The 55,000-nt window shown below is 40.8% G+C and overlaps 2 protein-coding genes and 2 long non-coding RNA genes across 4 annotated transcripts in view; 1 reads left to right on the top strand and 3 right to left on the bottom strand.

Moving 5' to 3' along the window:
- Positions 1–5,892, top strand: part of DNAJA1 (DnaJ heat shock protein family (Hsp40) member A1) — a 15,528-nt gene extending 9,636 nt beyond the window's left edge. The window contains exons 6-9 of the mRNA XM_032299975.1: positions 118–232; positions 2,565–2,680; positions 3,003–3,103; positions 4,668–5,892. Coding sequence (XP_032155866.1) covers positions 118–232; positions 2,565–2,680; positions 3,003–3,103; positions 4,668–4,886 — 551 coding nt within the window. The 3' untranslated portion in view covers positions 4,887–5,892. The remainder of the gene's footprint in view (positions 1–117; positions 233–2,564; positions 2,681–3,002; positions 3,104–4,667) is intronic.
- On the bottom strand, positions 188–4,085 carry LOC116566010. The gene is made up of 2 exons (XR_004275694.1): positions 3,546–4,085; positions 188–859 (listed from the first exon to the last, which is right to left on the bottom strand). It is a non-coding gene; the product is annotated as an uncharacterized LOC116566010 (long non-coding RNA).
- Positions 4,370–4,668, bottom strand: LOC116566009. The gene is made up of 2 exons (XR_004275693.1): positions 4,577–4,668; positions 4,370–4,515 (listed from the first exon to the last, which is right to left on the bottom strand). It is a non-coding gene; the product is annotated as an uncharacterized LOC116566009 (long non-coding RNA).
- A 5,893-nt stretch (positions 5,893–11,785) lies between the features above and the next one.
- SMU1 (SMU1 DNA replication regulator and spliceosomal factor) lies at positions 11,786–47,106 on the bottom strand. Its single transcript, XM_032299974.1, has 12 exons — positions 46,976–47,106; positions 42,549–42,759; positions 40,698–40,850; positions 36,988–37,098; positions 28,760–28,888; positions 27,248–27,367; positions 24,040–24,156; positions 23,275–23,402; positions 22,574–22,700; positions 19,252–19,419; positions 14,456–14,608; positions 11,786–13,752 (listed from the first exon to the last, which is right to left on the bottom strand). Exons 1-12 carry the CDS (start codon positions 46,999–47,001, stop codon positions 13,654–13,656), a joined length of 1,542 nt encoding a protein of 513 aa, XP_032155865.1. The 5' UTR covers positions 47,002–47,106; the 3' UTR covers positions 11,786–13,653.
- Positions 47,107–55,000: the final 7,894 nt, after the last annotated feature.

The raw sequence follows: 55,000 nt of genomic DNA, 5'->3' as shown, positions 1-55,000 counted from the left end.
CTACTAAGAAAGTGGGATTTCTTAGTCATTTCTGTGATTTTTATTCATAAACAAACATCTATGTGTAGATTTTATGATTCTGACCTTAAGAGTATAAAATTAATGTTTTGTTTTAAGGCATGAAAGATGGCCAGAAGATAACATTCCATGGTGAAGGAGACCAAGAACCAGGACTGGAGCCAGGAGATATAATCATTGTGTTAGATCAGAAGGACCATGCTGTTTTTACTCGGTAAAGAATTTTATAAACCATTCAAATTGACATCTTTACATATTTGGGTTGTTGGTTTTGGTTTTTTATAATGTGTTTTCCATTACTCTTACAACATATTTCCTGGAGATATGCTGGGAAAATATAGCAAGACAGTTATACTGTGTAAAATGTATCTTGTAATAGATTGTTAACCATTGTTTGAATCATAAGAGGTTGAATACATAGGATCAGATTTTTAGCTTTTTGTCTCTTGAGTATGCAACATTGAAAATGTGTTTCAGTTAGATGTTTTGTGTGAACCTAAATACCAGGTGGCTGGGGGAAGCATCCCTGGACAAAAGTTTGTCCCAGTTTTTGTAAAACAATTTAAAGTAAGTGCCTTAAAAGCTTTCACCAATTTTCAATCCTTAGTCTAAGATAAATTGAATTGCTTTTAATTGTAAATACCCAAAAGCATCTCTGTAAGAAACTTAAATTAGAACTCAATATTAAGTATAAATTCAGGTCTACCATTGTGAACTAAATAATACCAAGTTTATGATGAACTTAACGCTGAAGCATAAGAAAAATTGATGGTTAATAGTAAATGTTTGTGTTAAATATATCCATGGCTAATATCAAAACATAATAGACCCTCTGTGGAGGCTGAGGTGGAAGGATCACTTGAGGCCAGGAGTTCTAGCTATTGGGGAGACCAAGGCAGGAGAGTGACTTGAACTCAAGAGTTGAAGGTTATGATCACGCCACTGCATTATAGCTTGGGTGACAGAGCCTATCTTTTTTTTTTTTTAAGTGGACTGGAGGTGAAATTGGGAACATCTTAAAGAAACTGGTTTAGAATTAATAATATTTTGGCTGGTGGTGGCTCACACCTGTAATCTCAACACTTTGGGAGGCCAAGGCAGGTGGATCACCTGAGGTTGGGAGTTCGAGACCAGCGTGGCCAACATTGTGAAATGCCATCTCTACTAAAAATACAGAAATTAGCCAGGCGTGATGGCAGGCATCTATAATCCCAGCTACTTGGGAGCTTGAGGCAGGAGAATCACTTGAACCAGGGAGGCAGAGGTTACAGTGAGTCCAGATTGCACCACTGCATCTCCAGCCTGGGCAACAAGAGTGAAACTTGGTCTCAAAAAACAAGGTATTTCACAAATGTCTGAAGATGTTGGGAAGGGTTGTCAAGCTCAGGATTTTAATGTTGTCATTTGAGAAGAGTATTAAAGATTAAAGATGTTTTATTAATGTGGGCTGAAAAAGAGGAAAGTCTAAGCATGAGGAGGAAGTGGGCTGTTAAATATGAAAAGCTGTATTCACTCAGTGTGCCAGGAACTGTATTTCAGGTACGTCAATGAGGAAATTCTTATAGTCAATTAAAAATAAATTGGTCATACATCCCCCTTGTTTAATTTCGTGGAGCTTAAATTATCTAGGACCCTGCCCAGGCTGGAGTGCAGTGGCACAATCTCAGCTCACTGCAAGCTCCGCCTCCAGGTTCAAGTGATTCTCCTGCCTCAGCCTCCTGAGTAGCTGGGATCACAGTTGTGTGCCACCACACATGGCTAATTTTTTTTGTATTTTTAGTAAAAACGGGGTTTCAGGCTGGGCCCGGTGGCTCAAGCCTGTAATCCCAGCACTTTGGGAGGCTGAGGCGGGTGGATCACGAGGTCAAGAGATCGAGACCATCCTGGTCAACACGGTGAAACCCCGTCTCTACTAAAACTACAAAAAATTAGCTGGGCATGGTGGCGCGTGCCTGTAATCCCAGCTACTCAGGAGGCTGAGGCAGGAGAATCGCCTGAACCCAGGAGGCGGAGGTTGCGGTGAGCCGAGATTGCGCCATTGCACTCCAGCCTGGGTAACAAGAGCGAAACTCCGTCTCAAAAAAAAAAAAAAAAAAAAAACGGGGTTTCAGCATGTCGGCCAGGCTGGTCTTGAACTCCCAACCTTAGGTGATTCACTTGCCTCAGCCTCCCAAAGTGCTGAGATGACAGGTGTGAACTACACCACCCAACCTAAGCCTCACTCTTGGGAGTTTTGTTACTGTTTTTTCCCTCTGAGAAACCAGATTAAAAATTAGGTAATGAAACAATTCAGGGATGTTAAATGGTAAAGGCTGCCTAGAGTGTGTGGAATGACTTTGAATCCTTATCTAGGAAACAGGGCTGGCAGGTTCTACATGTGTGCTATTCTCATATCTCTGCTCTGTTTGATTTTTACAATGGGGGAAGAAAAGAGAGTCTTTAGAAAAGACACCCTTGCTTTTATTAAAACAATAAACAATAGCCTGCTTTGGTACATCCACTGATTGGTGATTTGAGAAATGTAAATATGTGTCATATTTTTGCAGACGAGGAGAAGACCTTTTCATGTGTATGGACATACAGCTGGTTGAAGCACTGTGTGGCTTCCAAAAGCCGATATCTACTCTTGACAACAGAACCATAGTCATCACCTCTCATCCAGGTATGGCAACTAGGCAAGCTTAAGTTTCTCTTTTCTATTCTAGTATTTTCCTTGTCTCCTGATAACACAGTATTATAGGCAGAGGGAAACACATTGTTGTTCTTCCTTGGTTACTACTGTTCCCTGGGCTGAGATGAAGTTATAAGGTCTTGGCTCTCTAGTCTGCCCTTGAAAAGCCCATACATGAAAGGTAACAGGATTGTTTTGCCACATAAGTTTTACTTCTGCCAGTGAGCTAGGACAATGCTCTCTGTTCTTTATTTTCTCTGCCTCATAAAAATGTGACCATACTTAAGGAAGAACTTGCCTTCAATGTTTCTAGGTCAGATTGTCAAGCATGGAGATATCAAGTGTGTACTAAATGAAGGCATGCCAATTTATCGTAGACCATATGAAAAGGGTCGCCTAATCATCGAATTTAAGGTAAGCTGTAAAGTACTTTAAGTATATTTGAGAAGAAAAATTGGCTTACTAAACTCTGATTTTTTAAATAAAAAATGTAAAATTTCAGCCAGGTATGGTAGCTCATGCCTGTAATCCCTGCATTTTGGGAGGCTGAGGCAGGAAGATCCCTTGAGCCTGGGAGTTTGAGAACAGCCTGGGCAACATAGTGAAACCCTGTCTTTTTTTAAAAAAAAAAAAAGAAAAAAAAATTTCTGAATGCCAAGCAACCTGAAGTTTATATTTTTCCTTACCCAGCAATTAATACACTGATCTGGCTATGTGTCTCCAGCATATGCCTATGATCCCAGTGCTTTGGGAGGCCTAGACAGTTGGTTCACTTGAGCTCAAGAATTCAAGACCAGCCTGGAAAACATGGCAAAAAAAAAAAGTACAAAACTTAGCCCGGCATGGTGGCACGCACCTATAGTCCCAGCTACTTGGAAAGCTGAGATGGGAGGATTGCTTGAGCCTAGGAGGTCAAGGCTGCAGTGAACCAAGATCGTATCACTGTACTTCAACCTGGGTGGCAAAATGAGACCCTGTCTCAAAACAATTCTAATACTACTAATTCTTGTCATGTTGCGTGAGCATTCTTTGTTAACCAGGTTGAGGATGGGGTTTTTGCATCATTAATTGGATACTTAGAGATAGATTGTGGGAAGGGTGTGCTGGACAAGTGGCTATTTTATTAAATAAAGGTTGTAACTGTCATCTTAAAGTTCAGAAGCACTTTATAATTGCAGATTTCTTGGCAAAGTAGTGTAATGCTTGATTTGTTAATAGCTATAAAGCAATCCAGTCATTTTCCTCGGTCTTAAATTGGCCTCTCATCACAAAAGATATTAATTAAAACATCTTTTTTTTCCCCCATTATTGAGAAGGGAGTTTTGCTCTGCCACCCAGGCTGGAGTGCAGTGGTAAGATCCTGGATCACTGCAATCTCGTCTCCTGGGTTCAAGCAATTCTCCTGCCTCAGCCTCCTGAGTAGCTGGGATTACAGGCACCTGCCACCACACCTGGCTCACTTTTGTGTTTTTAGTAGAGACAGGTTTCACCATTTTAGCCAGGCTGATCTCAAACTCATGGCCTCAGGTGATCTGCCCACCTCGGCCTCCCAAAGTGTTGGGATTACACGCATGAGCTATTGCACCTGGCCTAAAAACATCTTTGGATGAGAAAGAACTACCCTTTTGAGAGTAAGAGTAGCTTTGTTTAAATACCTCATGAGAAGAATTAGACTGTTTCAGGACGGGTTTTGGTATTAAAAGTCAGTTTGCTGGATAGAACAATGGCGGTTAAAGTACAGTTTTATTTGATACAATCTTTTTTTTTTTAATGAAGCCTGACTTTTGGTCATAATCCTTGAACTCTAGTTGAGAGTGTGCTATGCCCTGTGCCTTTTTAGAACCTTAACCTGAGATTGGCAGATTCACCTAAATATCATGTGTTTACATGTGTTTTTCTGTGGAAAGTGAATACATGATACTCTAATGAGCTAATGATGAAAACAGATTGAACTTAAAAGTAAAAATTTCTTTTGAAGGTAAACTTTCCTGAGAATGGCTTTCTCTCTCCTGATAAACTATCTTTGCTGGAAAAACTCCTACCGGAAAGGAAGGAAGTGGAAGAGACTGATGAGATGGATCAAGTAGAACTGGTGGACTTTGATCCAAATCAGGAAAGACGGCGCCATTACAATGGAGAAGCATATGAGGATGATGAACATCATCCCAGAGGTGGTGTTCAGTGTCAGACCTCTTAATGGGCCAGTGAATAACACTCACTGCTGGCATTTTATGTGCAGTAGTGAATGAGTAAGGACTGTAATCATAATATGCTCACTACTTGCTTTTGTTTTTGTTTTAATCAACTATAGTAGTGTTTTAAAAAGTTAAATGAAGAATAAAGGCAAATATAAATAAAAGCTCTGACTTTGCCCTGTATGTATGATGACTTCAGTGTGCAAAATGAAGTTTAATACCTGTAAAAACTACAAAGAAGTTCCCCTAGCATTGCTAGGCCAAACCTTGTAATTGACTTCAGCTATGTACGTGGACAAGCGTAGACTGAAATGCTAGGTATATGTATTGGCTTCAGTGTATGACCCTTCATTGTTAAGCTATGAAAGTAAAACTGTATTTAACTGGCAATAAGAAAAAAAAACTGTAGAGAAGTGTTGGTCTGTATAGTTCTTGTATTAAGTGGGATTCATTGTAATGCCTCTGCATTTATTCTATTGCCTCAACTGTTACTTGAAGATGGCGTAATATATAATTTATCCTGTGGTATCAGTGATAAAAATGATACCTTTCTGTAGGAGGGGTTTATCATAATATGCTGCTTCTTGAAGCCTTGCACTTCCAAAATTGTTTCCTTCTGTGCCATCTATATATATCTCCATATATATCTTGACCAGCCCTGGTTATTTGCCCCCCTCCTTGTCTGTGGACCATGATAAACCCAAGTAGTGACTTCAGAGCTGGGTAACGTAGAAATTAAAGTGAAAAGACCTTTACATGGAGAAGTAGTTTGCATGCATAATATAGGAAGGTGTTCTCTAGGTATGTTACAGGATTACTTTAAACCATTTGACTTACGCTCCAAAGTAACTAATGTTGGTAGTATAGCGAATTATGATGAACAGCTTTAATTGTATGTTTAAAAGTCTCATGTTCACATGCTTAAATCTGGGTATCAGAATTTAAGCAATTCTTGAAATGTATTGTCTCCTTAATATACTAATTACAAAGCATCTCCAATGTGTGTCACTACAGGCTTTTTTTTCCCAGATCATGAGTTTTGGCTTTTAACTAAGATATGTAACTTGATTTTAGCTAGTCTAAATGAGTAATACAAAAATACTATTGAACTATAATAAATAGGATGGAGATTAAAGTGGAGAACTGAGTAATGAGCCAAGAAGGGGGCTTAGAAGACTTTGCAAACATTGGAGTATGAGAAAATAAATTCTTATAAAGAACACAAGTTTAAAAGGGAGAAAAACTTTAAAAAATAAGTTTCCCAAACCATCAGTGTTTGTCAATTTCCTTTTTGTCTGTGCCAGACAGCCACAGCTACCCTAAAGTTTGAGAGATGTGAAGCAGATGTTCAGGAAAGTATAATTTGATCAGTGTTAAAAAGCACTTGTGACCCTTTCACTGAGCTTATATACAAATTCTAAAAATTTCTCAACCTCTATATTAATATATTTAAGAGCACTGTTTAGGGCCAGGCTCTTGCCTGTAATTCCGGCATTTTGGGAGGCTAAGGCAGGCATACCACCTGAGGTCAGGAGTTTTGAGATCAGCCTGGCCAACACGGCGCACCCTGTCTGCTAAAAGTACAAAAATTAGCCGGGTGTGGTGGTGCGCACCTGCATTCCCAGCTACTCTGGAGGGTGAGGCAGGAGAATTGCTCAAACCCAGGGGGCAGAGATTGCAGTGAGCCAGGATCACATCATTGCACTCTAGCCTGGGCGACAGAGCAAGACTCTCAAAAAGCACTATTTGTCAGTCTTAAGGGCAACGCTCATAAAAACCAGATACTACTTCACACCTAGGATAGCTCTAATCCAAAAGATGGGAAATAATATGGAGGCTGGGCATGGTGGCTCACACCTATAGAGCCCCAACACTTTGGGAGGCCAAGGCAGGCGTATCACCTGGGCAGGAGTTTGACCAGCCCGACCAACATGGAAAAACCCCGTCTCTACTAAAAATACAAAAAAACTAGCCAGGTGTGGTGGTGCATGCCTGTGATCCCAGTCACTCTGGAGCCTGAGGCAGGAAAATTGCTTGAACCTGGAAGGTGGTAGCCTGAGCAACAAGAACGAAGCTGTCTAAAAAAAGTCTGACAGTTACTCAAAAAAACTAAATGGAATTACCACATGACCCAGAGCTGACCCTCCTTTTTGGGTTTCACATACATGGATTTAATCATCCTTGGGTCAAAAACAACTGGGAAAAAATTGTTTCCTGACCATGTAGACTTATTCCCTAAAGCACACAGTATAACAGCTATTTACATTATATTTATATTGTATTAGGTATTACAAGTAACATAGAGATAGATGGCTAAATTATGCAGGATATGTAGGTTATATGCAAATGCCATGCTGTTTTATATCGGGGACTTGAGTATCTTCAGATTCTGGTATCCATGGAAAATCCTGGAACCATCCCCCATGGATACTGAGGGATGACTATACAAGAAAAAAAAAAAAAAAGGAACTCGGGGAGGATGCAGTGACTCGCACTTGTAATCCCAGCACTTTGGACGGCTGAGGGCAGATCACCTAAGGTCAAGAGTTGAAAACCAGCCTGGCCAATATGGTAAAGCCCTGTCTCTGCTAAAAACACAAAAATTAGCTGAGCATGGTGGTGCACGCCTGTAATCTCAGCTACTCAGGAGGCTAAGGCAGAAGAATCGCATGAACCCAGGAAGTGGAGGTTGCAGTGAGCCAAGATTACATCATTGCACTACAACCTGGGCGACAAGAACGAGACACTGTCTTAAAAAAAAAAGTATGTCAGTGTAGTGGAAACCTGAGTGTCCACCAACAAATAATGTGTACATATAAATATCTCAATTTTCAATATACATGTGTACACATACTGTGAAATATACAGCCATTAAAAGGAATACTTTTTACACTTCCCCCAAATATGAAGCACATTACTGTTCTGATAACATGGATGAACCTTTAAAACACACTAAATGAAATAAGACACAAAAGGACAAATACTGTATAATTTCACTTATATGAACTAAACTAGGCAAATGCATTGAGGCAGAAACAGTACCAAAAGCTTCGGGGGGTGGGGAGGGGAGTTAATTGACAATGTTACAGGGCTTCTGTTTCGGGGGTGATGTTTTGGAAATATAACTGGTTGCATGACATTGTAAATAAATAATGCCACTGAATTGCACAATGGTTTAAGTAGGAAATTTTGTTATATATGTTTTACAATAAATCCTAAGAACACTAAAAGAAAATCATACTAGGTTGGTTGGTGCAAAAGTAATTGCGGTTTTTGCCATTAAAAGTAATGGCACATTACTTTTTTTTTTTTTTTGAGACGGAGTTTCGCTCTTGTTACCCAGGCTGGAGTGCAATGGCGCGATCTCGGCTCACCGCAACCTCCGCCTCCTGGGTTCAGGCAATTCTCCTGCCTCAGCCTCCTGAGTAGCTGGGATTACAGGCACGCGCCACCATGCCCAGCTAATTTTTTGTAGTTTTAGTAGAGACGGGGTTTCACCGTGTTGACCAGGATGGTCTCGATCTCTTGACCTCGTGATCCACCCGCCTCGGCCTCCCAAAGTGCTGGGATTACAGGCGTGAGCCACCGCGCCCGGCCTTGGCACATTACTTTTGCACCTAATAGTTATGTCCTGAAGAGGCAGAAACTGATAGGTTTGTCTATGTAGTTTTTTTTTAGCTTGTATCATTACTACCATTAACAGCCTCTGTTGAGCACTTCTTTATGTAAGCAGCCACATTTAATTCTCAGAACAATGTAATGAGGGGGAGCCTATGAAAAAACAAAGCCCTTTAAAACATTGACCAAGGTCATCATCCACAAAAATACGAGTTCCAGCTTTTTCTGTGACGCTTCTACCCATTCATACTTGTAGGGAATAGTAGAGGTCAATTATGTCCCTTGAGAGTGTTCTTAGAACAGTGGCAAATTTTCTGTATGTGAAATTAGCTTCTCAACTTTTTTGTACATATGGTACTGGTTCTTTGGCTATCATTGGAATTACCTGGGAAACATAAAACATTGATCAGGTCCCACCCTCCAGGGATTCTGATTCATTAGGCTGGGTATAGCCTAAGCATCCAAATGATAATGTGCGGCCAAGGTTGAAAACTACCAACACTGACACATAGATTTAACATTAACCACCTAGGACAGAATGATACCACTGTTAAAATTGCTGTGGAAGGTTAAATAATGGGTAGCCCTTGCTACTGCAAGTTTTGTTTTTTTGCTTTTTTTTTTTTTTTTTTTTTTTGAGAGAGGGTTTCTCTCTTGTTCCCCAGGCTGGAGTGCAATGGCGCGATCTCAGCTCACTGCAACCTCTGCCCCCTGGGTTCAAGCAATTCTCCTGCCTCAGCCTCCCGAGTAGCTGGGGCTTCAGGCTCTCACCACCATGCCCAGCTAATTTTTGTATTTTTAGTAGAGACGGGGTTTCACCATGTTAACCAAGATGGTCTCGATCTCTTGACCTCGTGATTCACCCACCTCGGCCTCCCAAAGTGCCGGGATTATAGGCGTGAGTCACCGCGCCCAGCCACTATTGCAAGTTTTAAACAAGCTCAGACCAGGGAACTTCCTAACTTGGACATACACTTCATAGCAATTTCTTCTCTTAAAATAGTGGAAAATGAAGCTCTAAAAGCTCAGTGAATGAGAAACGCTAGCAAGCTACTGCAATTTGAAAAAATGATTTTATTTCAAGAGTCAGTCTTGCACCTTTATCACTTAAATTTGGTTATCTCAGCATGAACCTTCTGAGACTGATAGCGAGAATTAAAACACTTTTGTATATGCAGAAACTATCCCGTAGTCTACCTGTTCTCAAATTTGGCATGCTTGCTGGGCCCCACCACCAATCTCTGATTTCTGTAGGTCTGGGATAGGACCTTCGAATGTGTCTTTCAATTTGCCAGGTGACATTTGTTCTAGCCCAAGCCAAAAGAAGTGACAGCAAAGACTGACATCCAGAATCTTGTAATTCAGTTCTCTTTCTACTCAACTCACTACCTGTGCTCTGCTTAGGTAAATGTTTTTGACAGAATGTGGAGGAACAACCCATGGATTCTTTGCTTCTGTCCAAACCTAAAGGTTGAAGAGAAACTGACAGCAATATTGAGAGTGAGGCAAGAGAGAAGAGAAACCTAGCTTTGGAGTCACATCTGGTTTTCAATGCGGGCTTCATGCAAGTTGGACTGAGTTAGGTGCCTTAGGTCTGGAAACCTGTTTCTTCATGTAAATTTGTGGGAATCACAGGCGCTCCCTCATTAGGTTGTTCTGAGAAATACGGCTGCTTACACAGCAGTGAAGGGCTCAACAGAGGCTGTTAGTGGTAGTAATAATAAAGCTGGGGGGAAAAAATAACCCAACTGGTGGATACTGAATTGTACCTGAAATATATTTAAAAATACACCAGATTAGAAGAGACTCAACAGACTGTCTAAAAAATAAATTAAATAAACCAGATTACTCTGAAATACCTCCGTGCAATGTTTTCCAGTCACTAATTCAACAGCTGAACGGGGGACAGGACAAACGTCCTTATTCCAGTGGAATTAATTTTAACAACAGGTAGTTTAGCTTCTATTTTAAGTGCTAGAGAGCAGTAACCGTTAAATCAGGTGGCTGCAGCAGAGCGCACACACCCAATTTCAGAAGGAAGTGCTCACTGATTCCCTGCAGCCAACTCCCGTTCGCGTAGGCACTCCCACCGGCCCTTAACACAATGTGATAGCCAATTTTATAACAATAGCGTCACCTGATGTCTGCAGCCCCTGACAGCTGGCTTCGGCGGGTGCGCGGTACCCCTATCCCCGTTAAGGGGCTCTCCCGACCCAGGACCCAAGATGGGACTCCTGCCTCGTGCCCACGAGATCTCGGGCAGCGGCGCCCCAGAGCGTCCATCGGCCCCGCGCGTGCGCGGCCCAACCCCGCCGCAGTCTGGCTGTGCCGGCACTGGAGCGGAACTGGGCCTACCCCGCCTACAGTGCTGGAGGGACGTGGGGCTTCAGAAAGGCTAGGCACCTAGCAGCGTGAGGAACGTGCCCATATTTAAAGACAAAAACACTGTTTTTCAGGTTTGTAGGAAATGAAGTTGTGGAAAGATTAACAACCTGGGAAAGGCAGATTTTCAACTTAGTGTTTACATGTTCACCCAGTGCATTATTTAAAAAGACGAAAAATACATACTTAACAGCTCCAAATCCAGCTCTCTTTGCCTGGTTTCCCAAGACACCTATACTTAACAGCTCCAAATCCAGCTCTCTTTGCCTGGTTTCCCAAGACACCTATCTAACAGCACATACCTTGCCGTTATGCCGCACTGCAGTTCCCGGGAAGGTTCCCTCTGCTTAGCTTGCCCCCAGCCCCTCCAGGAAGCCTTTCCTAACCCTTTCTTATTAGGTGGCCCGCCTCCCATCATAAAAAGGTGACTTGGGCAGGGCACGGTGGCTCAGGCCTATAATCCCAGCACTTTGGGAGGCTGAGGCGGGTGGATCACTAGGTCAAGAGATCGAGACCATCCTGGTCAACATGGTGAAACCCCGTCTCTACCAAAAAAAAAAAAAAAAAGGGGGACTTGAGTTTTTATGAGTTTCAATCACTCCTTTTAATTTGCTCTTCTTCCCTATGTTAAGGCAGAAAGAAATGAGTCTTTTTTTAACCATACTCAGCACTTGATGCCAGCAACAGAGTGTTCCATAAAAATTCCTAGAATAAAACAACATATGCTGACTACATTCTCCATCCTTATAAGCTGTGGTGCAAATTATGCATATTAAAACTACCAGTTTCATGAGGTCAAGGCTAAATCAAAAATTCTTCTCAAAGATTTTTCTAAAAATTTTTAGCATAAACTGTTTCCTCTTTCTAACAAACTTCTCCTACTTAAGTGAAAATGTCTTTCTTTCCACTGGGATGGCTGTCTACAGTCTCAGGAATCCTGAACTCATAACTATGTTCAACTCCCACAACCATTTTAAAATCATCAAAATGACTGCAAATGACATTACCTGGGCCAAAAGGCTGCAGGTTTTGTGGCAAATAGGAAATATGTTATAGAATATGACTGGGAAAGAGGGATTTCTTAGCGCCGCTCAGAATTAATTCAGCCAACACTGAGCATTACTATGTGCCAGGCATAGGCTCCTACTGTACTTCAGGTCACAGTCAAAGGTAAATTACAAGGCTGGGCACGGTGGCTCACACCTGTAATCCCAGTACTTTGGGAGGCCGAGGCAGGCAGATCACCTGAGGTCAGAAGCTCAAGACCAGCCTGGTCAACATGGCAAAACCCCATCTCTACAAAAATACAAAAATTAGCCAGCCATGGTAGCATGTGCCTGTACTCCCAGCTACTCGGGAGACTTGAGGCAGGAGAATCACTTGAACCAAGGAGGCGAAGGTTGCAGTGAGCTGAGATGGCACCACTGCACTCCAGCCTGGGCAACAGAGCAAGACTCCGTCTCAATAAAATAAAATAAATTTTAAAAAAAGGTAAATTACAAGACTGCTAAAACTTCTTTAAAAAACCTTCCCCACTACTTTGTATCTAATAAATGCTAACATTTAAAAGGGAGCACAAAAGGCCTGTAGAAACAAGAACTCACATTCTTGAAAGTAGTGCTTAGCACAGTACCTCCCTCATCATCAGAGGTGCGCTATACATCTTCAGCTGAAACATGAAACAGACATCTATGTGCAAAATATTTCCAAGGGTTTTGTTGGCTTTGACATGCTTTTCTTTAAATAACTGGTAATGATGCACATTACAAAGGAGAGTTTTTTAAATCTCAAGTCCTTTGCTAATTTTTCTTTGGAACAACAGCACATTTTCAATGTCAAACTGTACCCTACAAAGCGGGAGATGCCAAAACTCTGAATTCTTGTAACAGATCCTGCAACTATTCTGTCCAGAAGATGGGGACATATTCCCTGGAGTTGACTGAACATGTGAGAAGGCACAGCTCAGAAGGAGAGGAAGGTTTCAGGGTAGCGAAATGAGAGCCTAATCATCACCTGGCCTTTTTACATGTTAGTCTACCCTACTATCCCAGGAATTCACTTCTGCTGTACTTGAGATTCAGGTATAATAATGTTACTCCTCCTCCCCCACATTCTAAGTAAATATGTTAACTAGATGAGCACTGATTTACATTTTAGAACAAAGTCTCCAGAAAGGTATAAAGTTTATTAACATCTTAAAAAAAAAAAAAAAAAGATGAGTGGGGCACAGTGGCTCCTGCCTGTAAACCCAGCACTTTGGGAGGCCAAGGCGGGCAAATCACTTGAGGTTAGGAGTTCAAGGCCAGCCTGGTCAACATGGTGAAACCCCATCTCTACTAAAAACACAAAAATATAAGCCAGGCGATGAGCAAAACTCCATCCAAAAAAAAAAAAAAAAAAAAAAAGATGGAACAGAACACAACTACTGAATATGATTTAGTTCCTTATTTACAAGTTTTACTATGATAGGCACATTTTAATCAGCATTTCAAATAGAGTAGAATTTTTTTCCAGAAATATCAGTATTTCACTCTTCAGGTAGAAGATTAATGAAAACATTAAGTGACTGCACCAGTTCTAATACCTTAAAAATATATAAAAAAGGGAACGGTACCTGCTAGTTAAACATGAATTTTCACAAAATTACTCTTGTGACTAATTCAGACAATCTATTTGCTTAGAAAAGCTGGCCTTTAAAAACAAAACAAAACAAAAAAAAGAGCACATTAAAGTAGGTGCTTTCAAGCTGATTTAAAAAGAAAAGCTGAATTATGGTTTCCAGAGCTTTAGGAGTCCATCTTCACTGTAGGTAGCAATCAGGTTCTGATGTGGGTGATGTGCAATACCAATCACATCCTTCTCATGCACCTGGAACACGTAAAGCACAGGGTTAGGGTGTACAGATCTGCAACAAATCACTCTGACGAGGCTTCTAGAGCTGGGTGGGAGGGAGGAAGAGATCATGGAAGGCCACATATTCCAAATGACATAGAAGAAAGATGGAAGAGGGTTTTCCAACTCACATCACACTGTGACACAGTAAGAAATAAACTTTTAGACTGGGCACAGCGGCTCATGTCTGTACTTTGGGAGGCCGAGGTGGGTGGATCACTTGAGGTCAGGGGTTCAAGACCAGCCTGGCCAACATGGTGAAACCCCATCTCCACTAAAGATACAAAAAATTAGCCAGGAGTGGTGGCACATGCCTGTAATCCCAGTTACTTGGGAGGCTGAGGCAGGAGAATCACTTGAACCCAGGAGGCGGAGTTTATAGTGAGCCGAGATCACACCACTGCACTCCAGCCTGGGTGACAGAGTAAGAATCTATCTCAAAAAAATAAATAAATAAAAACTTATATAGTGTTAAGCCACTGAAATTTGGGGATCATCACAGCAGCTGGCATTAATTTTATTTCTTGAATTTAACATGGAGCTAAATGTTTTAAAAGCTAACATTTTTTTATACAGAGGGTCACGTTGATAGCAGTCTGGAAAAGGTACATACTTTAGAGTTCAGAAAGACACATGTCTTACCATATTTCTTTAGATGAACTTAGTAAGTAATACTCACTGTCAAAGTTCTCTCCAGTTTGCCAGTGACTGTACTGAAACAGTAGAGCACAAAGTCCTCCCCTACACAGTAGATCCATTCGCCACGGGGAGAGAGGGCACAGCAAACAAAGTCCCCACCTTCTCTTTTACCAGAACTGAAGCTTCTGACAATCTAGATCACACCACACCCCAAGACAAAAACATCAGGATTAGTAGCAGCTCAACCACGTGAAGCATTTTAAACTGACATTTCAACACTGTTATTTTGCACTTTGGTTTACTATCATTTGTAATTAAATCTCCAATCCTGTTCATCACGTGCTAACTCCCTTGCCTAGAAAATATTCAATAGATAAGCAATCTAAACTAAGTGGCAGACAAAAATCTAGAATTCATACATCCCAAGTCACCAATCATGCCCTAAAGAGATATAATACCCTTAAGCAAATTTCATTGCCATGCATACAACAATTTTTCTTTTTTTTTTTTTTGAGATGGAGTCTCGCTGTGTCGCCCAGGCTGGAGTTCAATGGCACGGTCTCGCCTCACTGCTACCTCCACCTCCCAGGTTCAAGCAATTCTCCTACCTCAGCCTCCCAAGTAGCCGGGATCACAGGCGCCCGCTACCATGCCTGGCTAATTTTTCTATTTTTGGTAGAGATAGGGTTTCACCATGTTGGTCAGGCTGGTCTCAAACTCCTGACTTCATGATCCACCCACCTGAACATCCCAAAGTGCTGGGATTACAGGCTTGAAGCCACCGTTCCCAGCCCATACAACAATTTCTAAATCAATACACCAGTAGTTCTCAAAGCTTTCTGGAAGTCTGCTCCCCAGTTTCCTCTAACAGAATGAGAAGCTTTCCTCATGCAAGATGATACTCTGTCTCTAAGACTTTTCTTGCTCTATTGACACAACATTAAAATCATCATAAATCAAGCTGGAGAGAAACCAATCTGAAAAGGTTAAAAGTTTATATACCATATGCTTCCATTTCTATACCATTTTCAAAATGACAAAATTATAATACTGGAAAAAAGATCAGTGGTTGCCAAGGATTAAGTCTTGGAATTAACTAACTTGAAATTTAAAACATACCATTTACATTAGCACACCCCCAAATGAAAATACTTAGGTATAAATCTAACAAACTACATACAAGATTTAAATGAGGAAAATTATAAAACTCTGATGAAGGACATCAAAGAACTAAACAGAGACAGTGTATGTTCATGAACAGGAAGACTCAATATGGTAAAGATGTCAGTTCTTCCCAACTTACTCTATGGATTTCACACAATCCCAATCAAAATCCCAACAAATTATTTTGTGGATACTGACAACCCAATTCTAAATCTTACACAAAGAGGCAAAAGACCCAGAATAGCAAATTCAATATTGAAAGAGAAGGACAAAGTTGGAGGGCTCACAATACCCAACTTCAAAATTTACTACAAAGCTACAGTAATCAAGACAGTGTGGTACTGACAAAAGAACAAAGAAATAGATCCATGGAACAGAATAGAAAGCCCAGAAATACACTCAACTGATTCTTGACAAAGAAGTAAAAGCAATATAATAAAGATAGTCTTTTCAACAAGGGATGCCATAACTGGACAAATATGCAAAATAATGAATCTAGAAACAATAAAGACCTTATATTCTTCATAAAAATTAACTCAAAATGGATCACAGACCTAAATATAAAACTCAAAACTGTATATAAAACTCTTAGAGGATAACAAAAAAGAAAATCTAGATGATCTTGAGTTTGATGATGACTTTTTAGATACAACTCCAAAGACATGATCCATGAAAGAACTGATAAGCTAGATTTCATTAAAATTAAAATTTTCTGCTCTGTAAAAGCCACTGTCAAGAAACTGAGGCTGGGCCAGGCATGGTGGCTCCCACCTATAATCCCAGCACTTTGGGAGGCTGAGGCAGGTAGATCACAAGGTCAGGAGTTCGAGACCAATCTGACTAACATGGTGAAACCCTGTCTCTACTAAAAATACAAAAATTAGCCAGGCATGGTGGCGCATACCTGTAATCCCAGCTACTCAGGAGGCTGAGACAGGAGAATCGCTTGAACTTGGTAGGCAGAGGTTGCTGTGAGCCGAGATCTCACCATTGCACTCTAGCCTGGACAACAGAATGAGACTCCATTTCCAAAAAAAAAAGAAAAAGAAAATAAGGACAGATGCAGTGGCTTATGCCTGTAATCCCAGCACTTTGGAAGGCTAAAGCAAGAGGATCCCCTGAGGCCAGGAGTTTGAGACCAGCCTCAGCAATACAGCAAGACCCCATTTCTACAAAAAATTTTAAAAAATTAAAAATAGAAAAAAATAGTCAGGCATGGTGGCACATGCCTGTAGTCCCACCCACTTAGAAGGCTGAGGCAGGAAGATTTCTTGATCCCAGGAGCTCAAGGATACAGTGAGCTATGATCATGCCACTCCAGCCTAGGCAATGGAGCAAGACCCTGCCTCAAAAAAAAAAAAAAAAAAAAAAAAAAGGAAAAAAAAAGAGAGAGAGAGAGAAGACAAGCCATAGACTGGGAGAAAATAAAGAACTATTATCCAAAATATACAAAGAACTCTTAAAACTCAACAGTAAGAAAACAACCCAATTGAAAAATGGGTCAAATACCATAAACAGACACCTCACCAGAAGTACAGTACAGAGATGGCAAATGAGCATATGAAAAAGTGTTCCACATTTCATAAGGGAAATGCAAATTAAATGAGATACCACTATACCTATTAGAATGGCTGAAATCCAGAACACTGACCACACCCAATGCTAGTGAGGATGTGGAGCAACAGGAACTCTCATTCACCAAGGGTAGGAATCCAAAATGATACAGCCACTTTGCAACACTTTGATAGTTTCTTATAACTAAACATACTTTACCATACAATCCAACAATCACACTACTCAGCATTTATCGAAAGGAATAGAAAACATATTCACACAAAAATCTGCACATGGATGTTTATAGCAGCTTTACTCATAATTGCCAAAACTTGGAAGCAACCACGATGTCCTTCAGTAGATGAGTGTATAAATAAATGTTATTTAGCACTTAAAAAAAAAAAGCTATCAAACCATGAAAAAACAAGGAGAAAAATGCATATTATTAAGAAGCCAAAATGAAAAAGTTATATACTTTATGTTTCCAACTACATAACTTCCTAGAAAAGGCAAAACTATGGAGACAGTAAAAAGATTAGAGGTTGCCAGAAGTTAGTGGGGAGGGAGGGAAGAATAGCAAGGGTACAGAGAATTTCTGGGAAGTGAAACTACTCTGTACAATTCTCTAATTGTAGACACCTGCCATTATACATTTGTCCAAACCTACAGAACATACACCACCAAGAGTGAACCCTAATGTAAACTATGGCCTTTGTGTGTTAATGATGTAGCAAATGCAGGTTCATCAGTTGTAACAAACATACCACTCTGGCACAAGATACTAATAGTAGGGAGGGCTGTGCCGATGGAAGGGACAAAGGAAATATGGGAACCCTCCATATTTTCTGCTCAATTTTGCTGTGAACCTAAAAGCACTCTAGTCTATTTTTTAAAAAACAACACATTATAACAATAGAAACCGAACAGTAGTTGCCAGGGGCTAAGGGTATGGGGAGGATGTGACTATAAAGATGTAGCATGAGAGTTTCTTTGGGAATGATAAAACAGTTCCGTATCTTGACTGTAATGATGGTTATAGGACTCGATACATGTAATGAAACTTTACAGAACGATTATACCCCTGCCTTAAAAAAAAAAAAAAATGCATGTAAGAACTGATAGAAGACCCATGTAAAAGGTGAAATCTAAATAAGATCTGTAATAGAGTTAATAACTGTACCAATGTCAATTTCCTAGTTCTGATCATTGTACTATGGTTATATAAGATGTTACCACTAGAAGAATTTGAGAGAGGGACACATAGGAACTCTTCCGTATTATTTTTGCAACTTCTATGTGAATCTAAAATTACTTTTTCAAAATAAATTATTTTAAAAAGTCAAGCACAGAACTATGAAGTAGTGTGCCTAGCAGATGTACTGGGCAGCGGTAGCTATTATGCAGTGGCCATATGCAGCAGCCCAAAAGATACTGCAGATGAGCCATCTCAGCTATAGGTTCTGAACTACTACTCCATCAGTTATAGAACACAAAGAATGGAAAGAGAGTACTACACACCAGCCCCTCGTTCTTCACTATGCTCAGTAAGATCCCCAAGTGTCCAGGCCAATAATGCACTAGCATACATACCCAGGGCTTGAGTCCTCAAACCTGATGCTTCAGACACCCCCAGTGCTACCTCATAGTCCACAAAAGTGAGATTCCTTGGGAACCTTGCAGGTGTTCTGATTCAAAAATACAATGAGGACACTGCTTCCTTTCTCCTATTAGTGTTCCACTTTAGACCGTGGTAGCTAGGAGATGTCCTGAGTTTTTCGGTAATCCATACTACACTGCATCCCCCTAAGTCAGACTAAGATTGTTATCTTAAAATCTTCAGTGAGCTTCTGAAGGAGGCTTAAAGATGGACAGGAGCTTCATTTATCCAAAGGATGAAAAAGCATAATATACAAACACCCAGGGGAAAGGAGATCACTTTTGAAACAGCAAAGAGATGTTTTACAGAGCTATAAATGAATCTGAAAAACAAATATGGCTTATAAGGTTTACAGAGAAGTGAACCCAAATTTGGTTATTGGGAGGGTGGGCCTGGACCAGGATGTCCTGATCTGGGAATGTCCCACAGGTCCTGTGCAAATGTACTTTCTGACCACTCACCTGCCCCTGCATGTTCATTATGACCACCGTGTTTGATCTGTTGCACACCACGAAGTGCTCAGGGTTTTTAGGAAGTAGGATCACACTGTTGACGGTAATGTCTGTCCCTGCAGTACTGCCCAGGGATTTAAAGGTATTTGAACATTCTGTGGTCTTCATATTCCAGATCTACCACAAAAAAAATTTTAAGTTATAAACCTTTTTTTTTTTTTTTTTGAGACGGAGTTTTGCTCTTGTTACCCAGGCTGGAGTGCAATGGCGCGATCTCGGCTCACCACAACCTCCGTCTCCTGGGTTCAGGCAATTCTCCTGCCTCAGCCTCCTGAGTAGCTGGGATTACAGGCACGCGCCACCATGCCCAGCTAATTTTTTGTATTTTTAGTAGAGACGGGGTTTCACCATGTTGACCAGGATGGTCTCGATCTCTTGACCTCGTGATCCACCTGCCTCGGCCTCCCAAAGTGCTGGGATTACAGGCTTGAGCCACCGTGCCCGGCCCTATAAACCTTTTTAAAGTATTAAAATTTCTAAAGTTTTCAGTCCAATCACCTGCAAGAAAAATTTTTTTTTTTAATTTCTAAAGTTTTAGGGTTTAAAACATTAATAGGTTACTTAAAAAGTAGAAATGACTCAGAGGAAAACAGTATCTTACTTGATTTTATGTCCAATCAAATATCCAGCACTGCCATATACAGTGGTCCCTCGGTATCTGTGGGAATTGGTTCCAGGATTCCCTTTAGATACCAAAATCCAAGGATACACAAGTCCCATATATAAAATGATGTAGTATTTGCATATAACCTATGTACATCCTCCTGTATGCTTTAAATCATCTCTAGATTACTTATAATACTTAATACAATGTCTACACACCACTTCCTTTGCATGGATTCAGTGTAGTACTTGGCATGGGGCAGATTCAAGTTTTGCTTTTTAGAACTTTGTGGAATTTTCTTTTCCCCAAATTTTTTCAATTTGTGGTTGGTTGAATCTATGTTCCAGATACAGAGGACCAACTGTATAAACATTCATCATATATTTGTTGATTAACTGGCAAAAACAAGTCACAAACTAAATTTTAAGAACTTTAAAAAATCTATGATCTTTGCTTATATATATTCCCTTAGCCAATAGAGCTCTCTCTTTAAACTTAGTTGCATGCCAACACTGCTACTGTCAGAAACAACCAGAAAGCTACCCTTGTCTGGACATCAAAACCAAACAGGGGGTCAGGCACAGTGGCTCACGCTTGTAATTTCAGCACTTTGGGAAGCAAAGGCAGGTGGATCACTTAAGGCCAGGAGTTCAAGACCAGCCTGTGCAATATAGTGAGACCTTGCTGCTATTTAAAATACTTAAACTACAAATAGAACAAAACAAAAACAGGGCTTTTTTTCTTTTTAAGAGATGGGGGTCTCATTATATTGACCTATTGCCCCCATTGGCGTTAAATTCCTGGATTCAAATGATCCTCTCACTTCAGCCTCCTGAGTAGCTGGGACTACAGGCAGGTGCCACTGAGCCTGGTTCAAATAGAGGCTTTTTAGCTTGAGACTCTATCCTGAGATTTTGATTTGGTAGGTCTAGGGTGAGGCACAGGCATTTTTTAAAAAGCTACAAATGATTCCAATGCACCATTTATACTGACAATGACTAAATGGAAGTCACAATGTTAGCACATACACACATAAGGATCTAGGAAGTGGAAGCTACTCTTGGCCACTTGTATTACTTTCCCAGTCTATCTTTTCACCTTGCCCTTCTGAGCTCTTATGAACTGAAGGGGTTAAATCAGGTAGCACAGAAATCTTGAGATGTGCTTAGAGAAGGGATGAACCAAACATGAAATAGCATTGTCCAGATACCACTCAATTCATCAGGTACAAAGTCTCTAAGGCATGGACTCTGCTGTGTTTCCTCTGTGCCTTCCACAGAGGTTGGCACAAAGCAGATGTTTAATAAAGACCCATAAATAGGAGAAAACAGTTGCCGTAGTGTCAACACTGTTATTGCCTACCCTAATCTCCTCTGAAGCCCCATGGCTTAAAAGAAAAAAATAAACATTTCAGGAATTAAGAATGCTAAGGCTTCCAGTGTTTTCCATTCAAAAGGTCAGTGACATCTTTTGCCCCACTCACTGCAGAGCTAAGGGGGAAAGACCACAAATAAGCCTAGACAAGCCATCTGGCATTTACAAGTTGTGAGGCCCATAGGCATGGCATGAGAGCAAATCCCACGACTGAAGTACTAAGAGCTCTATGTGGTTCCCCATCCATCCCAAGGGAGCATTACAGCTCCTGCCTTGAGGTTTCCACTTCAATTTCCAATCACGAACAAGCAATGTCAGAGATTGGTCTGACATGCATATATGCATACATACATATATACATACATTTATTGATTGACTGACTGAGACAGGTTCTTGCTCTGTTGCCCAGGCTGACGTACAGTAGTGCGATAATTGCTCAATGCAGCCTCGAACTCCTGGGTTCCAGTGATCCTTTCACCTCAGCCTCCCAAGTAGCTAGGACTACACGTGAACACCACCACACCTGGCTGTCTGAATTTTAGATACTTAAGTATGTATCTAAAATGTCTAGATATTTGTGTTAAAATGTTTTGTTAAAATGTCTAGATCCTCTGCCACAAAGTAATCACTCACATAAGGCAACTTAAAAAGATTAGTTCCAGAGCTTAAGTAAGAGTGTCTCAAAGATCTCTAATAATTTTCTATTTGGGTTTCTATCTTTTCTAGGAAATGAAACCCTCTCTTCAAATAACTAAATCTTTAAAGGTACTAAAGATCCATTACTTTCAGCAAATAACTTATTAAATAAGTATCCAGGAGAAGGCTTAGTTTTACTCACCTTTCCTATTCCTCTATAAATGCTACTAGGAAGGCCCTAAATTTGGGGGCCAAGAGTGCAGTGAGGCTGTGCAACAAAAAAGAGATCTATTTATAAGCCACTGAGTCTTTCATGAATTTGACTGTTAGCAGGTGGACCACACCTATGACAAAACAGATTTAACCACCATATGTAACTGTGAATGGGGGATGGCTTAAGTTTAGGACTCCTCACCCTTCCTCTTTTCCTACACATAATAAAGTTTGTTTGGATTGAAAAGGTTTGAGATTGGGGTCCCAAAGCCAATGGGAATTACCCACAGAACACTGTTGTCTCAGACTCACCTCAGTTATTGCTAAAATAGCCATTAAAGAGGTTTATTCCACCACAATCATCCCCATTATCAACACTGAAAACTCCTCAAAAGAAAAAGATGAAGTAGACATCCCAAAATAAACCAATAGCAAATACTTAACCTTAACAGTGCCATCAGAGGATGCACTAATAATATAATGTCCATCTTGTGTAAATGTTGCTTCATTAACAAAGGAGGAATGGCCACGAAATTCCTTCAGGGTTTTCCCAGATTTCAAACCATGAATTCTACCACAAATGAAAGCAAATGAAAAGAACAATAAATATTTAATATCTTATGGTTGTGACCAATGATTGAATGCATTTTAGATAAATTACAGAAGTTCATGTTATAATATTAAGTGAAGAGGGCTATGTGATTGTGTATACGGTTTAATTTTCATTATATCAAACAATGAAAAAAAAGCTTTGCAAAGAAAGAGACTGGAAGAAAATATGCCAATAATACCACAAGCTTCTGTTCAGGGATGGACCTCTAAAAAACAGATTAACAAGAGGTTAAGATCCATGGCTCTCAGCTGGGTCCCAGGACAACAGACCCTCTAAGGTGATTACGATGCAGATGGGTCCATAAGATCAGGCTCTGAGAACCATGAATCACTGCTATCCCCTCTAAAATCTCTCTTCTGGATAAATGGACAAAACAACAGCACTGTGTCAATTATACTCTGGGGACATAAGGTCTCACATACCTTCACTCTCTATATCATACCATCATGGTAAAAGCATAAGGAATCACTAGTACCTCCCTCCATGCCCTATTATTCAAACAAGTGAGGGCGGTTTTGGGATTTTTACTTACCTAATTGTCTGGTCAAAAGAAGCACTAAGGATCTGACTGCTATCCTTAGAAAAGCTTAGACAGGTGACACCCTTACTGTGTGCCCTCTCAAATCTCCTTAAACATTGTCCACTCTGAATCTTCCATACCTTTTGGAAAAAAAAAAAAAAAGAATTAAAAAAAAACTTGTAAAGTGTCCTACTACAGCCCACAGAGCCAAGCAAGATGCAATGCTCACTAATGTACTGAAACAGCATTAAAAATGCATGCTAACAGCTGAATATGATGTGTCTGGTTCACGTAATACAATGGTAACTGAATCCTCTGAAACTTAAAACTCTTTCCTTGTAAATTATTAAAACAAAAATAGAGACTCTAAGTTCACTTAGCAGAAACCATTTCCATATTTTCTGTAGCCCAGGATGTACTTCTAGCATTAAATACGAACCACAGCAAACTGGCTATTAGACCATCTCCTAAAAAAAAAGTCAAAGTGATTCTAATTTTTATACAGGCAGCCAGGGTGGTACAATAGAAAGGGAATAAGCAGATGTGAACTAAAGTCCCAGATCTATCACTTACCAAGTATGTGACCTTAAACATGTTACTGGACCACCCAGGCAGAGCTATTATTAGGATTACACAAGAAAAAGTAAAGTGATTACAATAAAGCTAATGCTCAATAAACAGTAGCCATTATTATGCTGAATATTATATGTAGGACACTACCCCATAGCAGAACATTCAAAATGTCTACGTATGAGAGGTTGTGGCACTAATCCATACCTTGATTTTTCCATCTTGGGCCCCAGTTGCTAACATTTCTGTATCTCTGCTGAAACACATGCAGAGGACAGCATCATCCATCATCATAAAGTTATCCTGGGCCTGGTACTTAAGATCCTAAAGAAACAGTGGTTAACAGTTTATCAAAATAATGCAAAAGCCAAGGCCCCAGGTCTCTAGAAACTCACAAAAAGCAGGGCAATAGATTATACCTACTCTAAACCCCCAAAGTAAACAGCAGTGCCGTGCATACATGTTCCCAGTAAATAACTAGTTCCTAGTGATATTGCTGGAGATAAATAAATTTATACAATTCAAATTAGTATTATAAAAAATACCAACATACTACTCTAGATCTTTTTCTTACTGATTTTTTCTAGGCAAAATTTCTCTAGTTTCATATTTTACATCTTTAATAAATCTGAATTTACCTATTTTTGTATGATGTGAGAAACTAGTATTTTTTTCCAAATCATCAGCTACCTTTCCTGAAACAGTTTACGGACTATTTATTTGTGATGCTTCTTTTATCATCCATTATTGTTCAAATAGAGTGTCTTTCTTATTTTTTTCTAATTATAAAGTAAGACTACTTCCTGGTTTAAAAAATAAAAGCAAACTACACAGAAATATATACAGTAGAAAATGAAAATCACTCATAAAATCCACTACCCACAGAGTGGAATTTGATACTCTACGATAAAAATTACATTTTATTTATTTTATTTATTTATTTATTTTAAGACACAGTCTTGCTCTGTTGCCCAGGCTACAGTGCAATAACATGATCTTGGCTCACTGCAACCTCTGTCTTCTGGGTTCAAGAAATTCTCCTGTATCAGTCTCCCAAGTAGCTGGGATTACAGGCGTGCACCACCACCACATCCAGCTAATTTTTTTTATTTTCAGTAGAGACCACCACGTTAGCCAGTCTGGCTTGGAACTCCTGATCTCAAGTGATCTACCCACTTCAGCCTCCCAAAGTGCTGGGATTACAGGCATGAGCCATGCGCCCAGCCAAAAATAACATTTTAAATCAGTGGATACAAGTTAGTAAATAGCCATTTGAGGAAAAAACTAAGTTGGATCTATACCAACTTTATTCCCCTAAACAAATTCTAAAAGGGTCAAAAATTAAACATAAAAGATTAAAATACTAAAAGAAATTGTAGAAGATGAATAATTTGATGATATAGAAAAATTTAAGTCTGTAAAACGTTTCAAAAGAAACAAAATTAAAAGATAAAAGTCAAACTTTAAAAATATTTGTAATGTATATTATAAAACTTCATTTCCTTAAAATATAAAGAGCTCCTACAAATCAATAAAGAACAATTCAACAGAAAAATGGGCAAACGATATTAACAGACCTCATAATAAGAAATATTAGTGGCTTCATTAAAATAAAAAAAAATATTGGTGGCTTTTCACATATAAAAAGATGTTTTAACCTCATTCATAAGAAAAATGTAACTAGTACTACAATTAAGTTAGACTGGAAATGATCTTAAATAAAATGGCTGGTTAAATACATTATGGTTCAACCCATCCAATGTAATATAATACAGCAATAATCTCCAAAATATGCTATAAAGAGAAAAGCAAGAATTTAACAGGGTATACAGTATGCTATCATCTTTATTAAAAAATTTTGAGTAATATATATAAGTAACACACACAGAGGATATTCCAGGAAAGTTCCATAAGAAACTAGTAATCCTGGCTGGCCCAAGGAAGGCAACTGACTAGCTGAGGTACAAGTGTAGGAGCAAAATGCTACTTGAGTAACTTTTTGTTTTTTGAATGTTGTATCAGTTGTACATATAACCCACTCAAAGAAAAAAAATTTTTTTGCATGCCTGTAATCCCAGCTACTCGTGCCTGTAATCCCAGCTACTCCAAAGGCTGAGGCAGGATAATTGTTTGAACCCAGGAGGCAGAGGTTGCAGTGAGCCGAGATCCTGCTACTGCATTCCAGCCTGGGTAACAAGAGTCAAACTGTCTAAAAAAAATTTTTTTTCTTTCTCTGAGGAGTTGTCTTGCTCTGTAGCCCAGGCTGGACTGCAGTGGCAGGATCTCGGCTCACTGCAACCTTCGCCTCCCGGGTTCAAACAATTCTCCTGCCTCAGCCTCCTGAGTAGCTGGGGTTACAGATGCCTGCCCCAACACTTAGCTATTTTTTTGGGGGGGTATTTTTAGTAGAGACGGGGTTTCACCATGTTGGCCAGGCTGGTCTTGAACTCCTGACCTCATGTGATCTACCTGCCTCAGCCTCCTAAAGTGCTGGGATTACAGGTGTGAGCCACCATGCCTGGCCTGAAAAAAATTTTTTTACTTGTAAAAACAATAGATAATAAAACAATTATAGATGATAAAGGTCCTCCCTTGGCTAATAATAAAATTAGAATTTAATTAAAAATAATTTTAAATTAGCTTTTTTTTTTTTTTTTTTTTTTTTGGAGACAGCGTCATTGCCCAGGTTGGAGTGCAGTAGCACAATCATGGCTGACTGTAACCTCAAACTCCTGGGCTTCAGGGATCCTCCCACTTCAGCCACCCAGGCAGCTAAAACTATAGGTGCACACAAGCATGCATGGTTAATTTAAAAAAAAATTTTTTTGGCTGGGCACGGTGGCTCACGCCTGTAATCCCAGCACTTTGGGAGGCCGAGGCGGGTGGATCACGAGGTCAAGAGATCGAGACCATCCTGGTCAACACGGTGAAACCCCGTCTCTACTAAAGCTACAAAAAATTAGCTGGGCATGGTGGCGCGTGCCTGTAATCCCAGCTACTCAGGAGGTTGAGGCAGGAGAATTGCCTGAACCCAGGAGGCGGAGGTTGCAGTGAGCCGAGATCGCGCCATTGCACTCCAGCCTGGGTAACAAGAGTGAAACTCCGTCTCAAAAAAAAAAAAAAAAAAAAAAAAAAAAAAAAATTTTTTTGTAGAGACATGGTTTCACTATGCTGTCCAGGCTGGGTTGAACTACTGGGTTTTCAACTAAGTAATCCTCCTGCCTCAGCCTCCTGAGTAGTTAGGACTATGGGTGTGCACCACTGTGCCTGGCCTTAAATGAGTTTTTAAAGTAATACACGTTCATTATATATAGATCCTTTTTCAACTAATCTGACTTAGAGTAAGGGCATAGATAAGTAATTCAAAGTCAGTAATTTTCACACTAGGAAGGTTAATATATTTAAAATACTTTACCTTTCTGATTTTTCCAGTAGTAAAGTTCCATACTTCAATGAATCCATCAACAGACCCAGTGACCAAATACTGACCATCTGGAGAAAATCGAGCACACTCCACATGTGATTTTTGACCAAACTGTTTCAAATGAAATAATGAAACAGATACATTTTTATCTAGTATACTTAAAACAATTTCTATTTTAACCTTTTGAGAATCCCTGCCCTAGCATAAAGTCATAGCTGGCCCATATTACAGAGTATTAGAGGAATATTTCTGTACATGGACACAGGGACCTGGTAGATGTATTTTCTCTGACTAGTTTTACATCTGGGCACTAAGTTGAAGCTAGTTTTTTGGATGTGAGATTGATATTTCCAAAGAAAAGCACATGAGACTTAGAATAAATAATCCTGTTAGCTCAGAGTATAATGTTTTGCTAGAAACAGACACTGTTAGCATGACTTTCATACTCAATATGTCCTAATATGTTCTTGTTGTGTATCTCAGGGGGGAAGAACTCATTTTTTCAAAGTAAATATATGCCTCCCTATACTATTTTGTAAATAAACTTTCTATCAGTGTTTCACAACCTTCATATAATCAAGTGATAATGTATAATTGACCAAACTTAGAACTAATTAAAGCTAATATACTGTCTGGTATACGCATCCTGAGCATTTGCTAGTGATGACAATCTCAGTAACAGATGAAAGCGATAGAAAATTAGGTGGAAAAAGAAGAGAGAAAAGCTCTAATGTGGATTTCACTTTACATGCCAACAAAGGAAAGTGTTTATAACAGAAAATTTTAGCCCAGCAGCATAATAATGATGGATTTCTATTTGTCTCAAGGTTTCAGGCAGAGTAAATGAAGGTGCTGCTCAAAAATATCTTTATCTGCAAGTTAGAATATATAATCCAGAAAAGGCAAATTCAAAATGTTAAGCCAAAGTCAAAGATTTAAGGAATATGAAATAGTTTAAAATCCAGGAATTTAGAGCACAAATCCAGAGAAACTATAATATAGAGATGCTAAAGTAGCAAATATACTTGTAGTTCTGAGAATTAGCTAAAAAACTTTTTCCTAGGAAACTCAGATTTAAAAAAAATGTAAGATAATAAAATCATTTTCCTCAAACATCACATAAGTCCACTTTGTAATCCCTGACTGGCACTCTGCCTGACACATAGCAGGCAAAGCAAAAATGTTGAACAGGAGAAGTACACAGAAAGTTCACAGTTAGTCCCCGACTTAACCAAAGAACTAACCATTCTTCCAAATGCAGGTTTCTTGGGAGGAAATGCAAGGGCAGATGATGGGCTAGATGTCAAGCTAGATGTTAATCCATTAGATTACAGATCTGAGTTGTACCACTGCCAGGCCACAGCAGTATCCCAGTGGACACCTGCAGCAACCTTGAATACTGTCAGAGCTAAAGAAGGAGTTCTCCCCATCTAATATCCAAGCTCCTGGCATAGGGCCTAGCGGAGCCCATGACAAGTCCTCAACAAATGATTAGGTTCCTACCTTAATATGCCTGCTCAGTTGTGTAGGAAACTTTTCTTCTTCCACATCTTTGACAGCTGCTTTGCCTCTAAACAAATCTATAGTCATACCAGGAGGAAGCAATCCCTGATGCTGCTGCCACTTCAGTGCCTATGAAGAAAAAATAAAGTACAAGGATATAGCAATCTGTTCAGGTGCTTTTAAGATCTGGTCATAAGTGCTCAGAAACCAAGCCTGAAAAGATGAGGTTCAGGAAAAGCTGTGAGCCATCAGGACCCCAACAATTTTTGGCCATCCAAACAACAAACACAACATAGTCTGTGCTCCTCTATGTGTCCAAGAACTCAGGGTGGACGGGGACTCTGAGAGCCAACAAGTCTATCATTCACCTATTTTCTTACAGGTGTGGCTCTTTTGTTATAAACAAAATTTGGAAAACAGAAATCTCCCATAGTTCTAACACTCAAACACACCCACTTTTAACATTTTATATGCTACCTTCCAATCTTTTCCCCCCTACATATGTGTTTCATTAACGTAGCTGTAATTATATGTAAAATTTTATTTTCTCCTCTTTTCACCTATCAATAGATCAAACTAGTCACAGCTATCATTTTAATGGCTGTAAAATATATCCCATCGATTAGATGTTTCACAGTTAACTTAATCAATATATTAGTGGACATTTATTTACACTGCTTCCAATTTTTCAATCACCTAAATAATGCTTCAATAAACATCTCTGGATATAAGGCTTTTTCTATTTTGGGGATATTCCCCTGTTAGGGTATATTCTTGGAAGAGAAATTACTAAATCCAAAAAAGAACGTGAATGGTTAAGGTTCTTGATATATTTGATATATACTGCCAAACTCCTTTCCAAAAGGGCTGCTTTCCAAAAAATGTTACAGTTGCAGCAACGTTCACAACTAACTTTGGAGACAGATAGTTCTAGGCTAAATTATTCATCAGCTATGTCATTTTGACTCCCAGTTCTGCCAACCGAAAAAGTCAGGAAAAAAAAGCCTAATTCCTAGAGAATAAAACAAAATAATATATGTAAAGCCTATATAACAGGCACATGTTCACATAATAACCCACAGTCAATGTTTATTCCCTTTTCCTTTTGTTATAACAAGAAAACTCAGTAATTTTTGGATATCATTTAAAATAGGTCCCTAACCCCTGAACTGTGGACCGGTACCGGTCCATGGCCTGTTAGGAACCCAGCTGTACAGCAGGAGGTAAGCAGCCAGGGAGCCAGAGTATTATGGTCTGAGCTCCACCTCCCGTCAGATCTGTACAGCATCATACTCTTATAGGAGCATGAACCTTATTGTGAACTGCACATGCAAGGGACCTAGGATGCATACTTATTATGATAATCTAATGCCTGATGATCTCAGGTGGAACAGTTTCATCCTGAAACCCACGACCCTGACACCCCCATCACCATGTGTGGAAAAACTGTCTTCCACGAAACCAGTTTCTGGTGCCAAAAAGGTTGGGGACCACTGATTTAAAAATAAGTAGAAATAGGCCGGGTGCAGTGGCTCAAGCCTGTAATCCCAGCACTTTGGGAGGCCGAGGCGGGTAGATCACGAGGTCAAGAGATCGAGACCATCCTGGTCAACATGGTGAAACCCTGTCTCTACTAAAAATACAAAACATTAGCTGGGCATGGTGGTGCGTGCCTGTAATCCCAGCTACTCAGGAGGCTGAGGCGGGAGAATTGCCTGAACCCAGGAGGTGGAGGTCGCGGTGAGCCGAGATCGCGCCATTGCACTCCAGCCTGGGTAACAAGAGCAAAACTCCGTCTCAAAAAAAAAAAAAAAAAAGTAGAAATATAATACCCTACTTTAGTCAGTTCTCTAATAAGTTTAAACTTTTCTCTGTATTAACTAGACATATTTCCTCTTTTGTTAACTGTTTACTCATATTATTTGCTCACTTATCTATCATACTCTACCATTCTTAGCAATTAGTGAGCTTTTAATGTGTTAAAGGTATTTGTTGTCTATGTTTGCTGCAAAGAATTCTTTTACCAATTTTTTTTTTTTTTTTTTTTAAAGAAGGGTTCTCACTCTGTCCGGTTGGAAGTCCAGTGGCATGATGATGACTCACTGCAGCCTTGAGCTCCTGGGCTCAAGCAATTCTTCTACTTCGGCCTTCCAAGTAGCTGGGACTATGTCTATTCTTGGTTATAGCTTTATAGGTTTCTTTTCATCTTAAGTCCCATTCTCAAGTGATAAAATCTACTGATCTTTTTCTTGGTGTTTAATCTCTAAATTTGGGAAGACTATAGGTTTGATAGATTATATTATCTCTCAGTGTTTTTTTCTATTTTCTTAAAATATCTAACTTTTTTTGAGATGGAGTCTCGCTCTGTTACCCAGGCTGGCATGCAATGGCACAGTCTTGGCTCACTGCAACCTCTGCCTCCCAGGTTCAAGTGATTCTCCTGCCTCGGTCTACTGAGTAGCTGGGATTACAGGCACCTGCCACCATGCCCAGCTAATTTTGATAGTTTTTAGTAGAGACGGGGTTTCACCATGTTGGACAGGCTGGTCTCGAACTCCTGACCTTGTGATCCACCTGCCTCAACCTCCCAAAGTGCTGGGATTACGGGCGTGAGCCACCTTGCCTGGCCCAAAATATCTAACTTTCTATCTTAAATTATGCTGCATAAAATGAGAGCAGGCTCTGATCTGACCTCTCCCCACCAATTCTAAACTCAGTGTCCCAATTCATATACTAAATATATTTTTCTGTTATTTCTAGGTTTTATGGTATTCTTCATAGTCATCTATTAAATTATTATAAATAACAGGATTGGGTTTTTGCACTGTTGTTGCACTGGTTGCAACAGATATTCTTGTGCCCACTACCAAAATGATGCAAATGATGGGTCTTTATTAAATGCAATATTTCTAAGCCTAGTATGCTTTCAACATTCTTCCTTTCCAAAGTTTCTTTGCTAAATATATTTTTTTTCCTTTTTTTTTTTTTGTAATTGAGACAGAGCCTCACTCTGTTACTCAGACTGGAGGGCAATGGTGTGATCTCAGCTCATTGTAACCTCCACCTCCCGGGTTCAAGCAATTCTCCTACCCCAACCTCCTGAGTAGCTGAGGTTACAGGTGCACGCCATGACGGCCAGCTAATTTTTGTATTTTTAGTAGAGACGAGGTTTTGCTATGTTGGCCAGGCTGGTCTCAAACTCCTGACCTCAAATGATCCACCTGCCTTGGCCTCCCAAAGTGCTGGGATTACAGGCATGAACGACCACACCTAGCCTGATATTTTCAAATTTATTATTCCAAATGAATGTTCAATTCCTTTATAAAGTAGTTCTAATCCTATTGTAATCTTCATTATAATTGCTTTAAACCTGAGAACTGACATCAAATGGAAGTATTATCCAAGAAAATCAGTTTCACCATTTACTCAAGTCTTCTAAGTTTTGAAGGATTTTTTTTTTGCCGTTTTAAATATGGAAATCATCTATTTCCCATAGAGTGCTAGGTTTTGTATTGCATATTTATGCTATAAACAGAACACTTTTCCACTGAATTTTCTAACTGGCTGCTGCTGATAAATAGGAGTGCAGTCAACTTATATATTTTGTATCTAGCAACTTTCCAAACTTTTAAATTAATTCTAAGATTACTATAGTTGAAATATTTATGTTTCTAAATATATTAATTTATTTCTTTCCAAAATCTTACTTTTCATGTTTTCCTGCAATGACCAGAGGGAACTGTGTCTCCTTGGACCTCTCTCCAATCAATTTGTACTCTCTACTGGCTTCTAACAGTTTCTAATCATTTCCATATTAAAAAAAAAAAAAAAAACCTTGTCTTGCTCTGTGTTCTTTTCAGCTGCTGTTGTCCTCCTCACCACCTTCATCTCCTTGCCTTAACCACAAAGGTTCAGGAGGCTTCTACATTCACTACCTTCACTTCTCAGTTAAATTCATTCCTTAACTCACTGCAGTACCACTCTGTCCCCACCATTCCACTGGCAGTGCATCTCAAATATCCCAACAGTCAAACTAGACTCCTTTCTGACCCTCATCATGTTCTCTGTTGCTCTTGACCTTAATGACCACTCTTCTCCTTCAAATTCTCTCTTGGCTTCTCTAAATCCATTCTCTTGAGTTTCCTTTTTATCTGTCTGGAGGTTCTTTTCTCTGTTTGCTCTGTTGACTTTAAGTGTTTCTTATAATTTCCTTCTCAAATTTTTACTTTACTTTTTTTTTGGAGACAGAGTTTTGTTCTTGTCAGGCTGGAGTGCAATGGCACCATCTCAGCTCATTGAAACCTCCACCTCCCAAGTTCAAGCAATTCTCCTGCCTCAGCCTCCTGAGTAGATGGGATTATAAGGGCAAGCCACTGACTCCGCTAATTTTTTTTTTTTTTTTTTTTTTTGTATTTTTAGTAGAGACAGGGTTTTATCACGTTGGCCAGATTGGTCTCAAACCCCTGACTTCAGGTGATCCACCTGCCTCGGCATCCCAAAGTGCTGGGATTGCAGGCGTGAATCACCACACCCAGCCAAATTTTTAATTTTCTTAGTCTACATGCTTTCCCTGGATAATTACATTTACAGCTTCAAATACTACTACAATTCCCAAATCTATTATTTTAGCCAAAACCTCTAGGTTAAAGTCCAGATTCACAGATCCAAGTGCCTATACTGAAAGTTTCCAGTTGTATGTCCCACAGGAACTTCAAAATTAACATGTCTAAAAACGGATCACTTGCCCTATTCCTAGTTTCCAGCCCCAGCCCCCAACAAATCTGTCCTTCTTATATTTTCTAACAAGTCACTCAAGCCAGAAACTAAAGGGAAACCTAAAACTAAAGCCTCACTTGCTCTTCACATCTAACCCAATTAAATGTAGAACACATGAGTTTATTTTCACTCTCTCTAGAAAATCCACTAAAGTGATGGTAATTAAGGAATAAAAAAGGTACATGCCCCAAAAGACAAACAGAATGAAAGAAGAGAACAGCAAGAAAAAATGTTAGTTAAATTTCATCAGGTGAAAAGTGAATGGACTAGTGGGAAACAAGAACAGAAAAACTGAAACCTAATTGTACAAGGCAAAAAAGGGGAAGCCACAAGAAGCAAGCCAAACTACCTTGCAAAACTCCAAAAAGGCTTAGGAACTGGAGGAATCATATGCCCTTGAAGCATAAGGCATGATGCAGTCAGAAAACAGGGGCAATATTAAAGTCTGTTTAAGGAGTATTTAGCTACTACAATTTCTCCCAACCCTGTGCAACTACCTCACCTTAGCCTCAAGAGAAATCAGGTGATGTATACTCTGGAAAGGTTGAAGTCCTGTCCTGTGGAAATCTCAGTAGAGCTGAGGACAGAGTGAGGCGAGAAGCCATAATGAAAACTGGAGGGTTCAGTTTACACTGATATGCTGAAGAGAGAGATTTCTCTATCTTCCATTCCAACCTGCATCCTCTCAGCTCTGGCTCCCAAGAGATGGTTTAGGCAGGAACTACTCTCCAGGCAGGAACTACTCTCCAGGCAGGAACTACTCTCTGGAAAAACTGACCACTCCAAGAGAATATTTCTGCAGAGAATGACAAATGAAGATCCTGACCCTATCATCCCAGGATGAATTCTATCAGTTCTCAAACTCCTTCTTGCAAACACCCAACCTGACATATATTTCCCAGTTATTTAGGGTTTCACTCTAATGTCTAGTATTTTTAAATACAAAAAATAGCCAGTATCTCTAAATATCTGAGGAAAACTCCCACATATGGTCAGCAAAACAAACTGGGAAGGGGAGAACTCAGAGAAAAAGAAAAAATAGGAACAATTACGGGAATAATGCAGGGAGGAAAATATAACTTTAAGAATTTAGAGAGAAAGACAGATACAAGACATTACAAGCACAAGTAACATCTCAAAAATGTATTCATATGCATCCTTTCTCAGGAAGTTACTGGGCTTAGTACTCCCACAAAATGAGGGTCTAGGCTAGGCTCAGTGGCTCATACCTGTAATCCCAGCACTTAGGGAGGCAGAGGCAGGATAGCCTGAGAAAAGGAGTTCAAGACCAGCCTGGGCAACACAGCAAGGCCCTGTTCTCTATTTTTAAAAAAATGAGGTTTAACTATGAAAGAAAGAAAAATGAGGAATCTATAAATAAGACCTACAAAAAACATAAGAGGCAAAAAATTCCTGTTATGAAGATGAGAGAAGTCCTACTTGTACAGCACTATAAGAGAACTAGTCCTGATGAGAACAAAGAGAAAGGCCTCAGAAAAGATATCAGCAAGGAGAAAAAAAGGACTTTTGACAATTCTACCAGAAAGATTCAAGTGTAACTAGTAGAAGTGCATAGAAAACTAGGCAAAAGAAAAAATAAAGCAATAAAAAAATAAATCATAAAAATTTATGTAAGACATCACATGTAATTATTTTTTAGCTGTGAACAATATCTATGTAAAAATAATTACATAAACATTGAATAAGACTGAACCAAAATTTATAATGTAACTCTACTGAAAATCTGAAAGAAGAATAAATTTGTGTTGTGGAGACTGGGTATGAGATAAATAATTTTTCAGTGAAGAAAGTTAGTTGCTAAAGACTAAAAAAAAAAGAAGTCTATTAATAACATTATAAACATGGTATTCAGCTATGGAGGTGATAGGTCAGGAAAGTTAAGAATCAGAGGTGGAGAAAGGAACCTGGGATTATCTTTCACTGTAAGCCCTGAAGTACTACTTAAACTATGCCTATCATCTATCTGTTTGATTAAAAAATTAAAAAGCAGGCCGGGCGCGGTGGCTCACGCCTGTAATCCCAGCACTTTGGGAGGTCGAGGCGGGCAGATCACGAGGTCAAGAGATGAGACCATTCTGGCCAACATGGTGAAACCCCGTTTCTACTAAAAATACAAAAATTAGCTGGGCATGGTGGCACGCACCTGAGGTCCCAGCTACTCAGGAGGCTGAGGCAGAAGAATCGCTTGAACCCAGGAGGTGGAAGTTGCAGTGAGCTGAGATTGCGCCACTGCACTGCAGCCTGGTGACAAAGCAAGACTCCATCTCAAAAAAAAAAAAAAAAAAATTTTAAAGGCAGCTTACTTTTGAATCTTAGAATCACTGCAGGCCTGCAACAAATAGCTTTTTGGTTCTTTTCTAAATGCAGATTTAGTGCAAAAAGGCTATTAACATCCCTATTAATTACTTATGCCCTTTATGGTTTATAAAATATCTGTTACTCTAGGTAGCTTTATGATAATAACAATGCTAGCAACACTATTAGTAATTTTTTTTTTTTTTAAAGAAGGGGTTTCACCATGTTGGTCAGGCTGATCACGAACTCCCGACCTCAGGTGATCCGCCTGCCTTGGCCTCCAAAGTGCTTGGATTACAGGCGTGAGCTACCACGCCTGGCCACTATTAGTAATTTTTAAAAAATCATTACCAGCAGCTACCATTTACTATTTACAAGGTACCAAGAAATGCATAAAGTGCTTATGGACATTATTTCTCTTAATCCTTACTCATCAATACCATGATGAGTAAATGGTACCAGAAAAGCAATTTGCCAAGACTATATAGCTGGTAAATGAGAGAGCCTGGATTCTAACTAGGGTGGGTATTTGTTTCAACCTTTGCAGGACAGTTAATATTTGTACTTGGTGTCTTGGCATAGTGATTAACGTACTCTCAATGACATCTCAGACAGAATGATAAATTCTACAGTAACCCTAATTCTAACTGACCCCAGAGCTTATGCTCTTAACCACTAATCTATGTTGCCTCTCCCAGGAAAGAGGGAGAGTGGAACAGCAGTTATTGGTATAAGCAACTCTGTAGGTAGTCCCCAATTCTTAGGGTATACAATTTCTTCAGCTAAGACATAGTTTATGTATGGAAAATTAGGAAATTGTACCAGGAGTTCACTGTTTAAGTTATCTTTTTGGAGGCAGGGTCTCACTCTGTTGCCCAAGCTGGAGCACAATGGCATGATCATAGCTCACTGTCAATCTCAACCTTCTGGGCTCCAGTGATCCTCCCACCTCAGCCTCCCAAGCAACTGAGACCACAGGCACACACCATCATATCCCACTAACTTTTACTTTTTGTAGAGACGCCCAGACTGGTCTCAAACTTCTACGCTCAAGTGATCCTCCTGACTCAGCCTCTCAAAGTGTAAGGATGACAGGTGTGAGCCACCACACCTGGCCTCTAGAGGAATGTAATTACCTGTCCCAGCAATGCCATGAGACGAGATGGAGGCACCACACTGACTTCACCAGCTAAGGCCTGCGCAATTGCTGCTCTTCTCTTTTCTTTGCTACTTCCATCTGGGTATGCCTGAAAAATGAGAAAATGTAGCATCATTTTCAAGAAGCAATAAGATATGAATGTGCTTATTTAAAACAAGCAGAAGCATACACAGAGGAAAGTGTGAAAAGAAATTATCCATTTAAAGAGGGGATTAGTTAAAACAATTTAGTTTTTAAAAATGACTTCCCAATTCTGCCCACTTGCATTTCAAAAGCATGAGTTGGGAGAAAACTAAGGTCAGCCAAGCCATATTAATATTGTTTTTTCAGTGAGTTCCTGGGCAAAGGACACACTGCTATTTTTCTGAAAAGAGTCCAAGTAAACCATATTAAAGCCAGAGTTGTTTTTCCAGTTTTTGAAAAATTTGCAGAACCAAGAATTCTTTTATATTCTTTTTTTTTTTTTTTTAAGGCTAGTCAAGTGAAGCAGTGGGAGTGGAAAAGTATATTCTTCAGTAATTTCTTAAATAACTCCCAGCACAGAAGTGCTTCACCACCTCTAACTTAAATCCTATCCTGGTAATCTAAATTCCTTTCCTTTATCATCATAATTCTTGTATATTTACTTTAACATTCTACTATCCAGTGCCTACTAAGTTCTTTTTCCTCATGAGAAAATATTTGCAAACTACCCACCTGACAAGGGATTAATAACCACAATATGACTGGGCACAGTGGCTCATGTCTATAACCCCAGCACTTTGGGAGGCCAAGGCGGGTGGATCACCTGAAGTCAGGAGTTTGTGACCAGTCTGGCCAACACGGTGAAACCTCGTCTCTACTAAAAATACAAAAATTACCGGGCATGGTGGTGGGTGCCTGTAATCTCAGCTACTCAGGAGACTGAGGCAGGAGAATTCTTGGAAACCAGTAGGCAAAGGTTGCAGTGAGCCAAGATCACGCCATTACACTCCAGCCTGGGCAACAACAGCAAGACTCCATCTCAAATAAATAAATAAATAACCGGAATACAGAGCCAGGTGTGGTGGCTCACGCCTGTAATCTCAGCACTTTGGGAGGCCGAGGCAGGTGGATCACTTGAGGCCAGTAGTTCAAGACCAACTTGGCCAACATGGTGAAAATATAAAAATTAGCTGAATGTGGTGGCACACACCTGTAATCCCTGCTACTTGGTGGCTGAAGCATGAGCATCACTTGAACCCAGGAGGTGGACGTTGCAGTAAGCCAAGATCACACCACTGCACTCCAGCCTGGGTAACAGAGTGAGAGACTCTGTCTCAAAACAAACAAACAAATAATAACAACAAAAAACAATACATAAGGAGCTCAAACAACCCTATAGGAAAAAAATCTGATAATCCAATTTTTAAAATGGGCAAAGGATCTGAATAGACATTTCTCAAAAAAAGACATACACAAGGCAAACAGGTTTATCTAAAGGTGTGCAGCACAACTGATCATTAGAGAAATCCAAATCAAACTATAATGAAATATCATCTCACTCCAGTTAAAATGGCTTTTATACAAAAAGACAGAAAATAACAAATAACAAATGCTGGTAAGTAAATGGAGAAAAAAGAACCCTTGTACACTTGGTGGGAAGGTAAATAAGTATAACCACTATGGAGAACAGTTTGGAGGTTGCTCAAAAAACTAAAAATGAAGGTACCATATGATCCAGGAATCCCACTGCTAGGTATTCACCCAAAAGGAAATCAGTATATCAGAGAGACATCTGCACTCCCATGTTTATTACAGCAGTGTTCACAATAACCAAGATTAGGAAGCAACGTAAGTGACCATTAACAGATAAATGGATAAAGAAAATGTGGTACATACACACAATGGAGTACCATTTAGCCATAAAAAGGAATGCGATCCAGGCATTTGCAACAACATGGATGGAAGTGGAGTCATTATGGTAAGTGAAATAAGCCAGGCACAGAAAGACAAACTTCGCATTTATTTGTGGGAGCTAAAAACTAAAACATGGAGATAGAAAAGTAGAAGGATGGTTACCAGAGGCTGGGAAGGGTAGAGGTGGAGGGGCAAGAAGGAAAGCGGTGATAGTTAATGGATACAAAAGACATAAAGAATGAATGAATAAGAAACAGTATTTAGGCTGGTCTGAGTGCAGTGGTGTTTACAACTAATTGATCACAACCAGTTACAGATTTCTTTGTTCCTTCTCCACTCCCACTGCTTCACTTGACTAAGCCTTTAAAAAAATTAATTAAAAAAAAAATTTTTTTTTAAATAGTATTTGATAGCACAACAGGGTGACTATAGTCAATAATAATTGAATTGGCCAGTGGCTCACACCTGTAATCCCACTTTGGGAGGCCAAGGCGGGTGGATCACGAGGTTAAGGGATCAAGACCATCCTGGCCAACAGGATGAAACCCCGCCTCTACTAAAAATATAAAAATCAGGTCGGCATGGTGGCATGCGCCTGTAGTCCCAGCTACTCGGGAGGCTGAGGCAGGAGAAATCACTTGAACCCAGGAAGCAGAGGTTGCAGTGAGCCAAGATCGTGCCACTGCAATCCAGCCTGGCGACAGAGCAAGACTCCATCTCAAAAAATAATAATAATTGTGAAAATGCTGACCAAAAAAAAAATAATAAAAAATAATAATTTAATTATACATTTTAAAATAACTCAAAGAACTGAATTGTTTGTGCTGGGCACAGTGGCTCACACCTGTAATCCCAGCACTTTGGGAGGCTGAGGCGGGGGGATCACAAGGTTTGAGACCAGCCTGACCAACATAGCAAAACCCCGTCTCTACTGAAAATACAAAAATGAGCCAGAGTGATGGGTGTGTGCCTGTAATCCCAGCTACTCAGGAGGCTGAAGCAAGAGAATGGCCAGGAGGCAGAGGTTGCAGTGAGCCAAGATTGTGCCACTGCACTCCAGTGTGGGAAACAGAGTCAGACTCCATCTCAAAAAAAAAAAAAAAAAAAAAAAGAACTGAATTGTTTGTAACACAAAGGATAAATGCTTGGAGTGATATCCCAATTACCCCCATTATGCATTGCATGCCTATATCAAAATATCTCATGTACCCCATAAATATATATACTTACTACGTACCCATAAAAAAAATTTTTTTTAATCCTTTTTCCTCCTATTTTGACAAACCTCTAGTGAAAGGCTGGGGAGGTAGGCAGGAAAAATGAAACTATATAGATAATAAAGTTTTGGAAGAATAAAAGACCATCCATCATCATGCTCTACTAGTAAGCATAATCAGCTAAGAAACAAAAGCATAAGCTTCCAGGGACTAAAAAGGCTGGAAGGAAGCTGCAACTGTTAGGGGCAAGAGACAGGAATGATCAGTGAACATACCAGCAGTCAGGCAGCATTTCAGGGAGGGCTAATGTGGAAATGACATCAGAATAAAATTTTCTTTTTTTACTAATCAACACACAATCCTCTAAAATGAGGTATGTAGAAGACTCAAATAATCAGAACACCGAACAAAATTATTGTCCTTATCATATGCAAATTTCAGCCAACATATATAAACAGAGAAGCATCATTCTCAAAAATTAAATCAAAATCACAAAAAGTATCCAATAAAATGGTAAAAAAAAAAAAAAAAAAATCATGTTATTGCATTTCCAAAGTTAACAAAAAGTTTCTTTTCATTACCACAGTCATACCTCACGAGGATCAAAGTAAGACCTGGCCAAGAGGTTCTCCAGATGAATATATCGCTCTGGCTGTGTTTGTTTTAACATTATCATGGGATCAGTCTGTCTCAAAAGTGACCTGGCAGCACCCAATTCACGGAGCTCTATCAATTCCAGAACAACCTGGACAATTTAAAAAAAATTAGATGTTTAAATAAATTCTCGTTAATATTTTTCAGTAAAATATCTAACACAGATATGGCCTGTCAAAGTGATTTCCAATACCAGGAAGTGCCCCTTTCCCTTTTCACTAGCAATTTCAGGTGGACAACTAAAGTAATCATAAATAATAACTTCGGCCAGCCACAGTGGCTCATGCCTGTAGTCCTAGCACTTCGGGAGGCCAAGATGGGCGGAACAATTGAGATCAGGAGTTCGAAACCAGCCTGGCCAATGTGGTGAAACTCACTCTTTACTAAAGATACAAAAAAATTTGCGGGGCGTGGTGGCACGTCTGTAATTCCAGCTACCTAGAAGGCTGAGGCAGGGGAACTGCTTGAACCCAGGAGGCAAAGGTTGCAGTGAGCCAAGATCACTGCACTCAAGCCTGGGCAACAGAGAGACTCTTTCTCAAAAAATAAACAAATAATAACTTCAATCCTTCAAACTCCATCCTTCATTTTTAACTACCAATCTCCCCTCCTCTCAGGCTTCTTGCTCAGAATATAGATGTTAAAGAAAGCTAAAGATGGGAATATCCCCATGGGCTCCAGAGAAACCTTTCTCCAGTTACCAAAATTTGGGAATTATTGCACTCATATGGATGTAAAGAAACAAACTGCCCCGGCGCAGCAGTCCACACCTGTAATCCCAGCACTTTGGGAGGCCAAAGTAGGTGGATCACTTGAGGTCAGGAGTTTGAGACCAGCCTGTCCAATGTGGTGAAACCCCATCTCTACTAAAAATACAAAAATTAGCCAGGCATGGTGGTGCACACCTGTAATCCCAGCTACCGAGGAGGCCGAGGCAGAAGAATCGCTTGAACCCGGGTGGCGGAGGTTGCAGTAAGCAGAGATCGCACCACTTTTACTTCAAATTACAATCTTATTTCCAGAAAGCCTACTGTGTTGTTTTATAATGAGTAATTTGTCTGATCTTTGTCCTAGGTTTTTGACTTGGAGCTTCTAAAACCCTTGGAATTTGACCAGTGATACAAGTATCTTTGTTACTCCTGGGCCCCTTGAAGCACACCTGGATTTGTGCAAAGGAGATGTTCAGGATAGGCAGGAGCTAGTTACAGGAGCTAGTTAACTGTGTGATTAGAAAGTTGATGCTCTCTCATGCCTATATAATGCCAGCACTTTGTGAGGTCAAGGCTGGCGAACTGCTTGAACCCAGGAGTTTGAGATCACCCTGAGTATTACGGTGAGACCCTGCCTCTACAAAAACTGCAAAAATTAGGCAGGCATGGTGGCACATGCCTGTGCTCCTAGCTACTCAGGAGGGTGAGGCAGGAGGAAGGACTGATCCTAGAAATGGAGGATGCAGCAAGCTATGATCTTGCCACTGCACTCCACAGTGGGTAACAGAACAAGACCCGGTCTAAAAAAAAAAAAAAAAAAAAGGAAGAATTTTAATTTGGGAAATCTTGGATTTGCAAGAAGGGAGAAAAAATAACAATGTCAATCTTGCCAGTGTAAGTTTTTGTTTTTTATTTTAATTTTTTCTTTTTTCTTTTTTAAATCAAAAGCAAACCAGTGTAAGTTTTATGGGCTGATGCAGCCCTACAGTACTTAAAGGAAAGCTCACTGATGCTTTCCAGTCAGGGAGCTGGCCCACAACAAACCAACCCATGGGGATCAGCATCACGACCACTCTTACCTGTTCATAGAGGTCAATGAGGGTTTTGTCTGGCAATTTCAGAGACTGTATAGCCTGCAACACAGTATCCCAATGGCCACTGTTAATATCAGCCACAAAACTCTCAATGCTGTCCACAGTATTCAGAGACACAGTAGTCTCCTCCTGCAAGGTGGCTAATGCCCGATGTAAACTGTTCTCCTTCAAGTACTGCATGATAAGGCGGATCACACTGAAAGAAAACAAATCATTCAGTTCAGGGATTCCCACTCGCCAGAGGCCAAAAATAAAGCCTACCCAGCTCCTACTCATCATTTCCTTTCACCACCATTTCTTTATCATGTGAGTAAAACTTTCCAAAGTCACAAAATCTAAATTACAAGGGGACCTCCCCACCCTAGAGACAGAACTGGGGTTCAGTGAAGGGAAATCATTTGTCTAATGTCTCAGTCAGTTAGAAAGGGAGTTGGTATCAAGGTGATTATCTTATTTCCTAATCTAGAGCCTAGTTTCTTGTTTATTCTTATGATTATATTATAGGACACTTCATTGAAATACTTTAAATGACTAGTCTAGTCATTGATACAAAATAATCTCAATGAGGCTGGGCACGTTGGCTCATGACTGTAATCTCAGCACTTTGGGAGGCTGAGGCAGGAGGACTGCCGGAAACCAGGAGTTTGAGGCCAGACCAGGCAGCTATGAGACCCCATCTCTATAAAAATTTTTGAAAATTAGGCCGGGCGCAGTGGCTCAAGCCTGTAATCCCAGCACTTTGGGAGGCCGAGGTGGGTGGATCACAAGGTCAAGAGATCAAGACCATCCTGGTCAACATGGTGAAACCCTGTCTCTACTAAAACTACAAAAAATTAGCTGGGCATGGTGGCGCGTGCCTGTAGTCCCAGCTACTCAGGAGGCTGAGGCAGGAGAATTGCCTGAACTCAGGAGGCGGAGGTTGCGGTGAGCCGAGATCGCGCCATTGCACTCCAGCCTGGGTAACAAGAGGGAAACTCCGTCTCAAAAAAAAAAAAAAAAAAAAAGAAAGAAAGAAAGAAAGAAAATTAGCCAAACATGGTGGCACATGCCTGTAGTCCCAGCTACTTGCTATGCTGATTTAGGAGGATCCTTTGAGCCCAAGAGCTCAAGACCAGCATGGGCAACATAAAGAGACCCCTTCTCTACCAAAAAAAAAAAAAAAAAATTAGCTAGGCATGTTAGTGTGTGCTTGTGGTCCCAGCTACTTGGGAAGCTGGGGTGGAAGCACTGCTTTTGCCCCTTAAGGTTGAGGCTGCAGTGAGCCATCATCATGCCACTGCACTCCAGCCTGGGAAAGACAGCAAGAGCCTGTCTCAAAATAATAAATAAAATAAAATCTATGAGGTAAGTTTACTATTATCTGATAGTGGTCGTCCTGTTAAAAAAAATTTTTTTAAAGTTTACTATTATCCCCAAATTACAGAGGATGAGACCAAATAATAGAGATAATAAGTAGAAAAATCAGGACTCAAACTGGCAGTGTAGCTCTTGAACATATATTCCTGAGGAGAAAGCAAACACTCTCTTCTTTTTTTCTTTTCTTTTCTTTTTTTTTTTTTAAAGACAGGTTCTCACTTCCATCGCTCAGGCTGGAGAATAGTGTTGTGCTCACAGCTCTTTGCAGCCTCAACTTCCTTGGATCAGGCGATCCTCTCGCCTCAGCCTCCTGAGTAGCTGAGACCACAAGTATGCACCATCACACCAGCTAATTTTTGTGTTTTTTGTAGAGACGGGATTTTGCCATGTTGACCAGACTGGTCTCAAACTCCTGAGCTCAAGTGATCCATCCACCTTAGTTTCCCAAAGCACTGGGATTATAGGTGTGAGCCACAATGTCTGGCCCATCTTCTTAAAAACAACTATAAAAGAGAACTGATTGCTGCTACTTGCAGTAGCCTTTTTCTCTCATGGCCCCTTTCTGAGGTATGCAGGTATCCAAGCTTAGACCCCTACTATTCTGGTATGATACTAACCTCCTTAGCACATTTCCAGTGACTTTCATTTTGCACTCCCAAAATAAGACATTTCTCTCCTCAAACACCTCACATTTGACATAGCCAAAATCAAATTCTCTACCTTCAAACACAAACGAATAAATAAAGAGCTAAAAGCTTTGAAGACAATCTGGGATTTGAATCAAAATTACGTGACCTGGGACAAGTCAGTTAACATCTCTGTGCCTGCTTCCTTATCTGTTAAGAAAAATACCTATCCTGTAGGGTTGATAAAAAGGTTGATTATACTACTTACAGCATACTTAGCACAGAAAGTACTTAGTATATACTAACTGCTATTATTATTATTTTGAGTCTCATTCTGTTGCGCAGGTTGGAGTGCAATGGCCCGATCTTGGCTCACTGCAACCTCTGCCTCCCGGGTTCAAGCAATTCTTCCGCCTCAGCCTCTGGAGTAGCTGGGATTACAGGTGTTCACCACCATGCCAGGCTAAATTTGAATTTTTAGTAGAGACAGGGTTTCACCATGTTGGCCAGGCTGTTTTCAAACTCCTGACTTTGTGATCTGTCCGTCACGGCCTCCCAAAGTGCTGGGATTACAGGTATGAGCTTCCACACCCGGCCCAATAGTAACTATTATTAATTAAAAACAAAACAAGGCCGGGCGCGGTGGCTCAAGCCTGTAATCCCAGCACTGTGGGAGGCCCAGGCTGGTGGATCACGAGGTCAAGAGATCGAGACCATCCTGGTCAACATGGTGAAACCCCGTCTCTACTAAAAATACAAAAAATTAGCTGGGCATGGTGGCGTGTGCCTGTAATCCCAGCGACTCAGGAGGCTGGGGCAGGAGAATTGCCTGAACCCGGGAGGCGGAGGTTGCGGTGAGCCGAGATCGCGCCATTGCACTCCAGCCTGGGTAACAAGAGCGAAACTCCGTCTCAAAACAAAACAAAACAAAACAAAACATGCAGTAGCCATTACTGCTACAGCCGAGGTCAAGACCGGGAGAATGGTCATTACAGGTACCACTCAGGCCCCAAAGCATGGAATCCTTTCCAACTCCTTCTTGACCTAGTGGTTGTAATCTCCAGCACTCCCTATCATTCTTCTTTGTTTCATTTTTGTCCAAAGCATTTACCACCATCTGTTACATTTCATATTTTATTTATCGTTTTTGTCTATTGCTTGCCTTCCCCAGTCACAATGTATGTTCTATGAGAGGAAGGATTTTTGTCTGTTTTGTTCACTACTGTATTTCCAGCGTCTATAACAACATATAGATTTCAGTATTTGCAGAAGGCATAAACTTCCCTTCCTCTTATGAAAAGTCTCCAAAAAAGGGCCAGGTGCAGTGGCTCACAACTGTAATCCCAGCACTTTGGGAGGCTGAAGTGGGAGGATCAAGAGGTCAGGAGTTCGAGACCAGCCTGGCCAACATAGTGAAACCCCCTCTACTAAAAATACACCAAAAAAGTAGCCGGGCATGGTGGCGGGCGGCTGTAGTTTCAGCCACTTGGGAGGCTGAGGCAGGAGAAATGCGTGAACCCGGGAGGCGGAGGTTGCAGTGAGCTGATATCGCGCCACTGCACTCCAGCCTGGGTGACAGAGTGAGACTCCGTCTCATACACACACACACACACAAAAAGTCTCCAAAAAAGGTCCTCTCTCACAATTATATTTATTAATCTAATCATTATTAAGTGTTGGCAAGGACAGGTGGAGGATGGGGTTCTGGAAAAGCACACTAAAGGTCTTCAGTCACTACTTCTCACCCTCATTCCCTCAAAATTCTTCTTTCTAGCCCAGTCTCCAGAGACTGTCTCTCCTTTACGGCTACAGAGAGCTCACAGACAAACCAAAATTCAGGGCCTGATAAAATAGCTAGTTGTTCATTCATTCCAAAAGCAATTAACTCTTCCTCTAAAGTATGCTAAACACTGAGACCACAAGGAAAACGAGCCCCTAGGCACCGTCAAAGCTAGTTTGGGGTGAGGTTATCAAACAATGACAATATTGAGTGATAAACGCTAGGCGGAGGAAAGCAAAGAGACCGTGTAAGCACAGAGGAAGAAAGGAATCACTTCACATAAGTTGGGCAGGCAGAGAAGCAAGGCTTAAAGAGACCAAGTCCCCTATGCGATAATTAGACTGGAGGCCAGAGTGGATCCTTAATTTGGTCAATCACAGCACAGTCGGCCAAGGACAGAACTCAGGTCTGCAAGGTGTTTTCCCCACCCCATGCCACCTCCCTTGAGACTTTGGGCTTCACGTCTGAGAGTGGCTACCTTCTTGCCGGCCCACCTCCGAGGTAGCCAGATCCAAGATGCTTCTTTGGGCCAAAGGAAATGGCCCTCCACTCCCTAGCCTCTCCAATGCCTTCTCCCGAATACCCTCCGCCCCACACCCTTAACCTCCGGGTGCCCCGCAAGGCGGGAACATCCCCACCGCAGGACTCACTCCGAGGATTCGATTTCGATCGACATAGCTGTATCTCTCAGGGAACAGGCCCCAGCTCTCCCTCAAGGCCAGTCGCGCAACACAGCAACGACACATCCGGCGGTCGCCTTACGTCACTTCCGCTTGTGTCGGCAAGCAGAGTCCGGCGCCTGCCCTTCAGACGAAATGAACAAAAAGAGGGGCGCGGTGCGCGCAAGGGCGGGGCCTTGAGGGACTGTCAGAGGGTGGAGTTTATGCCCCTGCCCTAGAGAAATAAGCTCCAGGAGAAAGACTGTTTAAAAGCACTGGGCGCCATACAGCTCAGAAATGCAGTGAAAAACAAAAGCACTGGGGCTGGGCGCGGTGGCTCACAACTGTACTTCCAGCGCTTTGGGAGGTCGAGGCGGGTGGATCACCTAAGGTCAGGAGTTGGAGACCAGCCTGGGCAACATGGTGAAACCCCTTCTCTACTAAAAATACAAAAATTAGCCGGGCATGGTGGCACACGCTTGTAATTCCAGCTACTCGGGAGGCTGAAACAGGAGAATCGCTTGAACCCAGAAGGCGGAGGTTGCGGTGAGCCGAGATGGCACCACTGCACTTCCAGCCTGGGCGACAGAGTGAGATTCCATCTCAAAAAAAAAAAAAAGAAAAAAAGAGAAAGGAAATTTAATTTTTTTGAAAAAAACTAAAAAGGAAAAAAGAAAAGGTGGGGCAGCGGAGGGTAGAGAGTGTGAATTATACTCTGCATCACATGCTGCTTGAGATAATCCCTGGTGCCAAGTGGCCTGTTTCAAGTCAGAATTTATTTGCTGCTTTGCTTGTAGTTTATACATGCATGTCAATGTGATTATGGGCACCATTCTTGAGAAATGAAACTTTGTCATGACTAGCAAGCAGCCACAGATGTATATTTATCCTTTGCTTCTTCGATATATTGGATTTTTAACCCCTGATTGACAATCAATCCTCCTGGCATCGCAAACCCTCCTCATTCATGTTTATTCTGTAATAAGAAAGTGGAATATGACATTTTTGTTACTATGTATAATGAAATTACAATCTATACCTAGTTTCCCTTCCCTGAACTGGCTACTTATGTAAGTATTCCAATAATCCATCCATTTCCATGCCTTTTCCATACCCAAAAGTATAGCTTTCTTCATGTTGCTGATCTCTTGTTCATAAGTTGATAAATTTTGCCAATTCCTGAAGATAAATTTGCATAGGAAATTTTGTTTTTAATCCTAGATAAATGAGGTCTCTCACATCTCTCTATCCATATATAAATAAACAAGCAGGCACACACAGAGACAACTTCTAAACTCTAAACCAGGCAATTGTATTCGCCAAGAATCCTTACTGCATAGTCAGAGGCTGGATCACAACCTCCCAGACCAGATTTCTAGTGAACAAAAGTAACCCAGAGGGAAATCCGGTCTCGTGATCCGCCCCGCTTTCCGGTAAATAGACCCCCTCCTGTAAACCCACGTATCTGCAATCTATCTCTTGAATCCAGCAGAGGGCAGGACAGCCACAGGAAAAACTACCATTGTAAACCTGGCCTCCAAACGTCTGATTGGTGATTAAGGAAACGAGGTGGGAGGGAGAGAGATTCTTGGTCCTGTACTGTAGAAGGGAAAGTCAATATTTGAGTGCCAAAATGGGACAAAAGGTTGGCATTATTTCCTATTAAACTAGACCAGTTTTATCTAACATGATATAACAAGGCAAAGTCGAGAAAAAAATCACATAATTCTGTCTGCTTTTTGCAGAACATGAGTTATAAGTTATGGGGGTTAAATGAGTTAATACGTACAAAACACAACAGTGCCTGGCATGTAGTGAGCACTGAGTTAAGAGATGGTGGTTGTCGTTGTCGTTGTTGTTGTTGTTGTTGTAGAGATGTCGTCTTGCTATGTTGCCCAGGCTGGTCTTGAACTTCTGGCCTCAAGCTATCCTCCCTCCTGGGCTTCCCAAAGTTCTGGGATTACAGGTGTGAGCCATTGTGCCTGGCCTATTATTATATATTAAGATGTCAAAGCCCTTCTATTATTTATCTTTCTTACCACAATAAGAAAATAAATACTCTAAGTCAAAATAAAGTCTAAAATTGGTCCGTTTTGGAATGAGGAATTCTTTAGTGCGATACTGCTCTCACAGATGGGCTTGTACCCTGCTCATGCTCCACCAGCTGGAAGCTGGCTGGTCTCCAGCAGTCCACTTTGTCTTGACCTCTGAAATCCCTGTTTGTGTCTCACTGGCCAGTTCAGCCTCTGTGACACAAAGCCACAATGGAGTGTGTAGCGAGCACCTCCTTTATTTACACAGAAAGGGTTCTTCCCTCAAGGCTGGAGCTCAACTGGGAGGCCTGTTTCCCACATCATGACTTGTTAGCACTTGTGGTTCTAGAGGCTTCCCTTAGCACACCTTTGATCTGGGATCTGTACAGACAGAATCCACAGGGCCAGGCCACAAGAGCCCCAGCAGCTTCCAGGGAAAGTACTTTCCCACTGTTGTTCTTTTTTTAAAATGGCATCTCTCATCTCCTTATCCAGACTGCTTTTCTACTTTCCAGTAGGGCACAGAATAAATCCTAAACTTGTATGCCTGGGATGCTTGGTCTTTCTTTCATTAGACAAAGGGGAGGGTTCTAGTCTCATTCCCCATATTATTCCTACCCTTGGAGCAGCCTGGGATTCCCTATTCTCTTATTGCAATGGACATATTTTGGGGTGTCTGGCAAGCTCACAATTCCCCTTTCTTCCTTCCTATCATGTATAGTGGGAGGGGAAGTACTTTGATAAGATGTGGCTGTTGGTGACACCATCCTGGGGTCACTAGAGATACACACACAGAAACAGGTAAGAAATACACATATAGGTACATACACAGGTAAGAAATGCATATACAGAAACACATAAAATAATGTGATAGACATGGAAACTTTGACATACACACACACAAAGACACACACACACACAGTCCTGTGACTTAAGGAGTAAGATTTTCCCCCGGGTATTGTTTTTCTTGTTGACTTGGTCACTGTGGTGCCCACGTGGCACATCCACAGTTCTTAGAAAAAGGGCAGAAACATGAAGCCTCTCCCAAGTTAGAAACAAAGGCCCTGGCACAGCCCAGCCCTGGCTCACCAGTCCAGGATGTCTGTCCTACCTTCGTCTCCCTGGAACTGTAGTTCTGGCTCAAATGCTGCCCCAGGGGATCTCAGCCAAGGAAAACAGAGCCTTCCCAGGCACTGAGTCCCACTGGGACAGTTGGCCCAGACCAAACATTCAAGCTCTGATGCTTAGAGCCCCTACCACCTGCAACCAAAGCATCTCTTTCCCAGACAGGCCAGCCTTACCTCATGTAGCAGCCTGCTGTAGGGGGTGAAACCAAGGGTGAGGAGGGTGAGGTTGGAGAGACAGGTTGGAAAATGGAGCTTGAGGGGGAAGAGGCGTTACTAAGTGGAGGGTGACATGTTTAAGGATGATATAGGAGTGAAAAGAGAAAGAAATGGCAGTGACTGTGGATGTGATAAGAAAGGCTGGTCAGACCAGGTGCAGTGGTTTACATCTGTAATCCCAGCACTTTGGGAGGCCAAGGTGGGTGGATCACCTGCGATCAGGAGTTTGAGACCAGCCTGGCCAACATAATGAAATCCCATCTCTACTAAAAATACAAAAATCAGCCCGGTGTGGTGGCAGACACTTGTAATCCCAGATACTCAGAAGGCTGAGGCTGGAGAATTGCTTGAACCCAGGAGGCAGAGGATGCAGCAAGCCGAGATCATGCCACTACACTCCAGCCTGGGCAACAGTGGGAATCCGTTGCAAAAAAAAAAAAAAAAAAAAAAAAAGCTGGTTAGAGCTGAGCCCCTGGGCTCTGACTCATGCTAATTAAAACAGTACTAACACAGACAGAGAAGCCATTTTGTTAATTTACTGTGAGAAGTATACCTGTTGTGAGGATGGGAAATGTACACATCAGCATAGGCGTTCCCATCAGCAAACAAACATGCTCTGGTATCTCTCACTCTTAAAATTCTTCCTCGACCTATATCATTTCTCTTCTTACTCCACCTCATTTATCTGCTTTCCTCCATAGTCAAACTTCTTGAAAGAGCTGCCCCAAAAATGCTGTTTTTACTGCCTCACTCTGTTCACTCCCACCCTATTCCAAAATGACTTTCATCTCTACCATTCCACAAAGACTTCTCACGTCAAAGTCGCTAATGATTTTCCTGTTGCCAAATCCAACAGGCATACCTAGATCTTCATCTAGAGAAAACTGAGGCTCAGAAGGTTAAGTAGAGTTTCATTCTTGCGATTTGGTCCAGCCCCTTCATGAAGACAACTGGAAATAAAACAAATTTGCTTATAGCTATAGAAGAGATAATAAATTGGTGTTTGGGACTACTTTTTCCCTGAATTTTTTTAAACAGGAGGGCAGTGATTGAAGTTTAGGGATAGCCAAAATAAGAAGCCCTGGCCAGGAGTGGTGCCTCATGCCTATAATCCCAGCACTTTGGGAGGCCAAGGTGGGTGGATCACCTGAGGTCTGGAGTTTGAGACCAGCCTGGACAACATGAAGAAACCCAATCTGTACTAAAAAAAATACAAAATTAGCCAGGCATCATGGCAAGTGCCTGTAATCCCAGCTACTCAGGAGGCTGAGGCAGGAGAATCACTTGAACCCAGGAGGTGGAGGTTGCAGTGAGTCAAGATCACACCATTGCACTCCAGCCTGGGCTACAAGAACAAAACTCCGTCTCAAAAAATTTACAAAGCGGCCCTAATGAACCTTCTCAAGTTGAGATGTGGAACAGCTGAACCTTGGAAGTAAGGGTGAATTAGAAGTAGACAAATTGGAATCAGCTTCAAATCATCTTAATCCCTGCAACTGGGGGAAATGCCAGTGACTCTGAAGAAATCTGGCAGAAGCAGAATTAATGCCTTTCTGGAGGAAGACATCACAGACCTCAAGTTATTGCTATAAGCAATTTTTTGCATTGTATTTTGCACATACGGTTTCCGGCCCATGAAAAGATAATACAGCATGAATGAAAACCAGCAAAACCAGTAGACAATAGAAATAACTCCACAGAGCTCCAAATGTTGGCATAATAATCCAACTTTAGGGCCGGGCGCGGTGGCTCAAGCCTGTAATCCCAGCACTTTGGGAGGCCGAGGCGGGTGGATCACGAGATCGAGAGATCGAGACCAGCCTGGTCAACATGGTGAAACCCCGTCTCTACTAAAAATACAAAAAATTAGCTGGGCATGGTGTTGCGTGCCTGTAATCCCAGCTACTCAGGAGGCTGAGGCAGGAGAATTGCCTGAACCCGGGAGGTGGAGGTTGCGGTGAGCCGAGATCGCACCATTGCACTCCAGCCTGGGTAACAAGAGTGAAACTCCGTCTCAAAAAAAAAAAAAAAAATCCAACTTTAAAGTAATTGTGCTTACCATATTCAAAGGCACATTTGAGAATTTCAGCAGAGGACTGGGAATAATAAAAAAGGATATAAATGGAAATTCAAGAACTAAAAACACATGTATGTTTTGTTTTATTGTGCCCCACTTTATTTTATTTTATTTGTGGAATTGCAGTTTTTACAAATTGAAGGTTTGTAGCAACTCTGTCTGGACCAATCTATCAAGGCCATTTTTCCAATAGCATTTGCTCACTTGTGTCTCTATCTCACAAAGTGACAGCCTTTTTCAGCAATGTTTTTCTTCTTCTTCTTTCTTCTTCTTCTTCTTCCTCTTCTTCTTCTCCTCCTCCTCCTTCTTCTCCTCCTTCTTCCCCCCTTCTCCTACTTCTCCTTTTCCCTCTCTCCCTCTCCTCTTCCTTCTTCTTTTTAGAGACAAGGTTTTGCTCTGTCATCCAGGCTGGAGTGCAGTCGCACAATCACTGCTCAGTGCAGCCTCAAAATCCTGGGCTCAAGCAGTCCTCCCACCTCAGTCTCCTGAGTAGCTGGGACTACAGGCATAAGCCACCTTGTGCTGCAATAAAATATTTTAAAATCAAGGCATTTTAAAATCAAAACATTAGTTTTTAGACATAATGTTATTGGATACTTAATGACTCCAGTGCAAACATAAACTAGTATATACACTCAGAAACCAGAACATTTATTTGATTCACTTTATTGCAATATTCACTTTATTGTGATGGTCTTGAACTGAACCCACAATCTCTCCAAGGTATACATGTATAATCATCAATAATAAGTAATTATGGATAAGTTTACCAGTTGATCTGACAAACTAAAGAGAGAATTTATGAGTTAGAAAATAAATCAGACAAAAACAACAGAAGTATGTGTGAAGAGACAAAAGTATGGAAAATACAGAAGAGAGGAGATGATTCATAAAGAGTGTGATGAGAAGTTCTAACACAAGTATAATTCAAGTTCCAGTAAGACAGAAGAGAGAGATAATGGGTATAGAAAATTTGATTTTCAAAATTCATTAAGATAATAGAAATTTGAACAATACAATTAACAACTTTGACCTAAGAGGGATACACAGAACACTGTCCCCTAAAACTCTGACTACAGTAGTCCCCCTCTTATCCACAGTCTCCTTTTCCATGGTTTCATTAACCCATGGTCAACTGCAATCCGAAAATAGACGAGCATAGCATTTGAGAGAGGTAATTTTAGTAGAGATGGAGTTTCACCGTGTTGGCCAGGCTTGTCTGAACTCCTGACCACAAGTGATACGCTCACCTTGGCCTCCCAAAGTGCTGGAATTACAGGCCTGAGCCACCATGCCAGACCTTTCTGTTGTTGTTTTTAGACAGGGCCTTCTCATTCTGTCACCTGGGCTGGAGTGCAGTGATGTGATCATGGCTCCTTGCAGCCTCAAATTCCTGGGCTCAAATAATCCTCCTGCCTCAGCCTCCCAAAGTGCTGGGATTATAGACATGAGCCAGTGTGCTTGGCAACAAAACTTTTTTCTTTGAACAGACTTATGAGATTGAAATAAAAAGGAAGAAGCCTCCTTCAGAGATACAAAAATCTAAGAAGGATATTATGAGTAAGGAAAATTACCTACTAATTTCATTCATGCACATAGATGTAAAAATCCTTGGCCGGGCATAGTGGCTCATGCCTGTAATCCAGCACTTTGGGAGGGCGAGGTGGGCAGATCACGAGGTCAGGAGATCAAGACCATCCTGGCTAAGATGGTGAAATGCTGTCTCTACTAAAAATACAAAAAATTAGCCGAGTGTGGTGGCACATGCCTGTAGTCCCAGCTACTCAGGAGGCTAAGGCAGGAGAATCGCTTGAACCCAGCAGGCAGAGGTTGCGGTGAGCTGAGGTCGCGCCACTGCACACCAGCCTAGGCGACAGAGTGAGACTCTGTCTCAAAAATAAAAATTTTAAAAATCCTAAATAGCAGATTAGCCAGCCAAATCTTGCTATACATAATGAGTAAATTGTTTCTATTCTAGGAATGCAAGTTTGGCTTAACACTTGAAAACCAATCCAAGAAATTTACCCCATTAAAAGAATAAGGAAGAAAAATCATATGATCATTTTAATAGATGCCAAAAAGCATTTAATAAAATCATCACCCATTCATGATTACATCAAAACAATGCAAAACAAAAAACGCAATTATTAGCAAACAAGAAATAGTATAGTAAGAAGGTCTACATAAAACCATATCAAATATCATTCTTTTCTTTTATTTTTTTGACAGAGTCTCACTCTGTCACCCAGGCTGGAGTGCAGTGGTACAACCTTGGCTCACTGCAACCTCTGCCACCCAGGTTCAAGCAGTTCTCCTGCCTCAGCCTCTGGAGTAGCTGGGATTGCAGGCGCCTGCCACCACGCCTTGCTAATTTTTGTATTTTTAGTAGAGACACGGGGTGGGGGGCAGGAGTTGGGGACCAGGGTTCACCATCTTGACTAGGCTGGTCTTGAACTCCTGATCTCCTGATCCACCCGCCTCTGCCTCTCAAAGTGCTGGGATTACAGGCATGAACCACTGCGCCAGCCCAAATATCATTCTTTTTTTTTTTTTTTTTTTTTTT

This window comes from Sapajus apella, unplaced genomic scaffold (genome assembly GCF_009761245.1).
Source record: "Sapajus apella isolate SASKATOON/1434 unplaced genomic scaffold, GSC_monkey_1.0 scaffold42, whole genome shotgun sequence".
Classification (NCBI taxonomy): Eukaryota; Metazoa; Chordata; class Mammalia; order Primates; family Cebidae; genus Sapajus; species Sapajus apella.
The sequence above is the reverse complement of the archived record's forward strand: the minus strand, read 5'-3'. Positions and strand labels throughout refer to the sequence as shown.

Excerpts from the sequence above, each read along its gene's own strand:
- SMU1 (XM_032299974.1), bottom strand. The coding sequence starts at position 47,001 with ATGTCGATCGAAATCGAATCCTCGGA. Across the intron at positions 42,760-46,975 it reads ATCGAAATCGAATCCTCGGA|TGTGATCCGCCTTATCATGC; the intron begins GTGAGTCCTGCG and ends GTTTTCTTTCAG. Across the intron at positions 23,403-24,039 it reads CCCAAGATGGAAAAATCAAG|GTATGGAAGATTCAGAGTGG; the intron begins GTATGGATTAGT and ends TTTTTCCAAAAG.